Source organism: Mesocricetus auratus, unplaced genomic scaffold (assembly GCF_017639785.1).
Source record: "Mesocricetus auratus isolate SY011 unplaced genomic scaffold, BCM_Maur_2.0 Super-Scaffold_15014, whole genome shotgun sequence".
Lineage (NCBI taxonomy): Eukaryota > Metazoa > Chordata > Mammalia > Rodentia > Cricetidae > Mesocricetus > Mesocricetus auratus.
In genome coordinates this window covers 81,653,381-81,725,469 of record NW_024429186.1, presented here as the reverse complement: position 1 = coordinate 81,725,469, position 72,089 = coordinate 81,653,381, and positions in this window count along the sequence as shown.

The window sequence follows — 72,089 nt, the reverse complement described above, 5'->3', positions numbered from 1 at the left end:
ATCCCAAACACCACATAGGGCAGAGACTCCCTTGCTTCTACCAGAAACCATTCAAACCTACCCAAACCCAGGCCCTAGTTGGGGTGGAGACTCCCCAGAGACCAAACAGACTTGGAAAATCCCAGGCCACAGACCAGAAGACCACAGAGGAAACAGAAACCAAGGAACAAAACACCCATCTGACAAAGACAAACTCAGAAATAGGTACCCAGATCTTTAAATACCCCAAACCCAGATGCCTAGAGGCAAGCATAAGAACACAAGAAAAAACAACCAAGGAAACATGTCCACTACCAGAACCCAGCTATCCCTTATAGCAAACCATGAATATTCCAACACAACAAAAGCTCAAGAAAAAGACCTTGAAACTCATTTTACAAGGTGATTGAGGTCCCTAAGAAGGAAATGAATAAATCCTTTATGGAAATTCAGGAAAATACAAACAATTAAAAGAAATGAACATATAACTTAAAGAAAGTCAAGAAAAAACAAAATCAAAAACAAATGAGCATTTGAGGGAAATGAATAAAACTATTCACGACCTGAACATAAAAATAGAAACACTAGTGAAAACACAAAGTGTGGACATTCTGGAAATGAAAAACGTAGTAAGTGAACACAAGCTGTAGATGAAAGCATTATCAACAGAATGCAAGAAACTGAAGAAAGAATCTCAGGCACTGAATGTATGATAGAAGAAATAGATTAATCAGTCAAAGGAAATGATAAAGCCAAAATGTTTCAGACATAAAACATCCAGGAAGTCTGGAACACTATGAAAGACTCAACCTAAGAATAATAAGAATAAAAGAAGGAGAAGATTCCCAGATCAAAGGCCAAGTAACATATGAAGGCAGTCTTATTAGAATGACACCCAATTTTTCAATGGAGACTTTAAAGCCAACAAGGTTTAGACAGAAATATTGCAGACTGTAATAACAGATGCCAGCCCAGACTACTATACCCAGAAAAACTTACAATGACCATAGAGGGAAAAAACAAGATATGCCATGACAAAGTCAAATTTAAACAGTATTTCTCTACAAATCCAACCCTAGAGACTATGCTAGAGGGAAAATTCCAAATAAGAAGGTAAACTAAACCCATGAAAACACAGGAAATAATCTCACATCAGCAAAATAAAAAGAAGGTGACACCCCTCTCTCTCTCTCCACACACACACATAAATACACACCACCACCAACAACAACAACAATAAAATAATAACAAGGATTAACAATCATTGTTCATTAATATTCCTCATTATCAATGTCCTCAATTCCCTAATAAAAAGACAAAAGCTAATAGAATGGATGAAAAAAACAGAATACATCTTTCTGTTGCATCCAAAGAACACAGCTCAACATCAAAAATAGACATTACCTCAGAATAAATGGTTGAAGAAAAGATTTTCTAAGCAAATTCACACAAAAGGAAAGCTAACAGAATAGACTTCCAACAAAATTAATCAAAAGAGATGAGGAAGGATACCTCATACTCAAAGGAAAAATCCATCAAGATGATATTTTAATTCTAAACAAGTATGCACCAAATGCAAGGGCACCCACATTTGTGCAAGTAACATTACTAAAGCTTAAAACACATATTAATAGTGGGATACTTCCACAGCCCACTCTCACTAAAAGACAAGTCATCCAGACAGAAACTAAGTGGAAAAATAAGGGAGCTCACAGATTTAATGACTCAAATTGATTTAAGAGAGATCTACAGTACAATTTCACCCAAACCAGAAGAATATACTTTTTTCTCAGCACCTCATGGAATGTTCTCCATTCTGACCACATGACTGATCATAAAGCAAGTCTTAACAAATACAAGAAAACTGAAACATCCCCTGTATTTTATGACTACCATGGTTTAAAGCTGGATTTCAACAACAGAAACAAAAAAAGCCTATAAACTAATGGAAATTGAATAACACTTCAATGAATTACCACTGATTCAAGGAAGAAATAAGGAAAGAAATTAAAGACTTCCTAGAATTCAATGAAAGTGAAGACACAGCATACCCAAATTTATGGAATACAGTTAAAGCAGTCCTAAGAAGAAAATTCATAGCATTCAGTACCTGCATAATGAAATTAGAGAGATCTCACCGTAGCAATTTAATAGCATACCTGAAAGCTCTAGAACAAAAAGAAGCAAACACAGTCAAGAGAAGTAGGTGGTAGGAAATAATCAGATGCTCTAAGACAGTAAAATAGAAAGAAAGATAAATATAAGAATCAATGAAAGAAACAGTTCTTTGAAAAAAATCAACAGGATAGACAAACACTTGTCCAAACAAACTAATAGACACAGAGGGAATATCCAAATTAACGCAACCAGAAAAGAAAAGGGGGAAACAACAACAGACACTGAGGAAATCCAGAGAATCATTAGTACATACTTCAAAAATGTGTACTCCACAAAACTGGAAAATCTAAAAGAAATGGACAATTTTCTTTGTACATACGACATGCCAAAATTAAGTCACATCAGATAAACAATTTAAATAGGCCTGTATCCCCTAAGGAAATAAAAGCAGTTGTAAAAGTCTTCCAACAAAAATAGCCCAGGGCTAGACAATTTTAGTGCAAAATCCTACCAGATTTCAAAGAAGAGCTAATACCAATACTGCTGAAATTATTCCACAAAATAGGATAACAAAGAACTGTCAAATTCATTTTATGAGGCCACACTCACCCTGACACCCAAACCTCACAAAGATTCAACAAATAAAGAGAATTATGGACTAATCTCCCTCGTGAACATTGATATAAATGTACTCCATAAAATACTGGCAACGGAACCTAAGAACATTTCAAAATGATCATCTACCATGACCAAGTAGGCTTCATTCCAAAGATACAGGGATGGTTCCACACATGAAAATATGTCAATGTAATCTACCATATAAACAAACTGAAGGAAAAAAAGAACACAGAATCATCTCAGTGGATGCTGAAAAAGTGTTTGACAAAAATCCAACATGATAAAGGTCTTGGAGAGAGAAGGTATGAAAAGGACATACCTAAATATAATAAAGGCATTTTACAGCAAGTCAACAGCCAACATCAAATTAAATGGAGAGAAACTCAAAACAATTTCACTAAAACCAGGAATAAGCCAAAGTTATCATCCACTCTCTTCATATCTATTCAATAAAGTACTTGAATTTTTAATTAGAGTGATAAGACAACTAAAGGATATGAAAAATGTACAAATTGGAAAGGAAGATTCAAAGCATCACTATTAGAAGATTATTAGAAGATGATATAATAGTATACATAAGTGACCCCAAATTGTCTAACAGAGAATTCTTACAATTGGTGAAAATCTTTAGTAAGTGTCCAGATGTCTAGATACAAGATTCACTAAAAAAAAAATCAGTAACCCTCTTATAAACACATGATAAATGGGCTGAGAGAGAAATCAGGGAGACAACACCCTTCTTAATGGCCACAAATAATATGAAATATTTTGGAATTACTCTGGCCAAGCAAGTGAAAGACCTGTATGACAAAAACTTCAAGTCTTTGAATGAAGAAACTGAAGAAAATATCAGAAAATGGGAAGATCTCTTATGCTCACTAATAGGTAGGATCAACATAGGAAAAATAGCAATCTTACCAAAAGCAATCTACAGATTCAATGCAATCCCCCATCAAAATCCCAGCACAATTCTTTTCAGACCTTGGAAGAACAGTACTCAATTTCATATGGCAAAAAAAACAACAGAATAGCTAAAACAATCTTGTATAATAAAAGAATTTCTGGAGGTATCACCATCCCTAATTTCAAGCACTCCTATAGAGCTATAGTAATAAAAACAGCATGGTTTTTGCTTAAAAACAGACAGATATATCAATTGAAGACCTGGAAGAAAATCAACACATCTATGGACACTGGATTTTTAACAAAGAAGTCAAAATTATACCATGGACAAAAGGAAGCATCCTCAACAAATAGTGTTAGTCTAACTGGATGCTAGCATCTGATAGATCCATACCTATCACCCTGTACAAAATTCAAGTCCGCAAGACCTCAAAATAAATCCAGTTACACTGAACCTGATAGAAGAGAAAGCAGGGAGTAGCTTTAAATGCACTGGCATAGAAGATTACTTCCTGAACAGAAGACCGATAGCACAGGCACTAAGATCAACAATTAATATAGGGAACCTCACAAAACTGAAAAGCTTTTGTGGTGCAAAGGACATCATCAATGGGACAAACACAGTCCAAAGAATAGGGAAAGATCTTCACGAACCTCACATCAGACAGAGGGCTATACCACACTTTTACTTTTGGGCCAACAACCAGCTCCCAGATCAAAACATATGTACTTCATATGAATTTTGAATGTTCAGTCTTAGCTCTATTCTGGTTAGATTTTTAACTTAAATCAACCTGTTTCTCATTATGTACCTGTTGCCTTGGTGCTTTTCACTTTTCTTCCCTTATGTATATATTACTTTTGCTGCTTCTCATATCTGTCTGTCTGGCAACTGCTGGGCTTCTTGCCCAAGGCATGTCTCTTTCTTCCTCATTCTCTCCTCCTTTATCTCCTTGTTCTTTTCTCTCTGCCTGTCATTCCTACCTATCCATTCTCTGCTTAGCTATTGCCTCTGCTTAGCTATTGCCCATTCAGCTCTTTATTAGACCAATCAGGTGCCTTAGGTAGACAAGGTGAAACAAACGAAACACAACTTTACATAATTAAACACACATCCTTGTATTGTTGAACAAATGCAGAATAAACAAATGTAACACACCTTTACACAGAGTAGTATTCCACAGCATAAACAAATGTAATATATTTTTCCCAGTTAAAATAATATTCCACAACAGAGAGCCAATTTCCAAAATGTATGAAGAACTCAAGGAGCTAGATATCAACAAGCTAAATAATTCAATTAAAATTTTGGTAGAGATTTAAACAGAATTCTCAACAGAGGACTCTCAAATGGCAGAGAAGAACTTAAAGAAATGGTCACCATATTTATGCATCAAGGAAATGCAAATCAAAATGACTCTGAGATTCCATCTTAGACCTGTCAGAACGACTAAGACAAAAACACATGTGAATGCTCATGCTGGCAATAATATGGAGCAAGGAGAATATTCCTCCTTTTGCTGTGGCAGTGCAAACTCATACAGCCACTTTGGAAACCAATATGGTCATTTCTCAAAACACTGGGAATGAATCTACTTCAAGACCCAGCCATAAAACTCCTGGGCATATACCCAAAAGATGTTCCACCATACCACAAGGACACTTGTTCAACTACATTCATAGCCACTTCATTAGTAATAACCAGAAACTGAAAACAACATAGATGTTTCTCAACCAAAGAATGGATAAAGAATATGTGGTACATTGATACAATGGAGTATTACTCAGATACTAAAAAAAATCATGAAATTTACTGGCAAATGGATATACCTAGAAAAACAAATCATCTTGAGCAAGGTAACCTAGACCCAGAAAGACAAACATGGTTTGTACTCACTTATAAGTGGATATTGGCTGTAAAGGATAACTATGCTACAGTCCACAGACCTAGAGAGGCTAGGCAACAACAAGGGCTCAAGGGGGGGATGTATGAGTCTCCCCAGATAGCAGAAATAAAAATGCAGGAGATAAGGACTTGGGGATATTGGGACAGTAGAGATCGGGTAGGCAAAGGATGTAGGGAGCAGAACTGGGGGGCGGGGCATCTCAGGGATAATCTAGAAACATAGTGCAAGGCAAATTTTCAGGCAGCTATGAAGGTGACCCTATGAAGACTGCTGGCAATGGTGGATATGGAGCCTGTGATAAGGCAGGCCTTCCAGTGGAGGAACTAAATTCCAACTTACTATCATGTGGTGTAAGGGTGGCACAGAATTATGAGAGTGGCCAACCGATGACTAGTCCACCTTGAAACCCATGCCATGAGAGGCAACTCCACCCTGAAACTGCCTGGAGGGCCAGGACTAGTGATTCCTAATGATATTCTGCTATACTGATAGATGGATGCCTGGCCCAGTTGTCATTACAGAGACTTCATCCAGCAATTGATGGATACAGACGCAGAGATCCACGGCCAAAAATCAGGAGGGCCTCGGGGAACACTACTGAAGAGAGGGAGGACATATTGTAGGAACCAGAGGTGTCCAGGACACCACAAGAAAACCCACAGAAGCAACTAAGCTGGGTTCTCTGGAGCTCACAGAGACAGAGTCAGGGACCACATGGGACTGACCGAGGCACTCTGCATATGTGACGGTTGTATGGCATGGTCCTCTTGTGGGACTCCTAACAGTGGGAACAGGGGCTGTCTCTGACTCTTGTGCCAGCTTTTGGAACCCTTATCCTCATTGGGTCGCTTCATTCAGCCTCCAATTCGTTATGCCATGCTTGATTGGTATCCATGGGAGGCCTGTCCTCCCCGGAATAGAAATGGAGGAGGAGTGGATGAGGTGGGCAGAGAGCGGATGGAGGTAGGGACTGTGAGGAGAGGAAGGATGGGAAACAGTGGTTAGGTTATAAAGAAACACACACACACTCTCTAGAAACCCAGATATGAAGGGTGAAAAACAAACAAAAGAAAACTTTTTATCTGTGATAATATTGTCATCATATCGTCCAGGACGACTATCCAGACATTCCTTGGTAAAGTAATCCAAGCAGTATTTAGATAGTGTCTATTGTTATGAAGAGACATCAGGACCATGACAATTCTTAAAAAGGAAAATATTTAACTGGAGTGTCTCATTACAGTGCAGAGGTCCAGTCCATTATCATCATGATAATGAGCATAGCAGTGCACAGTCAGATGTGATGCTGGGGGAGTAGCTGAGAGTCCTGCATCTTGCAGGAAACAGGAAGTGCACAGAGGCAGTGGGTGGTATCCTGAGGATAAGAAAACTCCAAGCCCACACTGACAGTGACACACTTCCTCCAACAAGGCCATCCCCATTAAAACAAAGGGTCACCTCCTACTGGTGCCACTCCTTATGAGCTTATGGGGTCAATTACATTCAAACCACCTCAGATGAGATCAACATTTTTGTTAGTAGAATCCATAAAGAAGAATGCCTCTCCTAACTAACTGGGCATCTTCTTGGGTCAGTTGAGTAGAACCAAAGGGTGATCTCCTGGGTGGTGGAGAAATGCCCCTGTCTGCTGGCCCTCTTGCCGGAGTATCAGCATTTCCTGCCTTTGGGATTGAGTAGAAAGAAGCATGCATCTTCCCCAGGCTTCAGACATTCAGTTGAGAACCAAGCCATCCACTTTCATGAAAACCCCTGCCCTACATCCTCTTACTAATTGCTTAACCTCTGTGATATTCCAAATGAAACAAACATATCTGTAGATTCAAAGTTTATATTCCAAAAAGAGAAAACATATGAAATTTGTCCTTTTGGATTTGGGTTACTTCACTCGGAATTTTTTTTCCAGCTCTATCCATTTACCAGTGAATTGACTAATTTTTATCTTCTTAACAATTGAGTAATATTCCATTGTATAAATAAGTACTGTTTTAATGATCCACTCAGCAGTTGGTGGACATTTTGTTTGTTTACATTTGTGGCTATTATGAATAAAGTAACATTGAATGTGGATAGGTAAGTATCTATAAAGCAGGATTTGAATCTTAGTATATATCCCAATAGTGGTATGTCTGGGTCATGCTTTGATATTATACAGCCTTGAAAAAAATGAAATAAAATTTTCCTAACACAAAAATATTAAAGTTATCAATTTGTTTGCTCTTATTCCTATGAGACCTTAATAAGATATTTTTGTTTCTAACTAGACAAGCTGATTTTTAAATTCTTGTGGAAAAGTAAAGACAGAAGTAAAAAAAAATAGTGTGTTAGTATACCATGTTCAAATACAATAGTAATTGTAAGAATCAGGTAACAGTGCATGCAAAAATAAACAATTTTAAACAACAAAATACCAGAAGACTAATACAAATTCCTCTAAGATTCTATTTTTAAAAGTTGTAATTTTAATCACTAAAAGACAAATTGCTTACTTGAGCTGTGTTAGCTAAAATGGATAGCCACTTAGAATAAAGTATCACATAGGTTATATACCTCACATCTTTAAAAAATTACAAATGAGTTGAAGATTTGAATGAGATTACTGGCACAGTGTAAACACTAGATTACAGTGGCATTTTTATAACCTACATAGGTAACATACTTTTCATGTTCAACCTGAGAAACTCCAACACATGAAGTCAACACTTGCCTTATGGGGGTGTTAGTTTTATTTCTGTGTCATCTTTGCCTGAGCCAAGGAAAGGTTTTCTGTAGATGCACAGAGGCCCCCAATCAGCTGACTAAAAGTGACAGGACTTCACTCACAGTCCACTAGAAGCCAAACAAGCAGCAGTGATATTTCCTTGACAGAAGGATAAGTTTCTGCTTGTCCCCATCATGCTGTGCTTTTAGCCTTTGCTATTCCTGCATGTGAGCATCCTGTGCCTGTGTCTGTGCCTGGGCTCATGCCTGCCTGTGACCTGCCCTTCCCAACTGGCCTTGTCTAGACTTTTATTATGCTTAATGGTATTCTAGAGTTACTGAAACCTACTTGTGAATGAACATACAATGTGCATCATAATGACATTTTTGTCAATGTGCAAATTCTAAGATTACTGTTCAGCTAAAAACTTCTGAACACTTTGTGTATTGTAGTTTGTTCCTAATTCTGTATTACACACCAGCTGTGGAGCTTACTTCTCCTGGTTTGACTTTATCCTTGCCACCTTGAATCAGATTTCATGTAAGATCATCCCTGGGGTGGGTCTTATTAGCATTCCTTGACAGAGAGTTCAGGGAGATTCACGAAACTGAAGATGTCCTTACAAACCTCCTCTCTCTAATGTGTTATAAAACAGGCAAAAAATTGAGTGGGGGTGAGACAATTGACTGGGGAGTAACTTTTGTAGATTCTCTCCAGGTAAGTTCCCCAGGTTTCCCAGTGGCACAACTGCTTTTAGCTATGTAGGTGCCAGAAAATAACCTCAACAAATACTGTGGATCATACATTAAACTTGGTGAAATTTTCATTGGTAGGATGCTGTCCTCTATGAGACAAAAGAACATTGCTTCATGTCTCCTAATGAGACATGACCACTGGAGCCCAAATAGGGATTGACAGAATCAAAGATGTGCCACAAGAATCCATAGGGGAAACCCAAGTGTCCTATTTCCTTTGTGGTGGGAAACTTCTAGCCTGTAATGGCAGTGTAGTGGCCCCATTTATACTTAATAAGGCATACAACTAATGGTGAAGTGTCTGTCTCAGGGAACTAGCCCAAGTAAAAGGAAGAAATTACAATGAGACATACACACCAGTCTTCATGTTATCCTTTGACTTAATATTTGAGGTAGAGTTGCTAACTTGCCATTGACTTTGTTGGGGTTTGGAGGATACAAGAAAAAAGAGTACAAATTATGTCTATGCTAAGGAACAAATTATAGGATACCCAAACCTGTGGAAAACCAGATAATGAAGAATGACAGAATTGGGGAGGCTAGGGTGGATTTCCCTGACTTAGACCAGTATATATATTGGGTTTATAAAGTACTAAATTGGTCAAAAGTGGATGAGAAACAGGAAAAGCAGACAAAGGGGCTTATCCAGGTCGTTGAAATCAAATGTGATGCAGCTTGTGCCAAGCTGTGTTTCCTAGAAAAAGAAAGTAGAAACAAAAACATAAAACCAAATGGGGGAAGGCTGTAAAGCCTGAGCAAATGTTGACCAGAGGCATAATGTATAGCAAGGTGCAGATGATCACCACATTGTTCTAATGGGGAGAAAGAGAGCTTGTAGGTGAAACTATTCAAGCCACTCCCCTAGCAGAATGGCCAAGTTGACCTGAAGATGAGGTAAGTCCTATGCAGGGCAGCCAGGAGGATTGCGTTTGAAACTGAATTTCATCAGCTGGTCCCCAGCTAGCATGCAGAACACTTGGGCTTTGGATGCTATGGCTGAAGTTACTTTGAATAAAATAAATCTCAAAAATTCTGGAGCAATGGGCAATAGTGTGTGTGGATACAAAGAAAGAGTAGTATGAACAAAACAATTAAGGTCATCCCATCAATGTACGATTATGTGTTCAGACAGTATACTCTGTACAATTCTCCCCTGCAAGAAATTATTCCAAATGGGTATATTACAAACTCTAGGGGTGGTCATGTGTGGTTTGTCAAAATGGGAACCTGTAAATTTGCAAGCTTAGTTGTTCTGTCCAAGGTCCTTCCAACAGCTTGATGTAGGTAGTAAATGAGGAGGATAGTTTATGAAGGGGATTGATAAAATTTTGAGAGATATACAGAGAAATAATCCCCATCCATGATACTGCACCAATATTGCTTTTTGATGGAAAAATGTTGCAGGAAATGAGATTTTATACTGTACTAACTTGCTAAGTTTTTTTTTTAGTTCCTTGATTACTAAGTCTTATTCACACTTGCTTGGAATAGATGGCAATGAAAGTTTGGAGATTCTGGTAACCATGTACAAAAGATAGCATTATAAAAATGCAACCCTTGAGTCTCTTGTGGGTTTGTAAAATCCTCAAGAAGAACAATGCAAGCATCAGTTAAGGAGCCTGAATAAAGTCACCCAGTTGGTGGAAGGAATGCTACTCTGAGTCACAAGGTTTGGGGTTATAAATCCCCAGTGGTGGGCTAACTTCCTATGAGGTATTTAGTTATTAGCTTGGATGACTTCTGAAATCTCTGCACAATACAGGTTTTCGGTACTACTGTTGATTATGTAGAAGATAAGATAGTAAATCCATTACTGAAGACACCACCACTTCTTTGGTTGCACAACACTGAGAAATCAAACTGAGACTGAGATGGAAAATTCCCTCCTGCCGACTCACAGCACTATGCAGGCTGCTAGGGAATAGTATTACCAATATTCCTACTTGGCTATGGACAATGCATGCTATACTACAAGCGTTCCAGACAAGTTGTTCTTATGGGTGCAGCAGGGAGGTGAATGTCTTGAGTGCAACCAGCTATTTTATGACTAGATTTAAGGGCAATAGGAACAATCCAATGTTTGGTACTGTATGTTTGAGCTGAAATCTGTGGCTAGGTAAAGCATAGGTCCCAGGAGGGAAGCGTCTTTTATTACTTTGTTAAATGGACTTGATACATTTGCCAAATGTCTTTTTAAGCATTTGTGTTTACGCCAATAGATTATGGCTGCCATCAGCATAAAGGAAGAAAACATTTTACAGTGTCTTTAATACAAAGATATACAACTGGTCATAATACTTAGAATAATCACTGGACAATGTGGCCTATACTGTTGCTATGGTACTAACAGACCAATGCTCACCCCTAAATGAGGTTTAAAAAACTAATATATCTATACGACTTCTTTCTTGGTTCAGAGCACATTGCAGAAGAAGTGGGAAGAAAAAAAAGAGGCCTAAGAGTTGGAGGGAAGGGTAGAGCGTCATGTAGTTGTTTTTATTTGTTGAAGATGATCATCGCTAGAATCAGACATCTGTAGAACAAGAAAGACTCTCCAGTGATATAGATGCTTATCATTTCCCCGGAGATTCCCTGGAACTGTGACTGATTTTGTGTCATCACGATCCCATCAGCAACCTCAATTCATCATCCACTGAACCGGACTTTCAGAGAATCCTTCAGCCTTTCAGCATCCTCTCTGCCTGGAGTGACAGGTGCTTCTTTATGTCTTCCAAGGCAATGTAACGGGCTGGTGCCTAAACACTTCTGTGTTATATTGAAATCTCGCAATCTGACTTGACATTTAAGACAAGCATTGACTTATTTTATTTCTCCCAGAATGAATTTTCCCTCTGCACATGTTCTTTCCCTCGAGTGACCTCAGTGTTAGACAAAGCAGAACTCCAGGCAAAGAAGGAAAGCTGAGAGCAGGGCAAACAGTCTTCCCTGAAGGAAGACACAAACGCCTGGTTATCCAAATGGTCAGCCTGCAAACGTGTAGGAACAGGTAACATTACACAGACTGAGCAGGTTCTGTTTATGCTTTTAGGAATTGAATAACAATTAAAGAATATGAAGGCTCACACACATGTAATAACAATTAAAGCAAAAGAGACCATGAGTTTCAAAGTGAGCAAGGAAACTGGGAGTCATGGGAGGGTTTTAATGGAGGAAAGGAAGTAGTGTTATAATTATGTTATAATCTTAATTTTTAAACTTAGCCCCCATACTGCTGACAGTAGTACAGAATGGTAAGAGCATTGCTCTTACGTAAGCCATCACAACTCACACCTAGCACCATTAGCTGTGATGAAACCCAGTACTACCTGAACATATTCCTGCCAACATATGTAGACCTCTCCCTGCAGCAAGAAAAAGTTTTATTCTCATACCTCCTAGTACAAGGCTAGTCTGCTTGCTAGCACCTGTCCCACAGACAGAAGGCAAAGAAACTGTTTCAAGTTGTTACTAATATACCTGTCTGTTCAAATTCTTTAAACTAATTGTCCTGGATTACTTTACAACCAAGTTGATGTTTCAGATTTTTATATTTAATGTCTGTGCCTATGAATGCCTTACTTACTACGTATGTATGTAGGTGTGCCATGTGCATGCCTGTGGTGGTTAAAAGACATTCATTGATTGTGAGCCACCATGTGACTGCTGAAAATTGAATCCCAGTCCTCTAAAAGAATATTGATTTTATTTGTTGAGCCATTTCTCACACAAAGTTGGTACTTTGAAATGGAAGGTAAGCAATTTATTTCTTTTTTTATTACTTTAATTTTAAATAGCGTGCTTCACATGTCAATCCCAGTTCCCTCTCTCTCCCCTCCTCCCGCACCTCCCCCGCCATCCCCCCAGCCTCCCACCCTATCCCCACTTCCTTCCACATAGGGGATATCTAGAGTCTGTCATTTCACTCAGGGCAGGGTCCAGGCACTCCCCTAAGAGTCCAGGCTGAGACAGCATCCCTCTTTGTGTTATGGACACACGAAGTCCATTTGTATGCCAGGGATACACACTGATCTACTGCCCAGGGCCCCATAGATTTCCCAGGCCTCTTCACTGACTCTCACACTCAGGGGGTCTGGATCAGTCCCATGCTGGCCTCCCAGCTGTTGGTCTGGGGTCCAAGAGCTCTCCCCTTGTTCAGGACAGCTGTTCCTGCTGGTTTAGCCATCCTATTCTTTGCTAATTTGTTCATCGCTCCTCTCTCTGTGTCACTGGGTTCCATGGGTTCAGTTCATTGTTTAGCTGTGGGTGTTTGCCTCTGCTTCCATCAGTCACTGGATAAAGGTTCTAGGATGGCATATAAGGTAGACGTCAGTCAAGTTCATTATCAGGAATGGGCATTTAAGGTAGTCGCTCTACTATTGCTTAGCTTGCCAGTTGGTATCACGCTGGTGCCAGATCTCTCTTCCAATCTATGACTCCCTCTATTATGGTATTTCTCATCCTGCTCTCCCCTATTCTATCCCGCATTCAACCTTCCTGCTCCCCCATGACCGACTTTCTCCTCTTCTGCCCCTCTTTTCTTCCCAGCTCCCACCCCCCCCAACTTCCCGCCGAGTTCCCAATCAGTTCAGGAGATTTTGCCTCATTCCTTGGCTCTGGGGTACTACACATGTCTCTCTTAGGTTCTTTCCTGTTTCCCAGACTCTCTGTCAGTAGAATTGCAGGCTGGTACTCTCCTGATCCATGTCTAAAATCCATATATGAGAGAGTATATACCATGTTTGTCTTTTTGTGACTGGATTACCTCACTCAGGATCATTTCTTCTAGCGCCAGCAAAATTCAAGATTCCATTGTTTTGTTCCGCTGAGTAGACTCCATTGTGTAAATGTACCACATTTTCTCTATCCACTCTTCAGTTGAGGGGCATCTAGGTTGCTTCCAGGTTCTGGCTATTACAAATAATGCTGCTATGAACATAGTGGAATAGATGTCCATGTTATATGAATTTGCATCTTTTGGATATATGCCTAAGAGTAGAATTGCTGGGTCTTGTAGTAGATTGATTTCCATTTTCCTGAGGAATCTCCATATTGGTTTCCAAAGTGGGTGTATGAGTTGGCACTCCCACCAGCAGTGGAGGAGTATTCCCCTCTCTCCACATCCTCACCAGCATAAATTGTCATAGGTGTTTTTGATTTTAGCCATTCTGACAGGAGTAAGATGATATCTCAGAGTTGTTTCGATTTGCATTTCCCTGATGGCTAAGGATGTTGAGCACTTTCTCAAGTGTCTCTCAAGCCATTTTAGACAACACTATTGAGAATTCTCTATTTAGTGCTATACCCCACTTTTTAATTGGATCCTTTGGTGTTTTGGAGACTTGCTTCTTGAGTTCTTTGTAAATTTTGGAGATCAGCCCTCTGTCAGATGTGGGGTTAGTGAATATCTTTTCCCATTGTGTGGACTTCCTTTTGTTTTGTTGACTGTGTCCTTTGCCTTACAGAAGTTTCTTAGTTTCAGGAGGTCCCATTTGTTAATTGTCAATTCCAGTGTGTGTGATTATTTCCTGCCGTCTGCTCCTCCTGGGTGAGTTTGCTTCTTTTTGTTTTAGAGCATTCAGTTGTGCTATTAATTCTCTAGTGTGACTGTTCTCCAGTTTCTTCATGTGGGCATTTAGTGCTATGAACTTTCCTCTCAGCACTGCTTTCAGAGTGGCCCATAAGTTTGGGTATGCTGTGTCTTCATTCTCATTGAATTCCAGGAAGTCTTTAATTTCTTTTTTTATTTCTTCCTTTACCCAGGAATGGTACAATTGTGCATTGTTCAATTTCCATGCATTTTTAGGGTTTCTGTGATTTGTGTTATTGTTGAATTCTAGTTTTAATGCATGGTGTTCTGATAAGATACAGGGGGTTATCCCAATTATTTTGTATCTGTGGAGATTTGCTATGTTTCCTATTATGTGGTCAATTCTAGAGAAGGTTTCATGTGGAGCAGAGAAGAAGGTATATCTCTTTGTGTTTGGATGGAATGTTCTATAGATGTCTGTTAAACCCAGTTTGGCCATAACTTCTACTAGTTCTTTTGTTTCTTTGTTAAGTTTCTGTCTGGAGGTCCTGTCTAGCGGTGAGAGCAGTGTGTTGAAGTCTCCTACTACTAGTGTGTGAGAGTTTATGTGTGATTTGAGATTTAGTAATGTTTCTTTCACAAATGTGGGTGCCTTTGTATTTGGGGCATAGATGTTCAGAATTGAGACTTCATCTTGATGGACCTTTCCTTTGATGAATATGGAATGTCCTTCTTCATCTCTTTTGATTGATTTTAATTTGAACTGCAATTTGTAAAGATATGAGGATTGCTACACCAGCTTGTTTCTTGGGTCTGTTTGATTGGAAAATCTTTTACCAACCCTTTACTCTGAGGTAACGTCTGTCTTTGCCGTTGAGATGTGTTTCTTGTATGCAGCAGAAGGATGGGTTCTGTCTTCGTATCCATTCGGCTAGTCTGTGTCTTTTTTATAGGCAAGTTGAGACCATTGACATTGAAGGATATTAATGGCCATTGATTGATGATTCTTTTTTGTTTTTGATTTATTGGTAATGGTGTTATTGTGTGTAGGTTCTCCTCCCTATTCCTTTTGGTGTTTGGTAAAGTGGGATTATCTATTGCCTATATCTTTGTGAGTGTAGGTATCTTTGTTGGGTCTAGGTTTTCCTTCCAGCATTTTCTGTAGGACTGAATACATGGATACATATTGTTTAAATCTGGCTTTGTCGTGGATTATTTTGTTTTCTCCATCTATGCTAATTGAAAGCTTTGCTAGATATAGTAGTCTGGGCTGGCATCCTTGTTCCCTTAGCACTTATAGGACATTTGTCCAGGATCTTCTGGCTTTCATAGTTTCCATTGAGAATTGGGTGTAACTCGGATAGGTCTGCCTTTATACATTACTTGGCCTTTTTCTTTAGCTGCCCTTAATACTTTCTCTTTATTCTGTAGGTTTGAGGTTTTAATTATTATGTGATGAGGGGACTTCTTTTTCTGGTCCAACCTATTTGGTGTTCTGTAAGAAGCTTGTATTCTCATAGGCATATCCTTTAGGTTAGGGAAGTTTTCTTCTATGATTTGTTGAATATGTTTTCTAAACCTTTGAGCTGTATTTCTTCGCCTTCTTTTATACCTATTATTCTCAGGTTTGGCTTCTTCATGGTGTCCCATATTTCCTGGATATTTTGTGTTAGGGATTTGTCGTTTTTGAGATTTTCTTTGGTTGACGATTGTATATCATCTAATGAGTCTTCAACACCTGAGATTCTTTCTTCTCTCTCTTGTATTCTATTGGTGATACTTGCATCTGTAGTTCTTGATCATTTATTTCCTATTTCCAGCATCCCCTCGTTCTGTGATATTTTTATTGTTTCTATGTCAGCTTTCAAATGTTTGAGTTGTTTCCTTCATTTTTTTGGTTGTTTTTTCTTGTACTCTTTAAATTTTTTAAGAGATTTGCTTATTTCTTGAATTTTTTGGTTCGCCTTTTCCTCCATTGCATGTATTTTTGTTTATTTTTTCTTCTATTTCTTTAAGGGATTTCCTCGTTTTCTCTTTGAGAGTTTCTATCATCTTCATAAAACAATTTTTAAGGGCTGTCTTTTCTGCTTCCTCTAGGTTGTGTTTTTCAGGTCTTCCTGGCCTGGGGTTTCTAGATTTTGAATGAGTCATGTTGGTCTTTCTATTGCTGAGTGAGTTCTTATTCTGTCTTCATCCCATATCTTCTTCCAGTGGGTGCAGGTGGTGTCTTTCTGTCTCCACTGGTCTCCTTCTTTACTGAAGCTGAAGGTGGGCACTCTGGAGGGTGATGCCTGGAAGGGCTTATATCTTTCTTGAAGCTGGCCATGCTGAAGGCTGGGGTCTGGAAGGATTGACACGTTTCCTGAAGCTGGGCATGCTGGAGGGTGGCGTCTGGAAGGACTATGCCTTTCCTGTGTGGAGGATCCTCTGGATGCCAGGTGTGGGCCTCCAGAAGATTAAGGGAGTGGGTGATGGGTGGGGGAGGGGTGTCAGGAGGACCCAAGGTCTCCTGGGGCTGAGAAATTCATTTCTTGATTACTATAATTTGGCATAGCACTCATTCTCCAAACACTTTTCAGCTTTCTGTACTAATTATAAAGGTTCCTACTTGTTTGCGACCTGTTCCTTCAGAAATCATATTATGTCTTCCCTAAACTATTCCAATAAGAAAAGGTGGCTTGCTTCTGGATGCTCACACAGTCTCTAGTGTATGCAAATGTAACTCTAACTGATCTTCTAATCTATATCAAGTGCTTATAAGTGACCATGTATATAAACAGATTTGCTAGTAGATGGCTCATTGTGTGTAAGGCATGCTTATATCGTCCTATGCAAATATGCATGAAGTGCTATAAAGAGGGGGCCTTGGTGACATTCAGTCCAAGTCCTGCTTCCTCTCTCTGGTCTTGTGCAGCTGGAGGGCAGTGCAGCCCTTTCAGTTTGCCGCCTGGCTGGTTACAGTACTTCTATTGCAGCAGGTGTTCAATAAACTGCATGGAGTGAGGAGCTGTGGCTGACTGATTAGCTTCTTGGCAAGTGAAAAATATTTGATATTCCCCTTGAGTTTACAAATGGTTTATGCACTTCACAAAGTGCTATTACTCAGTCATTCTGGCCCAGTGAGAATGTGGCCAACAGCCCCTAAATAAAACAGTAAGGTCCCTGTAAGGAAAGTTGTCTCTATCCACATAGAATGTTTTCATTTTTATTACTTTATTGTTGTGCAATAGCACACTAGACTGTGAGTTGTACACTGAAGTCCTGTACCTCCAACCCAGCAGTCTTCTAGTGGCCTTTCAATGCTGTTTCCAGTGCAAATTGCAGATTAGAACTGTAGCCTCTCTGACCTGCAATAAAACTCACACATTCTCTGAAACATATGCTACTACACAATGAATTTCATTGAAGGAATGAAAAAAAATCAATGTGAATTCTACCTGACTATTTTCAGCTTTGCAGTGCTGCACTTTAAAAGATCAAATAATGCTAATCACAGCAAGTGACTTCAGGCCTCCATAAATTCAGATCCTGGAAATCACGTGACAAAATTAGAAAGACTAGTTTTCTTTGTCAAGACAAGCTCTGTTGTCAAGTGTAGGCTCTTGTAGTCAACTCACATTCTCACACAAAGCAGAATCAGAAGTCTTATTCCAAGCAAGAAAGTGGCAGAGAAACAATGGCCGAAAGTGCTACTCTTTTTTCTTTTTATTTAGAAACAATCATTTTACATATCAGTCCCCCCTTTCCCTCTCCCTCCCATCCTTACACGCCCCCTAGCAAAACCTCCATCCCACACCCCACCCGCTCCCCAAGGATCATCAAATTCCATCACATCATTGAGGAGGCTAGGCCCTCATCAGTATATCTGGGCTAAAATAATATTCCTCAATAGGGAATGGGCTCCCGAAGTCCATTTGTGCACTAGAGATAAATAATGGTTCCACTCTTAGAGGTCCCATAGCCTGCCCAGACCCCCTAACTGACACAAACATTCAGAGGGTTTGGTTCAGTTCAATGCTGACACCCCAGCTTTATGACTGGGGTCTGGGTGCTCTCACAAGGTCAGGTTGGCTGGTTCAGTAGGTTTCTCCAGCAAGGTCTTCGCTCCTCTGCTTATTCCTTTTCTCTCTCTACAACTGGATTCCAGGATTATGGTTCAGTATTTATCTGTGGGTGCCTGGTTCTGCTTCCATCAGCTACTGGATGAAGGTTCTATGATGGCAAGCAAGTTAGTAAAATTGCTCTCATTATAGGGAAAGGTCATCAAAGGCAGCTTCTCCATTACTGCCTAGATTTTTAGTTGGGTTCATCTTTGTGGATTTCTTAACATTTCCTTAGTTCCAGATGTCTCTTTAATCCTATACTGGCTCCCTCTCTTAAGGTATCTCTTTTCTTGCTCTCCTCTGTTCCTCCCCTGTCTTGTCTTCATGATCCCTCTTGTTCTCCTCCCCCTCCTCACCCTCCCTGGAGAAATGAGGGGATAACGGGGGGGGGGGAGGGCACGGGAGGAAGGGAGGGAATGGGAGAGGGACCTGGAACTGACTTGTGAAGCAACCTTGTTTCTTACCTAAATTTAAACTGGAAAATAAAATTAAAAAAAAAAAAGAAAAATGGCAATCCTGCCAGAACCAATCTACTGATTCAATGCAATTCTCATCAAAATCCCAGCACAATTCTTCACAGACCTTGAAAGAACAATAATCAACTTTATACAGAAAAACAAAAGAACCAGGATTGCCAAAACAACCCTGTACAATAAAGGAACTTCCAGAGGCATCACGATCCCTGACTTCAAGCTCTATAATAGAGCTATAGTTCTGAAAACAGCTTGGCATTGGCACAAAAACAGACAGGTAGACCAGTGAAATTGAATTGAAGACCCTGATATTAACCAACACACCTATGAACACCTGATTTTTGACAAAGAAACTACAACTATACAATGGAAAAAGAAAGCATCTTCAACAAATGGTGCTGGCATACCTGGATGCTGACATGTAGAAGATTGCAGATAGATCCATATATGTTTTCAAGCACAAAACTTAAGTAAAAAAACTTGGATCAAAGACCTCAACATAAATCCAGCCACAATTAACCTCTTAGAAGAGAAAGTGGGGGGTATTCTTGGAACAAATTGGTGCAGGAGAATGCTTCCTGAACATAACACCAGTAGCACAGACATTGAGATTGAAAATTAATAAATGGAACCTCCTGAAACTGAGAAGCTTTTGTAAGGCAAAGGACACAGTCAGAAAACAAAACAGCAGCTGACAGAATTGGAAAATATCTTCTCCAACCTCATATCTGACAGGGCTGATTTCCAAAATATTCAATGAACTCAAGAAGCATCAAACAATCCAATTAAAAAGTAGTGTACAGAACTAAATAGAGAATTCTCAGTAGAGGAATCTAACATGGCTAAAAGCACTCAACATCCTTAGCCAGCAGGGAAATACAACTTAAAACAACTCTGAGATATCATCTTACATCATAAGAAACACCAATGACAATCTATGTTGGGCAAAGTGTTCACTCCTCCATTGCTGGTGGGAGTGCAAACTTCTACAGCCACTCTGGAAATCAGTATGGCAGTTTCTCAGGAAAATGGTAATGCGTCTACCTCAAGATCCAACAATTCCTCTCATGGACATATACCCAAAGAATATAGCAAGGACATATGTTCAACTATGTTCATAGCAGCGTTGTTTGTAATAGCCAGAACCTGTAAGCAATCTAGATGCCATTCAACTGAAGAATGGATAGAGAAAATGTGGTACAACTACACAAAGGAATACTACTCAGCAGAAAAAAATGGAATCTTGAAATTTGCAGGCAAATGGATGGAACTAGAAGAAACCATCCTGAGTGAGGTAACCCAGTTACAAAAAAGACAAACATGGTATGTGCTCACTCATGTATAGATTTTAGGCATAGAGAAGAGAATTACCAGCCTACAATCCACACTACCAGAAGAGGTAGGAATCAAGGTCCCCCGAAGAAGGGAAGGGGGGCAAAAACGCCTGAGCAAATTGGGAGCATGGGAGGAGAGAGGAGGGAGATTGAAAGAAGAGAAGTGGAGAAGGAGGGAGGATAACAGGAGAGCTGAGACAGGTGAGGAATAGAAGAAGACAAGAAAGGAGATGCCCTGATAAAAGGAGTCACTATAAGTTTAGAGTGAGGTCTGGCACAGAATAAATGGTAGGGGATTCACAGGGATAACCCCAACTAAAAATCTAGGCAGTGGTGGAGAGGCTGCCTTTAATGCCCTTCCGGTATAAAGAGACTGATGACTACCTTGGTTACCATTCCTAGAGCCTTGACCCAGTAGCTGATCGAAGCAGAAACAGGCACCCACAACTGAGCGTTGAGCCATACTCCCGGAATCCAGTTGCAGAGAGGGAGGAAAGATGACCAAGTGAACCAAGACAGAACTGGAGATATCCGCAGAAACAGTTGACCTGACCTAATGAGAGCACACAGACCCTACTTGTAAAGCCGGGGAACCAGCATTGGACCAAACCAAGCCCTCTGAATGTGGGTGCCAGCTAGGAGGCTAAGACAGTCTATGGAACCTCTAACACTGGAGCCAGAGTTTATTCCTAGGTCACAAATGGACTTTGGGAGCCCATTCCCTATGGGAGGATACTATTGCAGCCCAGATACGGAAAGGAGGCCCTGGGCCTTCACCCAAATGATGTGATAGACTTGGATGATCCCCCTTGGAGGGTCTCATTATCCCTGGGGAAGTGGCTGGTGTGTGGGTTGGGGTGGTTAGTGGGAAGCATGGGAGGATGGGAGGGCAAGAGAATGGGGGGGATGGATATGTAATTTTCTATAAAATAAAAAAATGTGGCAAAAGAATGACTTACATGGTGTGGTCCAGCTAGTCCAAAAATGACTGGTTATGAACTGAAAGTCCAAGAATCCAGAAGTTTCTTGGTGTCTCAGCTGTTCTTCAGTATGCACTGGAATCCCACAGAAGTAATGCCAGTGACGGGATGAACTTGCTAGCAGGGGGACAGAAAACAGGCAAAGGGAAAAGCTCTCATATCTCATATTTAATATTCCATATTCCATGCATAAGCTTCTAGGAGAAGTTGTGGCCCCGATTAATGTCTTCCCACCTCGAAATCTGGATTAGAAGAAGATCTTCCTAATTCAGTTAAGATAAAGATTCCTCACAGGTGTGTCCTCCATTTTTGGATTTAGTTCATTCCAGATACATTCAAGTTGACAATGAAGAGTATACATCACAATATATCTTTATTATTTCTAAAAATTTTATAATAAAAGACACCTTATACATTACTGAAAAATACTGCTCCAAACCCCCTCTACTCACTACTTTCAGAGATACATATGTATGTGCACCCCTTCTGCACATGTGGGCACATGTGTGCGCGCACACACACACACACACACACACACACACACTAAAATGGGATAAATTCTTAATGTATGTGCATTTTATGAAACATTTTGTAAGTATATATTTATTTCCTTTTATTATCAGAACACTAAAAAATCCATTGCCACCTGTAAGTAAGTTTGAATTTACATCCTTGTATAATGACCTTTAGCAACAATGTAATGAGAAAAAAATGTGGTAAGTTTCTTAGGGTTGGATGTGGGAGGGAATGAGCCTCACTGGTAGGGTGCTTGCACGGTATGTATACAAAAGGCTCTGGATCCTATTTCCCAGAACTACAAAACAAAATCTGTTTAGTACCAGTACCACAATTCTTACATGCAATTATTTATATCAGGTGGATGGCATGGCCCTTATCAACAATGGGATAAAGGAACAGAAGCCAAAGTTGTAGATTTGAAAGGCAAGAAAAATGGAAGCATATGTGTACTGACATATACCTTCATCTAATGCTGCTAACGTTAAGCTAAGTTCTCAAGTTTGTCTTTTCTTAGGTCAGATTGTATTGGTTCTTGATTAAATAAGAATAGGCATGGTTGCTGAAGTTCTGTTTTTAAAAGTAAGTAATTTAAAGTAATTTTTTAAAAAATTCTGTTTTTCAAAGAAAAGAGCTGAAAAAGCTGCATTTAATTTTAAGTCAAATGAGAAGTCCTACTGTGTACATAAACAACTTAAGAAAAACGTAAAATTTAAAAACAGATAATACAATCTGATATATTTGAAAATCTAAACTCATGTGGAAAAGTTAAAAACCATGCTTTCTTCAACTGGATCATTTCTTCAGAATTCAAGTATAACTTACCTAAACAAATGAGCTAAGCAAACAGTTTTTTTTCATTATGAGACATAATGATATATTATTTTTAAATATATACATTTCTGGGGGTGGGGTTCAAGGTAGGGTTTCTCTGTGGCTTTGGAGGCTGTCCTGTAGCTAACTCTTGTAGACCAATCTGGTCTTGAACTCACAGACATCTTCCTGCCTCTGCCTCCCAAGTGCTGGGATTAAAGGCATGTGCCACCACCGTCCAGCTAAATATATAAAATTTAATATCCCTTGCCACAAACAAATATGAGTTGTGTAATTTAGAAGTTAGAAACTCTTGGCTGGGCGTTGGTGGTGCATGCCTTTAATCCCAGCACTCGGGAGGCAGAAGCAAGCAGATCTCTGTGAGTTCGAGGCCAGCCTATTTTACAGGTCGAGTTCCAGGACAGGTTGCAAAACAATACAGATAAACCCTGTTTCAAAAAAAAAAAAGAAAGAAAGAAAGAAAGAAAGAAAGAAAGAAAGAAAGAAAGAAAGAAAGAAAGAAAGAAAGAAAAAGAAGTTGGAAACTCTTACAAATGTTACCAAGATCACAAATAATTAATACAATATTTTGAATTCATTGCTAGGGGCCAGGTATTTTTCTTTCTCAAGGACCATGTCACCTGTTAAAATAATGTAACTTGATACTTCCTGCAAACAACTGCCCCGTGGAAGCAAGTTCCTCTGAGGGATGAAGTTGTATCCAGTCTTGATTTGTTTCTTGTTATCTTGTAACTGGCTATTATTCATTTATTTTTTAAATAGAACATGTTTTTTTGCCAGTGGAAAAAGCGAAATAAGAAGGAGTAAGAATAATAAAGAGCACAGTTTATTCCCTCCTAACTTTCCCATCCAAAGAAATTTTTGAGTAATTACTGTGGACATAAAAACTCACTGCATCTATTAGATAATAAAGAAAAAGCTCACCGAATAAATGGATTAGCAAGATTCTCACTATAGCTTCAATAAATGACTTCGCAAAAAATTATTTTTTAAAGTCAGTAAAGAACCTGTAGAAGAACTGAAATTAATCTTTGGTTTTGTTTCTGCTCTATTTTTCTCCATCTATATTAATTTGTCTCTTATCTTTAGTTAGTGGTTTAATCATTGACCTGTTTTCTCGTAACTTCTCACATGATGGAGTTCATTCCCAAAATTATACATGTGTTTATAAAATAATTAATGAATCAATAAAGATATTTTTGGTTTCTGAGATGGTCCCTTCTTTCCAAATCTGTAAGGAAGAAGAGGAGATGTTAAATCTTTTTCTGAACCCTGAAAGTCTTCCAGCTGTGTCTTGAAAGGAGTCTTTGGCTTTCCACTCTTTCCTGTCTTATGGATAAGAGCCCGGCTGCTTTCGTAAACAGTGGCCAGCTGTTCAACTTCTAATACCAAGCAACGGTCAACTACTTTTCACTAGGGAAGTTTATCTTGGTCATATCTTCTTCTTTTCCCCACCTATGCTAGAAAACTCATTAAATTTTTTTGATTTATATCTGTTTAATAGAAATAGTCACACAGGTATGGAGTTTATGGTTCAAGTCCAGAAGTTGCCTTGAAGTTCCAATGTCCTCTCTTTGCTCACTAAGTGAGGTTTTTAGAGACATCTTGGAATCCAGAGCTGGTGCCCTTAAAGAAAGAGGACCACTGATGGGCAGTGCTTGCTGAGCTCTTAAGGAAACAAGCCTAGCATGAGAAGATAGCCTTGCAATTCCAGCCACACAGAACTTTCAGGGAGGAAAAGCTTGCTTAGTTCTCTGCTGTTTTCCTCACTGTGCAGGTGTCCATAAGAGCATCAGTACAGTAGTGTGGGGTGACCAAGCTCAAAACAATTCTATCTCCAAGAAGAACTGCAGCACAGAAAATACACAGGCTTATATGGATGCTTCATTTCCTTAGTAAAGACTTCATATTCCGTCTCTTTTCTGTCACTGAGTAGAAAAGATTAGAAAGAATGAAAACATAAAACTATAGATACATTTTCAAAGAGAGATAAAACAGACTTGCTTTGCCATTAAGTGTTTGTCTTTAGCTAAAGAATGATATTATCAAAATGTTTTTGTGTAAAACGCATCAGGTGAGGAACATATCATTATTAAAAACCAAGTGGTAAACACTGGGATGTAGTTATAGATGCCTGTATTTATGGGACATATAGACACTGAAATAACACTCTACCACAGGGATGTCTCATTCCTAAATGTCACTGGGAGGGATTGTTTCAGGATTGAAGGAATGAGACACTGAGAGAAACAACTGTAAAAATGTTCCCCATGAAAACTCAAGTATTTAATGATAAATTCCTGGGTAAATACTTTCTTAGCCATTGTTCTCTCAGACTACCCTTAATTGCTTTTCAATGCAATACAAAATGACCTTTCAAAACTAACGTCTGTAGTGGTATGGGGGTTGTATGAAGTCGGATGTAACTGGAAATCTACTGTGTGTTTTCTGTGCTGTGTCGGTGCCTGCAGATTTGCAGTTCCCTGGGATCTTTGAACTGGGGGCTTCAACAAAGGAAAACATAAACATTGAAGTTTTTCTGCAAAGAATGATTAAAGTGACTACAGAATGTGATGTGCAAGCATCCTAGGGTGCTCTGAAATAAGATCCTGAGCACTCTTTTTTTAATATCTGAGGGAATTGACAACAATAGTATTTGCATATTTGGCTAAAGACACAGTGTAAACATAACTTTCATACAAAAAATTCTTTTTACTAATTTGGATTCTCTTCAAATTTTGGAATTGTACTTTCTAGCAATTAAAGGTTGTGTATATATGACCTTAAGAAGGAAAGAGTCCAAATATCAAGAATAAACGAAAACTTTGACAACATAAGATGACTGGATTTATGTCAATATAAAATTTCTCTATGTTGTAAAGTGCTCTGACAGCCTGTATATCATTTGACTCAACAACCCTGGCTGGGAAAGAAGTGCTATTTTTTTTCCCATTTCCCAGATGGAAGAGTCCAAGGGTCCAAATGCTTGCATGCCTTGCCTTTGAACAATGTGCTACTTAAACTGTGAGACCTGAATTCTGTTTAGTCTAATTCCAGTGGTCTCTCTTTCCTATACCATCTGCCAAAGCAGCTAAGCACAAGAAAAGGAAGGTGACCAGTTCTTTCCAACACCAGCAATTAAATAATACACTATTTTTGCATTCTAATTAAAGCTGTTTGGAATGAAGAAAAGTCCTAGATTATTTATGTAGAGAAAAATTTTCTCCCTCAGTTCGATGGTTTTCCATTTCAAGAGATTTAGTGAAGTGCCTTCAGGGATGATGGTGAAGGAGGTGGATCTGTAAACACCTCAATGAAACCTTTGACAGCCATAGTTGTCATTTCTGTCTGGTTAATTAATACGACTTTAAATAAACACAGAAAAATTTCTTTGGGAAAAAAATGAAATGAACCTAAGATTGAATGGAATTTACAAGCTCATTTGAAAAAAGTCTCCACTGTTTTTTCCTTACAAATGTAATACCTCCCCAGATGGCAGTCTTTGTAGTTTGTGGCCCTGATTCAAAAGGCATATTAAATGGGGCTCTCCAAGCTGCATCCAGCATTTACAGCCTCCCCCTCCTCGACCCCACCCCCACCCCAGAATGGGTCCAGTAGTAATTAAAATAACACCCTTCCTCCGGGTGAAGTTACACTCGAGGAGTCCTGGGATGTTTTTCTTCCCTTCCTTTGGGTAAATCCCCCCTCGAGTCCAAATATGAGAAAGAATGGGAATGGAGTTGGAGTTAGGGGGGTTAGGTAAGAGGAGAGGCCCACAAAATAATATCACCAATGTGAATTCGTAAACTATGGTCAAATGGTAGTATTGCTTCATTATCTACCAGACATTGATGGACAAATCGGTTTTTAAAAAAATAACAACAAAAAAAAAAGAAAGAAAGAAAGAAAGGGAGAAGGAAAGAAAGAAAGGGGGGGAAATATCATTCACTCACTGTAGCAGCAGGAAGTCCAGGAAAGAAAATAAGCGCGGGGCTGTGGCCTGTAAGTGGCTGGTCAGACAGCTAGCTTCACTCTGTGTGCTGGTAGATGGAGACTTGGGGATTCTCTGGACTCCCACAGCTACCAGCCCAGCTGTGCAAACACAGCGAGCTTTGTTGAGGTATGGTGGGCAACAAGCTGGGGCCGCTGAGCTATCTGACCTATGTAGCCCTCACCAAAGCTGCACTTGAAGGGAAGCCAGGGGCTCTGTGTAAATGTTTCCTCCAGCCAGGAGCTGCTTGTCGGGCTGCAGGTCTCTGCCTCTCAATGCCTGCTCTAGCTGCCTGTGTTTGAAGTAGAACGCTATACGTGTAAATGTCAATCTCAAATCCTTTTTCCCCTCCAGGTCAAACTAGAAGGGAATAAAGACTCCAAAGCTCCTCTCCCTGACTTGTATTTTGTAGCAAATGTTTCACAATTGGAAACAATCTCCTTAGGCAGAGCCATGGCGTTTAAAACATTCCGTTTCAAATTCAGTGAGTGTGTCAGCTTAAAATGCCATGACCTTAAATACGCGCTTTTGTAAATGGCCGGGAGCCCCTGGATCGGAACCCTGTGGCCCAGGCTTCATTGCCTCCTTTGTCTTGTTCTCGCATTGCCTTTTCTGACTTACCATCATAGCATGGCACAGAACGGCTCCACTGCAAGCAGCCCACAGACCTGAATTGCTAACCCCGAGGAGAAACGTGCAAAGGTTTCCTTCTCTTTTCTAAACATTTCTGAACTCTGAGTGACCTCTTTTTATGAAGTCTCCATTGGCATCAAACACCTTAAGCATCATGTAGTCACTAAGCCATATATAGACCATTAAAATCTGGGAGAAAGTTAGATTTAAAAAAAAACGGCAAATGAAACAGATTAAATTTAAGTAGAAAATAGCTTTTGTAAACACCAAGAAAGCTAGCAATGACTCAATGTTTAAAATACTTAGAAATTACTTTGGACTTCCAAAAAACCCTGGAGGGAAAACCGAAGTACAACCCACACTACAACGGAAGGCAGGGTCCACTGAGCTGCTTGCCCGCGCCCAGTTTGCTCTGCGAACTCAGAGATACATTCTTTCAGTAGCATTCAAGCATGTGTCTCTGGATGCACAGCAATATTAATCACAAGCTGTACTTTTTCCTGAGACATTCTGGTGCAGTCTTGAAGTTTCTTGACCCTCTCCAGTGCCCTTCGCCCTAGACTTTCCCTGGACCGGAAAGGTGAATGACTGCCCTCGCCATTTTACCGGAACCTGTGCTTGAGAGGGTGCAACACAAGAGCACAGCACATAAAACACAGAGCATTTAAGAGTGAGACATAGGACTGCAGAGGCAGCAGGGAGGACTCCAGGACAGGAGAGTCAATAAAACACGCCAGAACGTCAGGGTCTCTTTACGACGTATCCCATGATAACCGTGAATAACTCCCATCCCGTTAAAATAGGATGAAATGAGCAGAGGGATGATTGGTGGCGAAAGAGCCGAAGCCACGTGAGGCATTCCGGGGTGAAGACTGTTTAGCCCAGCACAACCGACGTTAAGAAGAGTCAGAGTCCTGATTCCTGGATCCCACGCACAAGGCAGGCGGGGTCTGCTCCTTCAGAGAACTTTTAGATTACATGAAATGGCAAATGAACTTTGCAGAGTATACATCTTCACACCTCTTGCTGCAGCCTCTGTGAATGAGTAAGACAGGTTTTAGATGGCTTCTGAGAGCCAGAAGAGGCTGTTGATACCAATTGCATTAGACTGTCACCACCGTGACACAATTGCTGAGATGATCAAGCTTTGGGGGAAGGTTTCCTTGGGGTCACACTCAAAGATTTCAGGCTGTGGTCACTTGGCCACACTGCCTTTGAACTTGTGCTGAGGGAGCACCTCAAGCTTCGTGCAATGCACAGTGGCACAAGCTTCCTGACTCCCTGGCAGCCAGAAGGCAAACAGAAATGGGGAGGGCGAGAGACCGGGGTCCAACGAAGGAGTGCAGTTTGAAGGAACAGCATCGTGTCAGCCTCCTCCTCACCGGATGCCACTTTTAAATCGTTCCCCCACCTCCCGGTAGCACCACTTAGTCCCAAGCCTGTAAGGAATGGGCATTGGGGGATATTTCAGAACCAAGCCACAGCCTCAACATCATGTGTGTTTACATTTGTCAAGTTAAACTGATGAAAACAATGCAATTTTTCTCATCATTACCATCACGTAGGACAGAGTAGGTAGTTTTGCTAATGTTCTCTCAATAGCTACAGTCTTCTAAGAAGCACCAAACAAACGCTCAGTACATGCGGGGTTTATTAATAAAGCAGCAACGCATCCAGCAACTCTCACATCTATAAATGCAAATGTTGGGAGTGGTGACTTTTCATAAACTAAAGCAGCTAATGAGCACCACCAATGGCAAAATCAGAAATGTTTCAGAACAAAGTTGGGGCCATGTGGTACATGGGACAGATCCTGAACTGTCATAGTCAGAAATCCATACGTAGCCTCTTTAGCTCATTCAACTATCACATGGAATATTTCACCCTTCTTAAACCACTTGGAATATTTAAATATATAAAAAGTAAAAAACAGACTTGAAAGAAATACACTTTCAAGTAAAACTAAAATAGGTATATAAAAACTAAACACATTTTAAATTATGCCTTTCATTTATTAATTTTCTGATCTGTATATATGTGTATGGCTGTGAGCATCAGAGCATGCAAGCAACTTTACCTGCTAGGCTAGCCTCTGGCTCAATGGTTTTCTTTCTCTTCAAGGTCAAAGTTAGTTCCCAATCTTAGGTCTGTTTTCTTTCAGTTTCATAATTGAGAGAAAATATGTCATGTTTTTCTTTACATATCTGGATAATTTCATCTAACAGGATGTCTTCCACTTGCACCCATTTTTCTATAAATCACATTATTTCAAGTGATATACTCAGAATTGGCTAGCTGGATCTAAACATATCTCTGTTTTTTGTTTTTAAACTTCATATAGTTTTCTATAGTGGTTTCACTAATGTCTACCTATGTCTGCTCCTGCAGTTATTACTGTGGTGTGTATTTTGTTCTTTTTTTTTTATAAAGTCGTTTTGACTAGGATGATGTGACATTTTGTCACATTATTTGCATTTTCCTGGTGACTGGTGAAATTAAACATTTTTAACATATTCATTGTCCATTTATTTTTCTTCTTCTGGAGGTGTCCATTTGGAGGTCATTTTCACGCTATATTAATCAAAGCACTATTCACAGTACCTAAGTAATGAAATCAAGCTACATGTCTGTCAACACAGGAATATGTTATATACATGTGGGTACGTATTGTGGGTAATGTGGCATGTATGCACAGTGGAATGATTTTAAGCTATACAACAAAGTATGTGGTTTGTAGGGAGATGAAGATCAGTGGACACAGCATCATCTTGTGTAGACAGTTTGTCGATGAAAGACGAAAGTCACACATGGTCATTTGCAGTTCCTTGGTGTTACAGAGACACAAGGAATCGTGAATAGATGACAAGGACATAAGAACGAAACTGTCTGGAACAACAAAGGCGGCTGATGAGAGGATGGGAGGAAGAAAGAGGGAGTTATGGAGCTTGATATGGAGTGTGTACAAAGAACATCATCTACTTACAGGGAGCGTGCGAGCTCAGTGGAGCTTCTCCTTACCCGCAGATCCACAGACTGGCGTGCATGTGTTTGAAGGTAGAGTACATAGAAAGGAAGAGCAAACAGGGAACAATGGGAAATGAAATTTTAACTATAAAAGAGTTGATGTTTAAAATACATAAAAAGAAAAAATGGCATAATAAGAAGAACTGGGTTTCCTCCCATTAATTATATGACCAAACATACTTTTGGGTAGACATTAGGAAAAGTTGGCACTTATTTACATCTTGCTAGGTCCTTGTCCTTTTTAACTATCTCTGGCTACTGGCATTAACTTGTTCTGCATATGTCTATAGGTAAGACTTTAAACTTACAGGTTATGACATTTTTTGATTAATAGAAATGCTGGGTATTGTTTGAAAGATACTCTAGGAGATCTGGGGAGGTAACCACACAGATTACAGCATCTTCTGTGCAAGAGCCAGGGCCTGAATTAAAATCTTAAGAATCCAATATAAAGTCATACCCGATTGCACACACCTGTAACCCCAGTATTGTGAGAAGAGCTGAGAATGGGGGAATCGCTGGAGTTGGCTGCCTAGCAGTCTGGACCCAGGCTCAGTGAAAGCCCTTGTCTCGAGGGAATAGATTGCAGAGTGCTAGAGCAGGATGTATGCTCTTCTCTGACCTTCATGAATTTGCCTGCACATATATTATATACATCATATACATATCACACACAGAAAGTATACTAACTGGCTGTTGCCTGTACATATACCATACAAATCCATACACAGAGAAATTATGCTGACTGGGAGGTAGCTCAGATAGAGCTTCTAAGCATGTCCAGGGATATAAGTTTAATCCTAGCTCTGAAAATACACACACACACACACACACACACACACACACACAGAGAGAGAGAGAGAGACAGAGACAGAGACAGAGACAGAGACAGAGAGACTCACTGAAACTCACAGACTCACACAGACACAGATATACACAAAAATATGGACATACACAGACACACATACACAAGACTCACATAAACTCACACAGATAGACACATACAGACAGACTCACACAGACGCAGATACACACATAAATACAGGCATACAGAGACACATACACACAAACAAATGCAGACATACACACACACTCAAACTCACACAGATAGACACACACAGACACAGATATACACAGAAATACAGACACATGTACACACAGACACATACAAACAGGTGCAGACATATACACAGACCCACACATAGGCACAGACAGAGAAACACACACATACAGACAAACATACACACATACAGATACTTTGGAAACCCATAAAAACTATGCTGTTTCATAAAAATGATGGTGTTTTTCTTGGAGAATCTTAGCTGTTCCTTGCCATTCACACTGAAGTTCTTTTTTACCCCACCCATCCAATTCAGTTCATTACCTCTTTCCAGTTTTCTCCTTTACTTAGTCCAGGCTCCAGAAGCTACGTAAACAAAAAGAGGACACATCTAACTGATGTGTGTATGTTTTGTGGCCGACTCATAAGAAAGTGCTGGAAATAGATTAAAACCTAACATGCTTGCCTTTCTATGTCTCTCCCCTTTTACTTGTGTATAGAAATATAATTGTGCCTGCCTTTGGCAGGTCCTATTATTTGCACACTCACCGGATACTCCCACCTCCTTATTTGTGGGAGTATTGACGTTTTGTTTGTTTGTTTGTTTGGTTTTTTTTTGTTTGTTTTTATGAGACAGGGTTTCTCTGTATTGATTTGGAGGCTGTCGGTCCAGCCTGGCCTCGAACTCACAGAGATCCGCCTGCCTCTGCCTCCCGAGTGCTGGATTAAAGGCATGCGCCACCACCGCCCGGCTTGACGTTTTTTTTCCTGATATTTATTCTCCTGTCCTTGTATGAAGGCCTACCATTCCCTGCAGGGTGAATACAAGTCAGTCTTTCTAAGAAGTCTTGGTCATTCCCATCCCCCTCACAGTAAATTGCCTAGAAGTATGAAGTGATATAAGCTGGATGAATGAGACATAAAAGCATTGCAGATTTCCAGGATAGGTTCTCATGTCTGTGGTGCTCCATGTTCAGAGACATCCTGTTGGGGCATGAAACCAACCATGCAAGGAGAGCTTACAACATAAAAATTAAAAAGATATGCTGTGAGTTTGGTTGGCTTTGGTTTTTGTTTTATAAGAAAAACTGGCGATCAAACACCAGAGCATCAATGAGAGTCCTCTCTGAGGGTGATAGCTGAGAGACAGTCTTGTCACTGAGTGGAGACAGCAGTGGCACCCCGGGACAGGGAGGAGATGGGAAGTAGCAGTGTGGTTGTGATGTGAGAGCCTTAACTCCGTAACAGTTGGATCCTGAGATACCTCCCTCCAGGCATCTTACATTAGTGCACAGGTCCTCACTGATACACTTTACAGCCCCTGAAAACAGAAATAGGGTGGACTCATTTTTATCAATAAAAGAAGTTTCAAAATCATACCCATTTTTTTTACCAGAGGCAATAAGAAGGAAAATACTTACTGAAACAGTTTCCATTTTCTTTGAAGTTTCAAGTTTCAGTTGGGGTGATAGTGACAATAGTAAAATTGCACCCAGTATTTGTTTTTGAATATAAGAACAAAATCATTCACATTCTCCTTAATTACATGATTAGATGCACATTTAATGTCTGTAAACAAGATCTGGGGAAACCGAAGAGTGGTAGTTGGAGTATTAGGGTGAACGCAGCTAACCACTAAAATAACACTATAATAACCACTACCACAATTACACAGGGACTACAAAAACACAATCGAACCCGTTCAGGGAAAAACTGGCATGGTGGGATTTCCATGAAGCTGGGACTTTTCCCTGAATAAGCTATGTCCTCTTCTACATTGAACAGCAGGATGACAACAGTAGGGAGTTACTGGGCCTCATCTGAAACCGATTACCATGAGGGCTCTAAGGTGGCAGAGCAGCCACATCCAGAGTGCCGCTGGGAGCAGCTGACCAGGGCTGTCAAGAACTCAATCAATGGATTCCAGCCAGCTGCGATTGCCTTTCGCCTCTAAAGCATCCCTTTGCTGCTGCTCCAAACTGTTCCAAATGGCAACGATTTGTGTGTATAATAAAATAAGGATGGGGGGAGGAGATTGCGGGAGAGCAGAAGGGTGCCTGCAGAAAAGACCTAAAAGGAAGAAGTTGGTGTAGGGTCTTAATTATTTTAGCGGCGATTTCACGTTATCTCAAGGACCAATTTTACAATGAATATACCCCGTTCCCCCACCCCCTCAGACTAACTCTTCCTTTATGTCATCTGAATGACTTCTCTAAAGATTGTATTCGCAACTTATTTTTTATCACTTTGAATCTCTTTTTTCTTCCTTATTCTGATCACATCTTAGTTTAACTGAGGTCAGTTCATAGACACCTTGTTTATAGTAATCTCCTTCATGGCAGAAACATGAGTAAATTGCTCAGCTTTTGAAATCTCTAAATTTTTAATGAAGAAAACACCTTAGCATTAGGAACCACTATTTAAGAGACCACACAAATGACATTTTGCTCTTATATTTAAGAGAGGAAAGTACATAAGGTAACACATATTTACTTATTTGTATCTATCTATCTATTTATTTATTTTGGTGGTCCTCAAACTACTGTGTGTAGGATTGACTTCAGACCTTTAAAATATACTCAATACTCTGGTTCAAATAACTCATTATGAAAAGACAGGAATAGTCAATCAATATGGTACTCATCCATACAATAGTAATATTAAACAACACTAACTTTCAAAAAGAGGACTGTCACTTTATTAATGTTCAATGCTTTATAAATGTCATATACATTTGACTACATTTCATAAGAATAATCTTTAAAACTAAAACTTAAGCTAATTATTAAATGTTAAAGTATATTGAAGACTAATATGATCAACTCAAAGAAAATACAAATGAAGATGAACACAGAAATTAGAGGCTCAGAAAACAGATGCAAACATAAAAGAAAGTGTTGATTAGAATCTAATCTGGGGCTAGCAAGATTGCTCACTGGATGAAGGCATTACCACCTGGTAATATAAGCCCGATGATCTGAATTAAACACCAGGAACCAATGTAAAGATGGAAGGCTAGGACCAACACTGTAGGCCTGTCCTCTGATTTGCACATGTATTCCACAGTGCCCATGTGCACCCACATACACAACAATCATGAAACTTATTTTTGTTTTTCGAGACAGTCCTGGGTTTCCCAAAACTTGCTTTGTACACCATGCTGGCCTCAAAATCACTGAGATCCACCTACCTCTACCTCTCAAGTGCTGGGATTGAAGGCATATGCCACCACTGCCCAATCATGAAACAAACTGAAAATAAAAATCTTTTTCTTGAAAATACTATTTTAAAGTCCAAATACAACTTTTCGACAGTCAGATCAGCTTTCTTTACAATTGAAAGTGTTCCCAAAATCAACACTTTTAGTCAATAAGTGAGCTTGAATAATTAGGTAAAACAATGAGCTTTTTTGAAAGAACTTAAATTATAAAACATTCAAGTAGAAACCACCTCATACCCAAATCTTGGTTTCTAAGGACTGTTCTTGGTTAATAAATATTGCGGTTTCTTGGGATGATTTTTGTTCTCAAAGATGGTGTATAAAAGAATAAAGTGGCTAGGAACGTCATATAAGAATAGTAATATGGCTAGGGGCATTTTGACATGCCACAACACATGGAGGCTCAAGGAATGATGAAAACATTACAAGATTAATCATCGCAGAAACTAAAATTTGAAGAACAAAACTGGCATGTGAATTGAAGAAAAATATTCAAATTGCCTAAATCAATAGGAAAATATTGAGTCAAGAAAATATGGAACAAATTATAAAATTCTTCCATAGAAAAAGCAACAGAAAAACACCATAATTTTGGAAGAGGTTGACAAAGACTAGATTTTTTTTTAGAGAAATTAGATTTGTACTTGAAAATTATTTTAGACCAAACTTAAAATAATATGAGCTGAATAATGGTGTAACAATTCAAGAGGCTAAGACTGGAGGATTGAAACTTCAAGTTTCAGCCATAGGGCGAGTTCAAGGCAAGCCAGGACAACTTAGCTAGACCCTACCTAAAAATCAAGTCAAAGAAGGGTTTTGTTAGCACTCTGCAGTAGAGCCCATGTCTAAGAAGTCTGAGGTCTGAGCTTCAATTCCCATCTTTAAAAAAAGTGGATTTTTAAAATAGGATGCCATTCTCAGCCAATGCATGGGAGAGGGGCTTGACCCTACCCCAGCCCATTGTGCCAGACTTTGTTGACTCCCCATGGGAGCTCTTATCCTTGAGGCGGAATTGCCTGGGGGTGAACTGGAATGAGGAGGATGGGAGGAGCTGCAGTTGAAATATAAAATGAAATTTAAATGAATAAACAAATTATAAAAAGAAAACAATTAGGCATGCACACAGGTTCCCTATCTTTTCCTTCCTTCCTTCCTTCCTTCCTTCTTCCCTTCCTTCCTTCCTTCCTTCCCAAATAAATCTAGATAATCAGTGCATGAGCACAACTTAGCAATATTTAAATAATAGGACTGTGATGGTTTGAATGAGACTCTCCCCACTCCCATAGCTCACATATGTGTATGCTTAGTTCCTGGTTGATGAACTGTTTGGAAAGATTAGGAGGGGTGTGTGGTGATAGTTTTTTATGATCGAACAAATAAAGCTTGCCTGAAGATCAGAGTACAAAGCTAACCACACTAGCTAGCCATAGAGGCCAGGCAGTGGAGATACCACTTTTAATCCCAGCATTGCATTTGGGATACAGAGGCAGACAGATCAGTTAGTTTAAGGCCACCCTAAGCTACACGAAATTGATCAGTCTAAAAGAGAAAGAGCCTGAAAAGGCAGTCTGAGGACAGGGTCACCCATTTGGTCTGAGCATTGGTAGAGGTAAGAACTCTCTGGTGACTGGTTGCTTTGCTTCTCTGATCTTTCAGTTTTCACCCCCTGATAACTGACTCTGAGTTTTCATTATTAAGACCAAAGACAATTCATGCTACGGGTATGGCCTTTTTGGAGGAGGTGTGTCACTGGATGGGCTTTGAGGTTTCAAAAGTTCAGTGCATGCCGGGCTCAGTGTATTAGTTTGCTCTCTGCAGAGATCATCATGTAAGCTCTCAGTTACTGCTCCAGCACCAAACCTGTCTGATTGCTGCCACATTCTCTGCCATGATAACAGATTATCCTTCTAAATTGTGAGCAAGTAGATTAAATGTGTTTATATGGTCCTGGGGATCATCCAGTGTCCCATGATATTCAGGCATTCTACTGTCAGAGCTGTATCTACATCTCTGAGATTAAAAACTCTTTGAAGTACATAAAGTAATGAACATCAGGAATAAGCAAGAGAGAAACCAACCTTGAAAATCATAAACCTCTCTTGGTGAGCCCCACATAAACTTGAGTTTTCTCTCAGGAGCAGACACTGAACAATGCTGGAAAAGACGGCTCTAATCTCTGACTCTCAGGAACATGATGAAATAGAGGGACAAAACAAATGATACATTTTGTGAATTTGGGGAAGTTTGGAAATCTATATTTTGAAAAGGCGACTGTTTGTATGAATGCTTATATTTTTAGACTCAAAGTTAAGCACTTATGGTTGTGCATCTTCTGTGTGTGTTTCATCTTTTAAAATACAGAAAAATTAATGACACTGACTGTATAAAAGGTTAACGGTATTTTCACATAAAGCTTAAGACAGTATGATGCCAGGTGAAAATCAGAATCAATGGGAACAGCATTGTTAGGTTAGGTATATTGATAGAAAGACTGGTTTCACTACTTCTTAGATCCCACTAAATTTCCATCTTGAGGTAAATACCTAGGAAGGAACCTAGATGCCCCTCAACTGAAGAGTGGATAGAGAAAATGTGGTACATTTACACAATGGAGTACTGTTCAGTAGAAAAAAACAATGGAATCTTGAAATTTGCAGGCAAATGGATGACACTAGAAGAAACCATCCTGAGTGAGGCATCCCAGCCACGAAAAGACAACCATGGTATGTACTCACTCATATATCAATTTTAGACATGCTAGCCTACAACTCATAGCGCTGGAAAGGCTGGGAAACAGTGAGGACCCTAAGAGAGACATGCATAGTTCCCTGGAGAAGGGATTGGGAGTATGGGGGAAGGGGAGAGGGAGCTGGGAGAAAGAGAGGGGGAGAAGAGGAGGGAAGAGGAGCAAATGGAGGAGCAAGAATGTTGAGTCAGGGGAAGAATAGAGGAGAGCAGGATGGGAGATATCATAATAGAGGGAGCCATTATAGGTTTAAGGAGATATCTGGCACTAGGCAGATTTCCAGAGATCTACAAGGATGACACCAACTGGCAATCTAAGCAATAGTGGGTAGGCTAATTTAAATAACCTAACCTGATAATAAGATTGATAACTACCTTATATGACATCCTAGAGCCTTCATCTAGTGGCTGATGGAAGCAGAGGCAGACACCCACAGCTAAACACTAAACTGAACTCATGGAACCCAGTTGCAGAGAGGGAGGAGTTATAAGCAAAGGGGTCAAGACTGGGCTGGTGAAACCCACAGAGACAGTTGACCTGAACAAGGGGGAGTTCATTGACCCCAGACTTATGGCTGGAAGGTCACCATGGGATTGATCCAGACCCCCTGAACATGGATGTCAGTGAGGAGGCCTCTACAAACTATGGGGCCTCTGGTAGTAGATCAGTCTTCATCCCTGGTGGGTGAGTGGACGTTGGGAGCCCATTCCATATGGAGGAATGTTCTTTCAGCCTGGTCACATCGGGGAGGGGCTAGGCCCTGCCCGGGATAATATGACAGACCTTGGGGGTCCCCCATGGAGCACCTCATCCTCCCTCAAGAGTTGAGGGAGGATCGAGTGGGGGGTTAGTGGGAGACAAGGGAAGAGGGGAGATAGAGGGAGCTGGGAATGACATGTGAAGCAGGCTTGTTTCTAATTTAAATGAAAAAGAATAAAAAATAAAAATAAATAAAGGCACAATGAAGCAAACACTCCCTGAAAGAAAATGAGAGTGTGGCGGTCTGTTGTAAGCTTTTTAATGGAGTCTAAACTGTATCAATTGGTCAACAGAGCCTCTGGCTTGGTATTCCTGTGAAGCTGTCATCCATTACATGAAAGCAGGGGAAAGCATGCCTGGAGCACAAGCTAGGAGATTACTGATCATAGCAGGTAGAATCTTGATCAATTAAGCTGTCAACTGACTTCTTTACAGTACCTTCTCAAAGTCACATGTACTCAGAAGACCTACAAACCCAGAGTTATTAAACCAGTAGCAGGCTGGCAATGACCCTCCAAAACCGTCTTGTGAAATCCCAGCTGAAGTCACCTCCGAGTGCTGTATGAGGCAGCTTGAATTACCAGTACTAAAAGTCAGAGTCTCAATTACCAGCATCAACAACATAAGATTGACCCTCTAGGAACTGTATCCTCTGAAAAAATCTCAGAGGGAAGCTCCTGGAAATCCCTTCATCATCAGCTTCTGGTGCCAAAGAATTTGATGAAGAAAATTTTATTTTTTTATAATAATCATGGAACCTGGAGAGTCAAGCAAAAGACATTTTCTCCTTACTTAAGGTGGAGCACTCCTTCCATCCAGACTCAGTGAGGGGAAGTACTGGGAAAAAGCAGTACCACCCAGATGCAGTGGTGCATGTCTGTACCACAGACCTGTGGAGGCTGAGGCGTGCACTCAAGCTATGTAAGCAAGCTGCCGAAGAAGGAAGAATGGGAAGGAAGAAATCCAAATGACCTCTTCTGCGTCTGCAAGAAAAGAGAAAACAAACAAAGAGCTAAATGACCTATACCCAACATTCATTCTATGGAAGTCGTCGGTAATACTTACCTATTCTCCCTAATAGAAATCCTCCGATAGAATAGACATAAGCGTTTGTATAAAGAGTACCAAAAGCAGCACACTTGTCGAACATCTGGAGCATTCATTGAAAACATCTTTCTCACATGAATACATTGACTATACCTGCAACCTTACTTAAAAAAAACTTCCCAGGTGTCAAATATTTCCCAAAAATGCTGGTGTATTTTAAAGATTGTAGCTGGTTTCTATACCATATGGTTTTAAAGGCATACCTTTAAAAGTTGCATGTGATTTTGCTAAGGGGCTATTTCCACAACCAATTTGATTAAAAGTAAATTAAAGACTTCAAGAAATGTACTTGAATACACTGTGTGAACTAACTACAAAGGTAATACTCATAAAATTGACACAATTTTTACCCTTGAGTCTTAAAATTGCCCTGTCTTCTAACTCCTAAGTTGATTCCTTTTTTGTTTTGTTTTCATTTTACATCAGTGAATATTGGTAATTTAACTGTCAAAAAATCCCTAACTATAACCCGCGCTAAAAACAGAGCTATGATACACACACAAAAGGGATAGAAGATTGGGAGAGGGAAGGTGGGGAAGTTTAATTCTTAATATGCAACGAAATACTTTCCAACAGTTGTATGCCAATTAGACAAATGGAGGCGAATACAGCATGAAAGTTAGTGAATGAGTAATTTCACATAATCTCTTTTACTTAGGTGTCATAAGAATATATAACACCTAAGAATATTATTAAACATTAATTTACTATATTTTCAGTTTATAGTTTAGAAAAACAATATTTCAGATTTCTATCATGTGGTCACATTTCACAAATTAAATACTTAATATTCATATGTGTTCTGCTTTCACAATAGGCATTTGTAGAGTAAAGCCTTTTCCTTGCCAGCCGCTTTGGTTTTTCCCCACCAGCCGCCTGGGCTCTGCCGCATTGTAGTTCCCAAATAACACACAGGAGGCTATATTAATTATGAAGCTGTTGGCCTTGCTTGTTTCTTACTGGCTAGCTCTGACTTAAGTATTTAACCCATCTAAGTATTTCTCTTACCAGATGGACATCTTACTTCTCTGGTGGGCTACATCGTGACTCCCTGTGTTTCTCCTACCCAGAGTCCTCCTGAACTCCTAGTCCCACCTATCTTGCTTCCCTGTTGGCCAACAGTGTTTTATTGGCAAATGCACAGGACTTCCCCATCAGACATTTCATAACATTACAGCAAGTATAAGTGCATTTTTACAAGAAGCAGTATTTAGCGTACATAGAATACCTTCTCCCATTTCAGTTGATAATTCCTAATTTGCTACATTTAAGAATATTTCCAAATTTTAAACACAGTGTAGCTTATTGAAATGATTTCAAAGTCATGTACTGAGGTTCCACAATAATTTGAATGTAGACTTTTTCATTTATATTATAAACATAAGGTTCTTGTTCATCCTCTAGTACCAGGGTTCTGGGGTGATGTTGGTGTCTGAGGGTCATGTTGCTACCTGAGCCATCTAGATTTTGGTGGTCTGTGCTGCCACCCAGGGCCATGGTGTCACCTAGGCCTGAGCCATAGCCAGGACTGTGTCTGGGTCCACGGTCCTTCCATTGCTGGGGCCTGTGTTGATGTTCATGGTCTGTATTTCCACCAAAGGCCACAAGAATGCTCAAGTATGAGTCCACCTGTGGCCGTGTTCAAGGGATGTGTCACTGAGGGGCTATACTGATCTGGGTGGCCTAGACACCAGGGTAATGGTGTCATCTTGGCCTGTACTTCTGCTACGTCCATGGCTCTATTTCAGCCAGGGACTTCAATGTCTGTGACTTCAGTTGCCATAGAAGGCTGTGCAGTTGCCCAGGGTCTGAGCTGACAACTGAGGCCATGTTGCTGCCTGAGGGTCAGGCTATTGCCAGGGCTGTACAGATTGGGGAGGCCTGCACTGCCATTCAGGGCCATAGTGATGTTTGGATTGAAGCTGTGATTGGGGGCATGTCTGTGTCTGTGGCCCTACTGCAGCCAGGGTCTGTGTTGATGCTGTACTCTTGTTACCATTGAAAGCTTGACAGTTGCTGGGATCTAGCCTGCCACCTGGGGTCATATTAGATTCCAGGACCATACTACTTCTGGGCCCATGCCAATATGAGAGGCCTGCATTGCTACTCAGAGCTATGGTGACAACCAGACCCAAGATGCTGCTGTTGGCCATGTCTGGGTTCATGGCACAGATGGAGTTGGGGTATGTGTTGGTGTCCAGTGCCACAGGGGTCCATTCAAACTATGTGTTGAACCATATGTTGAAATATGAGAGCCATGATGAGTTGGCCCCAATCCTCACTGGTACAGCCCCCCACACACTGGAAAGCTGACTCACCCTGCCACTCCCCCATTGATTCAGTTCTTCATAGGAGAGCTGCCTCTTCTACCCCCTTTCCACTGGGGGAGGCTGGCCCCACCCCTAACCCAAGGGGAGAGGTCCCAGCAGCCTGAACTGACCAACCAAGCTAACACCCAGGCGTAAACCCACGGCACTCCCCAGCATCCATCCAGACGATGACCTGGTGGGATGCATAAAGGAACTGGCTCTGTGTAAACACTGACACAGTGCCTCTGTGAATCAGGACCACAGCAGGATATCTACAGGGATGCTGGTAAGGGTCCAGCATTGATGGTGTACCAGATGCCAGAGATCTTGAACCTGACCAGCAGCACACTGCACTACGAACATTTGCAAGGAAAGCTGCTTGATCAAAAGAGTATACTACATGATACACGGCAGTTCCCAGGGTCACTAAGACAAAGGAAGGGGCGGTGCAGAGCAAGGTGGCATTGTTTGTTTGCTTGTTATGTTTATTTGAGGATTTTTATAAACTATGTAATAAAGTGTCTGTCTTAGTTTAAAAAAAAAAAGGACAAATACCAGAAAGGTGACAGAAATTGTCAAAGATCACAGAGCCATTTGTAGCCTTAGTGGTAGACAATAGATAAAATCCATGCATTTTCACTACTGCTGCATTGTTCTTTTAATTGTACTCTATTGGTTTTTTTTAAGATTTATTTGTTTTTATATTTTATGAGTGTTTTCCTTTCACATGGGTACAGACATTCTTGGTGCCCATGGAGGCAAGAAAGGGGTATTTCATTCTCTGGAACTGGAGTTATATGATTGCAAGACACTATATGCATGCTGGGAATTGAACCTGGCTACTCTGGAAAAATAGCCAGAACTCTTAAACCTAAAGCCATCTTTACAGCCCTCTTTGCTTTTTGTTTGTTTGTTTATTTTGGTAGCATTTTGAGTTCAAGGTTGTTTGTAGTTTTCACACATCATACTTTACATGGGACAGTAGTTATACAAGTGGGAACTCATAAACTCCAGTCTTACAGCAGGGGGGGCCAGCATAAGACAGAACCCCTGGTTCTGTCAGTTGGGGTGCCTGGGCAGTCTATGGTACCTTGGCAGTGGAAGCAGCATTTATCCCCATTCCCTATGGAGGGATACTGTCTCAGCCTAGATACATGGGGGAGGCCCTAGGTCCTATCCCGAAGTATGTGACAGACTTTGATGATCCCCCATGGGAGGCCTCACCCTTCCTGAGGAGTGGATGGGGGTAGGATGGGGGGTTGATGTGGGGAAGGGGTGGGTGGGAGGGAGAGGGACCTGGGATTGGTATGTAAAATAAGATTGTCTTTAATTTAAATAAAAATTAACTTAAAAAAAAGAGAGTGGGTCTCACTATGTATCCCTGACTGGCCTGAACTCACTCTATAGATCAGGCCGCCTTCAAACTTGCAGAGACCCACCAGTCTGACTCCACAATACTGGGATTAAAGGAATGTGTCACTATGCCTGTCATTGAGACCTCCCTCTAAGGCCTTGGGAATGTACCAGCTATGCTATAGCTAAGTTCAGCAGAGATATAGTGTTCTTCTGTACTAGTATCTGGGCACTATTAGCCTGTAAATTTCACTCTTCCTGACAATGGGTATGGCCACAGCTGTCTGTAAACTCCTGTCTCTTCTGGGTTTGCTTTCTAACCAGTGGTGGTGATTTGACCTCAACTGTAAACTCTTCATTTTTACACAAAACAAAATTCTCTTCTTCCTTATTTATTAATTTTCTTTATATATCAAATCTACTTTTTCCAATTCCTAAGTTACTTTTTTATTTTGGATGCTATCTCCAACTTTGATGTACTCCAAACCTGTATCTATGTTTTAAGTCCAGACAGTCTTAGCTCATGAGAATGAGTCTACATAGGCATCCTAGATCTTTTCCTTAGAATGTCAGTAACATGAGGATCATTTGTCTATAACAGAAAAGATACAAATTCCAAAAGTCAAACTATGGAACCTTCTTGAATGGGCTCATATAAACATATCACCTAATGCTGACAAGAGAAATAATCCATGCAAGCATTTTCAGAATCAAATTGAACAACAAGAAAAACTCGTTTACCAGAATGTGATATAGTTGTAATTCAAACACAGTGAGTAAATCTCCACTACTGTGTTAGTCAGGGTTCTCTAGAGAAACAGAAGTTACAGAATAAATATGTGTGTGTTTGTGTGTGTGTGTGTGTTGACAACTAATAATAGTGATGTCACTACCATAACACAAAATGTTCAAAAACTTTCTCATATGAGAACTAAAAAAAAGCATAACAACCAAGTCATAATATACTATAACATTTTACCAGTTCATGTACAGGCTGCTTTGATGTTACCAATATTAAAGATATATTATCCATACTAGATATTTATTGTTGTTGCAATATACATGTAGTGTGTACAGTAACATCAATTCTTAAACATTATTCAAGTAAAGCGCATCTGAAAAGGAGTAAAGGGACGCTAGGAGGAGGTGGGCTGGGTTAATAATTTGACCAACATTATGGCTCCAAATACACAGATGTGTCTTCACATGCATCAGATTGTGTATGTTCAACATGTACAGTTTAATATTAATTATGTTTAAATAAAAATATTTTTTAAAGTTTCACTTCAACTTTCATAACATCACTGCTGCACTCTGGAGTTTACTGCTGTTCTTTCCCAGCCAATGAAAACCTGAATTTCTTAGAGAGTAAGTTTTAGAGCTGAACTTGACAGAAATTTAATTTGTGGCATACTAAATGTAGCTATTTTCCATTTTTCTTTGAAAAGTCAAAGGGCGATGCAGCCATATGGGCTACAAATACATCAGCGGGCCGAATCTATTTCTGAAGCACATTCATCATCGTAACACGCCCTCGACGTGGTAGGGCAACAGGGATTGCTGTTCTTATTTTAGCTGGGATTGGAAAGCCCTGGCTAAACCCTGAGCTGAGGGTGAGAAAGTGATTTGGTCTAGGACCTCACTTCTGCTTTGCTGGAAAGCAGATTTGCAAACCATAAAGCAAGGGATACTTGCTAGCAAATGTTCACTCTCTGGATGTTCTGTAAAGCCTATTCTAACCTACCCAGAGGCTTCCTGAGTCCAAGATTGAAGCAAGAGACACAAGCGATGGACAGAGGAGTCCAAAGGCCTCAAAATCAAGAACACTTGTGTTCAAAGACAGAGGAAGGTAGGTGCCAGCCAGATAGAATAAATCTGAGTTCTACTCCCTTTGTGACCCAGTCAGGCTCCCAGTAAATCAGATTTGACACATCCTTATGAAAAGGATCCCCAGAGCCAAATGCTACTCTGTTCTGGAAACAGCTTCACAGGAATACTCACAACTAATAATTGCCAGCTAACCTGGTAAGCCCAGGGCCAGCAAAGCTGATAGATAAAATAAAATATCACAGTAGTTTTATGAAATACGACAAAAGTGCTAACTTTTTTAGCATCATCTAATGCCTGCCCACTACGTATTTAAATTTCCCTAGTCCATATTGTTCCAGAATGGATTTTGCAGCTGTTTTCTACAAGCTAAAGTTTTGCTGAGGGCTGTATGTGGAAGAGGAGTGTTCCCTCTCTCTGCGGCTATACCGAGCTTCTCTGCCCCTAACTCTTTCCCTAGCCAAGACATTAACTTACTGCAAAGACTAAGACTCGGTCCTGTCAATGGCTTCATATTCTGGCATGGTATCCTTCTTTGCCAGTGAGCTTCTTTTCTGTATTACAAAAAACTGTTCTAAACAAATGGAAGATGCAATATTTTTGGCAAGTGGGCTTCTCTAGGAGCCCTGGGAAGCTCTGTTTATAATGGGAAAGTAGAGTAAGCTCGGGCGTTAATTTGTTTTTCCAGGGATAATATAATTAGTCCCGATTTCATGGTAGCTAATGCCTTCAGATGCTAAGGACTTCGGGAGCTTTTCTTATTTATTAGGTGACAATGTGGACTGACCCTAGGTATTTAATTATTATCAGGGGCTGGGATATGAAGCAAACTGCAAAAATTCTGATGCTGAGGTGTTTTCGCTTCAGTTAATAAAATTAAAAGGATCAAAAGGAATCCCAAGAAACCTATAAATCAGACTTGGAAAGTATGTTTCGACTCTGGATAGCATACATTCTCAGGGCAAGTTTCATGACTAAGAAGAATATTCCAGACAAAAAAAGAAAAAAGAAAAAAAAACCCAGAGATCTGTTCAGAGGAATGCTCCCCGGCCACATTCTACCTTGTACATAGAGTGGACAAAATGGTGGCTAGTTCAGCAGTCTCTACAATGAAATGTGTGTGATCCAGAAATTGCAGTTGATTTATCACAGTAGTTAGCTTATCTGGAGATGCACAGAAAATGCCCTTTTCCATATTTAACCATTTAATTTTGGATTGAATGCATGTACAAGGAAGAATCAAGTGCTTTTCTCTTCTTGAGTACATAAGGGAAGAAATTATGGTCAGGCAGACTTAATTAGGAAACTGCACTGGAGTACTAATGTTCTGCTATATTCTAAGTGATAGTCTTATCATGTGTTCCTTTAGGAAACTGCAGTGTGCTACTGCATTAGAAAGGAATTAATGAGGAATTTATGAAGTCCAAGGCTCACCCCTGACAAATGACTAGATTCTTCAGAGACTTTCTTTCCTCAAGACCACACAAGACTACATTTTAATCATGCTCCTCAGATGTCCTTCAAATCAAGTCTGCTAGTATATTTTCAAGACTAACATCTATGCTCAATTTATTTGTTACTGTTGCCAGTTGCTCCCTTGAGATTTAAATCCGACAATGATGTCTGTCTTAAAGCTTGTTGCAAAAGCAGAAGTAGTCTTAGGAAAGTTTGTTAAGGACTTGGGTCTATACTTCTTAAGTTTTATTTTACATTGTTAACATACACATCTGCCATGAATCTAAGAAAATATCATTCTTCAAAATTCTTTTCATTTTTTAAGACCTTCTGCTTTTCTCATTTTAACTTTAACCCTGAGAGTCACTGAGGTAACTTGCTACCTATATCAGATCCCTCCTGATGAGTACTCTGTGGTAATTCAATGACTATTGAGGCTTTAAAAACACTTTATCACTACAGAGTTATGCCAAATACTTGCAAGAGCAACAACAATAACAACAAAACTTGCCACTGTGGCAAGTCAGCTAGGAAACCGCAATTGCCTCACAGTATTCTGTGTGCGTGTGTGTGTGTACACATGTGTGTTTGTGGGTGCTTGTGCACATGTGTATACACACGTGTAGAGGTCACAGGTTAGTGTCATGTGGTTTCCTCTATCACTCTGCACTTGATGTTTTTAGATAGGGTCTTTCACTGAATCTGGAGCTCACTATTTGGTTACACTGGCTCTCCATTGAGCTTCAGAGACCTTCTTGTCACTGCCCAACACTGGGGTTAAGACAGTCACTTGTGTGACTGGTGGTTGCTGGCATATATCCATGTCCTCATGCTTTCACAGCCAGAACTTTAGTGACATCTCTTCAGTCCCTGTATTCATGACATGAAAAAAATACTAACTCAATATGGCACATTAAGCAACTGCTTTATTTGGTAATATTGGTATGAACTGTTGCTTTGTGCATTTTATACATAGACTTTCCATGTAAAATAGGAGTTTCAGCTAAGCACACACATTCCTGTTTGTCAGCAATTTTCAAGACATTAGGGAATATTTTAGCATCTGTCATAGCATGTCTATAGTGTCGGCTCTACAACTGTGGTTGTGTAAAATAAAAATAAAAATAAAGAAAAATGTTTCAAGGAAGGCAATTTCTGAGTGTGTTCTTTCATTTTTTTCTCTCTCTCAACTATATAAGTTTCTAAACTTAACTTCTTTATTGATTCTTTGGAAGTTTCACATCGTGAACCCCAATTCCTCTCACTTCTTTATCCCCCATATCCTCCTGTCACACCTGCCGTGCCCTCCACAAAACAAAACAAAACAAAGCCAGCAAATAAGCAAAAAACAAGAAGAAAACAAACCAAAAAACAAAAACAAAACAAAAATTCTCCTTGTGTCTCCATCTTCCCTGCCTCTCCAACACCTCTTTGTTTGCCCTGGTGGCTCTGGGATCAGTGTGTCACTCGGTGTACGGGATCAGGGTGTCACTCGGTGTACGGGATCGGTGTGTCACTCGGTGTATGGGATCGGTGTGTCACTTGGTGTACGGGATCATTGTGTCACTCGGTGTATGGGATCGGTGTATCACATGGCTCCCTTTTCCAGTCAGCTTTACTAACACATGCTCATTGCAGTGAGTCACCGAAGGAACACTGGGTCCTCATTGGATCCTCACGGGAACTGCTCTGGGATAGCCTGTAGAGGCCCTGAATCTTGGAGATTTCTCCACAGTCCCTTCAAGAGCTCCAGAAGGTCCTAGATAGGGAAGATGTTAGGGCACGCCAACCCACGGCTTGACCCAGCTGTGGGCCTAAGTGGTAACTGAGCTGGTCAGTCCAGGCCATGAGGGCCACCTGCCTTAGGTGAGCAGGCAGTCAGCTCCCCTAGGCCTATGCCACCAGGGTCAGTTCTCCCTAGCCTGTGGTGAGGGGTGGGGCCAGCTCTCTTGCCAGAGTGTTAAGTGAGAGGCAGGGCCAACTTTCCATGAGCCAGCAAAAGGCAGAGTCGACTCAGCATGGCCCTCTGAGATGACACAGACCACAGCTGTCAACTTAGATCCCAGCTGCAGCTGGACCATAGACCCTGACATGACTCAAGAGGCAGTTTGGGTTAGGATGTCATTCTGGCTCAGGTTGGTTTGGTGGCAGCCTGGCTCCTGGACACCACCAAGGCTTCAGTCAATCATTCCCTTAAGGCTCTGTCATTGAATAGATCCTCCAATTCACATGTTGCAGCAAGCTGATGGGACACACCATGGACAGTCTAAGTCACATGGGCATGAGGAATTTATTTGCAGCATAAGAAAAGTATAAAGAAGTTGAAGCATAGATATCAAGAGAATGTTCAATAGTAGAGACTGTGGTATGGTGCCTTGTTAAGTTTTGTAAGTGGTTTTACAAAATGTTACATTTGAATGTAACACATTTAATTATCAGTTAAAAAATTTTTCTTATCATAGTGAGTGTGACTTTTCATGTAGAGTAACATTTCACATGAAATCACATGATCCCTGAGCTAATTAAGAAACAATATAAAACAGTTTTATATCAGATTTCCTTCCACAGATACTTTCTTTACCCTTGGAATTTCATTTGGCACTATGCAGTTTGGCCCTGAGTCTCATGTTTTTTTTATACCCAGAGACTAAGGACTTTTTTATTTAAATTAGAGACAAGCTTGCTTCATATATCAATACCAGCTCCCTCTCCATCCCCTCCTTCCCCCTTCCCCACCAAAACCCCACTCTACTCCCCAGGGAGGGTGAGGCCCTCCATGGGGATCTCCAGAGTCTGTCATTTCATCCAGGGAAGGGCCTAAGCTCTCCCCACTATGTCCTGGATAAGGGAGCATCCCTCCATGTGGGAAGGCCCCCCAAAGTGCACTTGTATGCCAGGGATAAATATTGATCTGCTACCCAAGGCCCCATAGATTGCCGAGGCCTCCTCACTGACACCACATTCAGGAGATCTGGATCAGTCCCATGTTGGCCTCTCAGCCATTGAGACTAAGGAATTTAATAACTATTTTTGCCAAAATTTTTGCCAAACAATAGAATCCCAATCAATAGCTTTGCTCATCCTCTCCCTTTAATTAGGTCCATTCTTTTTATATCTATAAAGCAAACATCTCGAACTTATTGGCTCCAAAGTTATTTACTTAGGTCATCATACTGCCAGTTGCCCGGAGGTGCTTCTGCTCTTCTCTGGGAGCCTCTCAAGCTGTTGGCTGTCGCCTTGATGACCCAGGCAAGCTTCATTTAGTGGTTTAGAGATTGGTAGCTTGTCAGCCAAAACCAAGGGGACAACATGGCCTCATGCGGCCAGTGCTAAGTAGAAACAAATAAAAAGGGATATTCTGGGAAAGTGCGGTTCAGCATTACCAAGTTGACACTTTACAAAGTACTGCAATGCCGAGTACCACAATGTAGCGTTGCTGAAAGGCTGGACAATTATTATGTGCACAGCATGGCATTAGAACACAAAGTACCAACTTGAGAGGGCTACAAGTCCTACTCTCTCTGGAGGACAATCTTGTGTGTGCGGAGGATTAACAGAGGCTATGACCTGAAAGACACTAAGGTTCTTTTGTATTAAGATTAGCATCCAATATACAAGTAATTCTTAAAATCTAAATATTCAAGTGCAAAAAAACCCAAAAACCATGTGATCTGTGGCTAAAAATGAAGTCAGGCAAAACCAGAACTACAGTCAGAACATGAACAGGAAGAGAGAGAAAACAAGAGAGCAGGACAGAGAAATTTGAAAGGTATCACTTAAATCCCAGATCTATTTTTAGTTTTGTCTTTTTTACATATTAAAGGGACATGCTATTTTCCTGTATAATCAACATTTAAATTCTTGTGGCTAGGGAGATAATAAAGAAACAAACAAACAAAAAACACAACAACAACAAAAACTTGTCAAGCAAGCATGAGAACCTGAATCTGAATGCCCACACCCCTGAAAGCAGCTGAACAACACTGCATCAAACCAGAAATGAGTGGCTGAGATGGGAGAGTTAGGGAGGGGGCTCTGTGATCACCAGCCTAACAATGAGTGACTGAGACAGGAGGACTGGGGGGCCTTTGCAGTCAACAGCCTAGCTCCAGGTTCAGTGGGAGACCTTGTCCCAAGGGAATAAGGCAGAGTGACAGTGTGGTGTCCCCATCATCCTCTCTCGGTCTCTCCCTGTGAGCACAGCACACACACGCATCTGCACAGACACATCACTTAAACCAATGTAGACATCTCACGCACACTCACCCACATATACTTACAATTTGAACTCTTCATGGGATGATTTTCTCTCTCTTTTCTATTGGCTCACAGTCCATCAAGAAGACCACCATTTCTGATTATATACAAAACAACGTGACCTGTTCAGTGCCTGGCTCATAGTGTTTAAACTTTTGAACAAATATGTTTCTGCATTGAAGTTTTTTTGAGTCAATAAAAGAATTTCTGTATATGAATGAATTTGTGGAATATCATTTGCAATGGGCAAAAAATGAAGAAAGCACGGTGCTCTGCCGGTGGCCATCTACAGACTCTTCTCACTTAACTAGTCTAGAAGGTGCTGGGGTCAGGGAGGGCTGGATCCACCAGCGGCCCCATCTTGGGCATCTGGAACACTGGCTAAGACTCACAAGACAGCAGAAAGGAGCACATCCAAACACCTGCAGGATTGACCTTGGCAACACCACTAGGAGGAACCAGTAAAAACTTGAGGAATGGTGGAGACTCAGCTCCCTGGACCAGAGCTGGATCTGTAGCCCCTGCCCTAAACTCATTCTGAAGGGTTGTGGCCTAATAGAAGCAAAATTCAACGTTACACCCGAACTTCAGTTAAATTGTGTGTCCTCTTAGGATCCCAGGCCCCTCAAAGGCTTCAACACTAGCCTAAATCAGGGCACTGAGGGCTGTGCTTTTCATACAGGGTGGAATTGAACTTCTTAATCATAATGTATACGGGAAAATAATGCCATGAGATCACAGAGACGACCAGCATACACAGGCACTAGCCCAGGACTTTAAAGGAGCTTAATTTTGAAAACCAATTGTTCCCTGATGGTAAACAGTAGGCTTATATGGGCCTGGATGCCATTGTTAGTGAGTGTAGGAAAATACTGTGTCTTTAATGGATGAGAATTCAATGTATGCTGTGAATTTACTGGTTTGGGACATTGAAAATTTTTCATTAGACATTTACATACCTCACCTGAAAAACCATTGAGAGTATATATATGAAATTTAAAAATATATTAGGTTACTTTAAAACAGTATATATAGACATAAAGTTGGAGTTATTTTAACTTTGAGTATGCACCAAGTCTCTTAAATATTGAAATCTTGTAGACTTTTTGTGCTTCTGTGTTTGGTTTTCCTGTTGGACCACATAGATAACTGTGTTCTTGTTATTGATAAGGGGCCCACACTGAAACCCACACTTGAAGGACTTCCTGTGGTGGTTAAGATTTCCTGGTTTGGTTTTGGGGGGGTGGGATGTCGAGTTAGAAGACAAATGGAGGGGTTACTCTAACATTGACATCTATTCTGTGAGCTTTTTCAAGGCACATATTTTATTGCAGCATATTAAATGTCTTTGATACTTGAAAAAAACAAAAAATAGTGTATAGCAAAAGTTTCCATCAGTTGTAGTCTGTATCACCTTACTTTGCTAAATCTTTTTCCTTTTTAGTAATTTGCTTCCATTCACTGGCAGACATTCTTATAATTGGATAGGGTCTTCTTTGTTTGAAAGCATTTTGTTTCAGATGGCACAATAATAGGAAAAGGGTACTAAAAGATTTTTAAAATTCAAGGTCATTTCAGATGGCACAATAATAGGAAAAGGGTACTAAAAGATTTGTAAAATTCAAGGTCATTTTTAACTATATCAGGCCAATTACATACTATAACACAACATTCTGTAGCAAGCTTCCTACAAAAGGTGTGTCAGAGCTGGAAATCTGATATTACTGTCTATGTATTGCTTCAGGCACTATTCAAATGTCACCATTGTATGTATGTATCAAGCTGACGACCAAAGAACTTCAAAACTGATAGGGTCTGGGTACACTTACAAACTCAATTAGGCTTTGGTAGAATTGTTCCATTTAACATTCTGAAGATACGATACCATTTTTAGCACAGGATAAAGGAATGAGTTTTTAAATTAGGCTTTGAAACTCAGTCCTTTTCTGATTAAAATAAAAGTTGATATACAAAGTACAAAGCCATTGTTACCTAAGCCTATCATGCCTGGAAACGTATAAAGAAAGCAATCATTGTTTATATAATAGAAATTCAACAAGATTGCTTTGTTGAGAGCACTATGGAAAAGTCAAGGTTTAGACATTCTCATGTGGCACAGTGTGCCTGAGTGTAGGGCAGCGTCATGAAGTCAAGAAACTTCCTTAAGCATCAGCGTGCTGCAGAGACAGAGCCTGAATCCAGGTCTACCTGACTGGATTCACAGAAAGTCTGAAGACACACAGTAGATCATCTAGCAAAGAGCAGGAAAGGTGCCCCTCCATTCTACCAGCAGATAATTGCTAAAAAGCTCAACGCACTGAATAGTACCACCTTCTTAAACCCACCAAACAAGTGAGAAAAGCCACTGTCTCCACGACCAGGTCACAGGGAAGGAAGCAGAGAAGAAGAACTTACCAGGGCGGGCCTCATGACCCGTGTTCTATGGGACCCAGCACAGGGCTAATTAAACACAGCTGTGACAAACTGCTGTGGCCTTATCCTGAGAATGAAGTTTCCCTGGGGCTCTTCACCCTGCAAACCCTACGCTTTTGTGAACTTCATGGACTTCTTACAGTAAAGACAGAAGAAGAACCTTCTCCACTTCTAGGAGGGATAGGAAAGTTACAAGACGCCCAAATAATGAAAAATATCACCCCAGCTGTCTGGTTCCACCTAGGGGAGAGCTGGAGGGACAGAGATGAAACAGTTAAGTCATAAGAAGATACACTTGCTGACTGAAATGTCAAAGCTATTGATAAAAATATGGAACAATTATCACCCCCATACACACAGAGAGACATTTATTACCTACCTACACACACACACACACACACACACACGCACACACACACACGCACACACACACGTACAATATCACTAATGACCTATTACTTACTGTGAGTCTTACCCAGTGTCTCATGTCCACTATTTAACAAAACTTGCTGTTACTGAAGTGAAGACACAGTAGAACCCGGACAAACCTTAGGATGAGTCAGATATGGCGAGAACATTGAAATTATCAGAATAGAACTTAAACAACTATGCCTAACAGCCTTACTAGAGAAAGAAAACATGCAAGAACAGAGGCAGTTTCATTTCTTCATGATGTATACACCTTTTATTTCTTTTCGGGGAATTTTGCATTTGGCATTGTTTCTAGTATAATGTTGCATATCAGAGCAGGGCACATTCTTGCTTCGTTCTCGATCTTCTTGGAACTACTTGGAGTTCCTCCACTTATGCTAGATGTATACTCTGTAAAACTATATTGCTTGATTGACTTGTGTATTTGTGAATATATGTGAGTGTCTATTCCATAACATACGTTTGGATGTAAGAGAACAACCTATGAGAATCTGTTCTTTCATTTTCTGAGTGGGTACTGATGATTAAATGCCAGTCATGTTTTGTCGTAAGAGTATTTTGTCTTGTATTGAGTGTGTGTGTGTGTGTGTGTGTGTGTGTGTGTTTTAAATACACTTCTTTATCAAATTGAAGAAGTTTCTCTTTATTTCTGGTTTATTGAGAATTTTGTCAGGGATGACTCATGTTTTCTCAAATTGTATTTTGGACCAATATGTTTACTGCATTGAATGATACAATCCTGAAAAATTTCTTTTTCAGCATGTTGATACTGAGATTATATTGGTTGATTTTCTAATATTGAGCAAGTCCTGAATACCCGGCATGAATACAATTTGGTGATAGTTTTATACATAGTTTTCTGTTTGCTTCTTGTTGTGGTTGTTTGGTGGAACCATAATGTCTATGTTTATAAGAAATACCCATCTGTGGTTTTCAGTTCTTATAATAACTTTGCTTGGGCATTAGACAAAATTCTGGCCTTATGGAAGGAGCAGGGAATATTTTCTTTGATTTCATGATTTTGTCTCGTAGACATGCTTATAGAAACACAATAATTTTATCTGTAGATGTTGGATTCATCAGTGAACTTATGAGGTTGATGCTTTATGTTTAGTTATTATGTATTCACTCAAATTCTAGATAATGACATATTTAGATTAAATATTTATTTTCTAAATGTTCACACTCCCCCATACCTTCATGAGTTTTCCTTCCTTATTGAACCAAAGAAGAGTCAAAGAAAGAGGATAGGGGGAGAAAATGGAAAGCCAACTATATATAGATTTGCTAATGTTGTTTTTCAGATTAACTGCCACTTCAAATGACAAAATCTACAGTACTTGAAGCTATCACTTTACTCAGCACTTTCTGGAGACGTCTTGTCATAGCAAAGACAATGTTGAAAAACAGGGTCCCCCAGGGGACCACTAAATTTTGACAGAGGCTTGACAGTCCTTGAAATTATATCGCCAAACCTTAGAAAGCCTGCTGTTTCAGTGGGAAAGGACGTAGGCAGCAAGCTATGTATAAACTCTTTCATCAGAGGTAATGGTGTCATGGTGATTTCAAAGACCAACCCACGGGTGGTAAGGTCTCTGGTGTTCTAAAGACAGCAAGAACTTTGTTGTACTGGATGCATCACTCTTGAACCTATGCTGAAACCTAATAACACTCACGGTTTATTTCTCTCCCATTTGAACAACTTTGAGCAAATTTCTAGTAAATTAAGGTCATTGATGTGTATCATCAAAAGAAACACGGTTATGTGCATTCACAATACATTATTGTCATCTCTTCTCTCAGTCGTCAAGATTTTCCTATGTAAACTCCATCATTCACAATGATCCCTTTGCTTAAGTGAAAGTTCTTAAATGGGCACAGCATGCCCAAGACACTCAACAAACCTTTCTTAGTGTGGCCATAGTCACAAAGGACACAAATGGTAATCTTGCAGGGTCATTCCAATGCAAAAGCTTTACAGGCAAAACAGTAAAGATAAATTTAATAAAATACACATAGTCATTCCTTGGTAAACATATACAAATTGTTTAAATCTTAGAAATAGTATTTGATAATTTTCTGTTAAGAGAAGCTTTCCTTGAGTGGAGCCTTCCCACCAGCCTGGTTCCAGATCCGCATCAGTCCCAAATAAACACACAGGAGGCTATATTCATTATGAAGCTGCTGGCCTTGTTTGTCTCTTACTGGCTAGCTCTGCTTTAAGTAATTACCCCATAATTGTTAATCTAAGTATGTCTCTTACCGGAGAATAGTTCTGGGCTCCTACCCCCATGGCGGTTACATGTTGACTCTCCTGTGTTTCTCCTACCCAGAATCCTCCTTGATTCCTAGCCCCGCCTATCTAGATTCCTATTGGCCAGACAGTGCTTTATTAGCATAAGACTTCCCCAACATCTCCTCTTTTCTGTTTAAACAAAAAGAAAGGTCTTAACTTTAACACAGTCAAATTGTATATAACAGAACAGTTATCAAATAAGAACATAGTTACAATATTTTAGCAAGATTTAAAGAAAATATCATCCATACCATCCTTGTGAGTTCAAAGTTCTATATGTAACTTATCTTTTATCATAACTAAGGAAAACTATAATTATAACTATCTGTCTTCAACTCCATCAAAGACCACAGAAGGATAATATATAAACACTAGGATTGACAGAGACATCTAACTGCCTGGACAGGCACCCGAAGTTCCTCTGTAACGTTGGGGCATCCATCTTCAGCCCATAGGCCACAATGTGTCTGGAACACTTCTCAGCAAAGCAGGAAATTTCAAACTGTCTATCTGAGTTGGCAGTCTGTCAGTCATTTTTCTTTGTCCTGCAGAAAGTCTCATAGACTCTTCATCAAGCAGGAACCCTGTAAGACTGAGTTCAGTAGTCACTTTCCTGTGGGTCCTGCATGTCCAGATGATACAACAACAGTCAAACAATCTAGGCAAGAGCAGTTTCTTGCCCAAATGGCTAATCTTGCCATGTTGAAAGCAAACTTTATAACGAGTTTCTTCGATGCCCATCTTCCTCTCAGACGTAATTGGTGCTGCCAGGATCAGACATTTCTCATTGTCAAGACAAACCCTAAACCATTTTAAATGCCCTGTTCTGAAGGTCTTTGAGAGGTTTGAAGACTGTCCATCTCAAATATATTTCTGTATATCTAGAAACCTAACTTATGTAACTAGAAATTCTATTATAAGTACCTATCTATAGTCTGTATTCAATTATGCATTACGTTGTAAAAGATCAGTATAAGCACAATACTTAATCAAGAGGAGAAATATAAGCATCACAAAATTGACCTCGATTTTGTCTCAATAAATGAAAAACAATACCCATACCATAATTCCCTTTTTTACCATTAAAAAATATTGGCTGTGATCATTAGCCAATTATAAACAATCCCATTTAAATGAAAACAAAGATTTATAAACAAGATGGGAATTGGGACGTCGCTCATTCCAAACTGCTTCCTGCTGGAAGGGGGCGCTGTTCATACCATGGGGATCATGACAAAACACAGAAACCTGTATCAGTCCGTATTTTCTGGGCCTGTAAAACTGCATCATCTTAGCTGTTTCAATTGTTGGAACATCTGGTCCACTGCTTCTGGGGGTCTTGGTTCGTCAAACCACAGAAGTCTGGAAGAAATCCTCAGCTTTTTATGTTCTGTGGAAACATAAGCAAAAACTCCTTTTCCGAGTAACATATCCTTATACTTAAATTTTGAAGTCAAGGCATTTTCAAAAGATAGAAGTTGGATTAATTCAGCAGCATTTATAATCAAGTGTACTTTAGCAGCAGTTCCTTCCTGAGCAAGCAAAAAACTGAAAAACATAATAGCGTACAGTATCCAGACTCTCTGTGTATTTTCCATCTTTACGTGGCTTATTTATTTATTATTACTTTATTTATTTTACTTTTATTTATTTTTCTTTGAGACAGGATTTCTCTTTGGAAATCTGCCTGCCTCTGCCTCTGCCTCTGGAGTAAATCCTACCAGCGTGCGCCACCACAACGCCGGCTTTTGTATTTATTTACCACTTTGTCGTTTCATTTTCTCTCTCAATCTCACGTATATTTTTAAACACACTGTAAACCTTTAGAGGTTTTTCTTTATCCAAGTCTGACTTTACTGTAAATCTTTATGTTTTTCTGGCCACGTGTCTTATCTGTAAAACCGTGGCTGTTTTAAACTGTCGGTTTTTTTTTTTCAAGATGGCGGGCGTAAGCATGACTCCAGCTTACCGCCTCAGTCCATGCTGACATCCAGCAAAAGCTGCCACTTCCAGCTGTACGTACACACCTTTCAATCATTAGCAGAGTGTCTTAAAACAACCTTGCTGGGTTTTTTTTTTTTTTTCTTTTTATGCCGAGTCAGGAAGACTCCAGTAAGCAAGCCACGTGAATCTTGGCTTGTTGATAGCAAAACAGAGCACAACTGAGAAAATGCTGCTACCAAAATTCTGTGCTTCTCTCCGTTCTTCTGTTTCTAAAATTCCTTTAAAGCTTTTGTCATTCTGCGTGGAAATTCATGATCCCACTCCTGACACCATTTTGTTAAGAGAAGCTTTCCTTGAGTGGAGCCTTCCCACCAGCCTGGTTCCAGATCCGCATCAGTCCCAAATAAACACACAGGAGGCTATATTCATTATGAAGCTGCTGGCCTTGTTTGTCTCTTACTGGCTAGCTCTGCTTTAAGTAATTACCCCATAATTGTTAATCTAAGTATGTCTCTTACCGGAGAATAGTTCTGGGCTCCTACCCCCATGGCGGTTACATGTTGACTCTCCTGTGTTTCTCCTACCCAGAATCCTCCTTGATTCCTAGCCCCGCCTATCTAGATTCCTATTGGCCAGACAGTGCTTTATTAGCATAAGACTTCCCCAACAATTTTCAAATATTTTTACTTATGTGTATGTGCATATGTGTGTCTCTCTGTGGGTATGTATGTTCTTAGACACTGAGCCAAGTCTCCAGCATGAATTCAATATTTTTTGAGTCACAAACTACATATCCCAGGCTGGACTTAATCTCATGATTTTTCTTCTTCTGCCTTTGAAACATTGATAGTACAGGAGTATAACACTGCACCTAACCTCAGAGACTATTTGGGAATATATCCAAAATACAATTTAAAACTCACTAATGGAAGAATTTGAAGTACGGATACCTGAAAATGCATTCTGAGGAAATTCAACAGTTTGATAAATAGAAACTATGTCTTGCTATACTAAAAGTATTAACAAAGGAATTATTAAGATATAAGCTCTGGTTCCCCAGCTTTACAACTAGGGTCTCTGTGCTCTCCCTAGGTCAGGTCAACTGTTTCTGCAGGTTTCTCCAGCACCATCTTGGCTCGTTTGCTCATCTCTCCTCCCTCTCCACAACTGGATTCCAGGAGTATGGCTCAGTGTTAAGCTGTGGGTGCCTGCTTCTGCTTTGATCAGCTACAAATAGACCTTGGGAGCCCATTCCCTATAGAGGGATACTATTGCATCCGAGATACAGGAAAGATGTGATGGGTTTTGGTTGTCCCCATGGAGGGCCTCACTATTCTTGGGGGATTGGTGGGGGCTGTGTTGTGGGGGCCGGTGGGGGGCATAGGAGGATGGAAGGGCAAAGGAATGGGGGATTTATATGTAAAATAAGATTGTTTCTAAAATAAAAAAGAGAAGATAGAAGCTCTGTCCTTAAATACAACTGTGAAGACTTTAGGAAAGTGATACCAGAAATCTTTAAACATAAAACTTGATGACCATTGCTGTGTATTAGAGGAACAAAAAGAATCTTTATTTATGGTATGAAATGGGTATAACAGTCAGCTACAGTCAAGACCATTGTATATCTGTTATTTTTGTTTTTTCTCTTGGTGGTGGGAATCAAGGGCACAGATCCTGAACAGTTCATTGGCTATATATATATGGACATTTGTAGTTAGGCAATAACCTCAAATTCAGAAAATTGTCATTGGCAATGAAAACAAAATAAGTTAAAGCCTTTCTACAGCTGGCATTGGAGGAAGGTCTTCTCTCTGGAAGACACATACTTCTCAAATTGGGATTGGGTTCATGGAAGTTATACAAGAAGAAAAATAAGTGATGTAATGTTGTATCAGTGTCTCATACCAGGGCTACTGCATCTAATCTTGGGAATATACTTATGGACTGGACTCTGTGTGTCTCTGGGGGAAACACACTTTTTCTGCTACAACATATGACTTGGGAATCAGGGAACAAGCTGTGACTGACAGTCATCTCAAGGAGAGAAACTCCACTTAAACGCCTACTGTTTACCTATAAGACGTGCTGTGCATAAGGTCCAAGGTAGACTTCCTATAACAGGGACATCCAAATGCTTAATTTCCTTTTGGATAAAGCTGGTCACTGGCTTCATGTAGAATATCAGGATATGCCTACAATCGACCTGCTAACATTCAGTACACAATCTAAGACTCTACATATTTTGAGACTTTATCCAACACTTATTAAATTATATCTTGAGAGGAAAGAGAAAATGGGAAACTCTGATTCTAGTAAGTAGTAATACTTTCATTGAAGTATTAATTTTAATTAATATTCTAACTATAAAAATGAAGTTCTTCAAAATCTTTAAATATTTACATAAAATAGGCACAGACTTGGGCCATATAGAGAGACATCACAGTAGAGGAGGGACATGGGACGATGTGAGCCCATTTGTTGTGGATACATGTTTCCTTCCACCTTCACAAACATGAAAGAAACCCCACGAGTACAGCTGTAGAGCTCATGTCTTACATCCTACTATCTCAAGCTACACTCTCATCAGGGATCCCCAACATTAGTAAACATCTTTTAGCTCAGAGTCCATTGCAATATTGTACCAACTGGCAAAAGATGATGTTATCAAATAGATACATTTTTCTAGACGACTGTTTAGTTTTAAATTATTGTCACTGACATCAATCCTCCTGGTTGTGAACAAGGCAAACTTTTTTTGCACCTAAATGTGTCCTTTCCTATGCAGACATATATATGATAAATTCTAAACTCTGCCCTAACTAGAGGCCTCGCTGTCGCATCTGAACCCCTGTGCAGTTCTTCTTTTTTATTTTTTTGGTTATTTAGAGTCAGGGTTTCTCTGTATTGTTTTGGAGCCTGTCCTGGAACTAGCTCTTGTAGACCAGGCTGGTCTCGAACTCCCAGAGATCTGCCTGCCTCTGCCCCCCCCCCAGTGCTGGGATTAAAGGCGTGTGCCACCAACGCCCAGCTTGTGCCGTTCTTCTTTAGCTTCCCTAGCTGAAGGCCTCACAGTGTCACAAACAAACCCAGATGTGGCTTTTGTAACAATACTTCTTTTGTGTTTGTTGTCAACTCTGCTTAACATAACCAGAGAGGAAAAAAAATTTGAAAATCAAGGTCTTTGCTCAAAAGTTACTCGACCTAGCTCCAGGCAGGCTACACAGAAATGATCTAGCTTGGCCATTTTAAATTCAAATAACATTAGTTTATTAATGCCATTGTAAGAAGTGTACTTAGGAGAAAATCAAGCATCTGCAAACTCAGCTTCAAACAAGATCAAACATATGTAAATTTTCTTCTTGCCAAAAATTTAGCAGTGTCTTCTGAATTGAAGAAACTGAATGTTTTTAGTGTGTTTTACCAATGAACAACCTGACTTTCAATACAGAATCAGACTTGAAAAATAAATTAGAGAGCAAGATTTCAGATCTGAAGCCCACACCAATGAAATTCTTTCAGTTCTTTATAGAACAAGAAATTGCCCCAAATCTCTCTTATTTATAACATAATGGTTAATACATTTAGTCTAAGTCCATAATTATGCATAATACATGTTTTACATGTAAAACACCTAGAAATGAGAAAATACTTTCATGACATATTATTTTCATAATATTTTAAGAACAATTGGAACTTGAAAATCATTCTAGCAAATTCTAGCAAATCAAGCCTTCAGTATTTCATGCATATGTAAAACAAAATGGTAATGTTCTAATTTTTCAATGGAATCTACTACATTTAGGGTATTTTAAACCTTGTATATTGAAAAGAATAAAGAAGTTACTATTTTAAAATTCTCATGTGATGAATAAAAATGAGAAGGCATACATTATCTGTAAATATTTCAGAATCTATTTTTAATTACTATTATTGAGCCCATAAACGTGTTGTCTTACATGGATTTGAATATCCTATGCTGGGGTAATAGGACTCTCCCACTTTTCCAGGATTTTTAGAAATTCCAGTGTATTCTTTTCTGCGATGCATTGAGCTCAGACTAAAGCATTATTAATTGATGTTGAAACACTGAAGGATGAAATTTAATTTAATTACCAGATGGAGTGGAAGGAAAACAAATGGATTTGGTGGCTAGTTTCTACTTTTACATTTTTGCCTTTCTTAAAAGCCATTTCTCTTCTTGTTTCCTTCTTCTTATTTATTCTTTGTGTCTTTCGTGTCTTAAGTCTCCATCCCATCCATTCCCCTTTCCTCTTGTGTCCACCCTCTGCCCTTGCAACCTCCACTTCCAAAATAAAATAAAATGTAAGAGAAAAAAGAAGAGAGAAGAAAAAATCAATCTCATCATGATCAGGGAAGCCGCAGTGTGACACAGTGGGTTACACAGCCTTTTATCCATGTATGTTTCCTTGCACGTGTTCATTGCTGAGTCCTTGGTCTGGTTCCAGGCCTTCGTTTCTGCTATACTACTCTTCTAGCTTGTCCTGTTGTTGCCCTGTATTGTGGAAATTCTGCAGCTTTGGGTCTGCAGGACTGGTTCCTTCACATGTTCCAGCAGATCACAGACTGGGTGACTGTCTGGGTGGGCCAACTCATAACCCTGGTTCTCTGCCTGGGTGGTTCCAGAGTTGGTCAGTCCATTAGCTTTTCCCTGTCCTCACCACCAGGGAGACCTCTTCTGTATTGTCGTAAGCCTCCTTCCTTCCTTCCTTCCTTCCTTCCTTCCTTCCTTCCTTCCTTCCTTCCTTCCTTCCTTTATTCCTCCCTCTCTCCCTCCCTCCCTTCTTCTCTCTCTGTCTCTGTCTGTCTGTCTGTCTGTCTGTCTGTCTCTCTCTCTCTCTCTCTCTCTCTCTCTCTCTCTGTGTGTGTGTGTGTGTGTTTCCATTAGTTCAATACAAATTGAAGCACATAAAGCAGTTATTATTCGTTCTATCTTTTATTAGTGTTTGGAGACATTGAAAGTAACCAATGCGAAACCATATTATAGTTTACTTGCCATGACTTCACCTAAAAGTAATTAGAACAACTCTTACAAAGGTTTCAGATTTAAACTGCATTTTTAGAACAAAATTGCTAAGACTCCTAGCAATAGTGGAAAGAGAGACTAAACTGGTCTTCCCCTATAATCATATTGGTAACTACCCTAACTGTCATCATAGAACCATCTTCCAGTAACTGATGGAAGTAGATGAAGAGAACCAGAGCCAAGCATCAGGCTGAGCTGGGGGTGGGGGCGGGGTGGATTTCATGAGCAAGAGTGGTGAAGGCCATGATGTGGAAACCCACGGAGACAGTTGACCTGAACTTGAACCTGTTGGAGCTCAAGCATCCTAGGCCGACAGCTGGGGAGCCCGCATGGAAATGAACAGCACCCTCTGCATGTAGGCAACAATTTTGTAGCCTGGTCTGTTTGTGGGACCCCTAGCAATGGGACCAGGATCTATCCTTAGTGCAGGAACTAGCTTTTTTCTTTTCCTTTCTTTCGTTTGTTTGTTTGTTTTGGTTTTTAAGACAGGGTTTATCTGTGTAACCTTGGAGCTTTTCCTGGGACTGGCTCCATAGACCAGCCTGTCCTGGAACTCACAGCGATCTGCTAGCCTGTGCCTCCCGAGTGCTGAGATAAAAGGTGTGTGCCACCACCTCCAGGCTTTATGAACTGGCTTTTTGAAGTCCATTCCATAAGGTGGTATGCCTTGCTCAGCCTTGATGGAGGGTTGAGTGAGGGAGTTGCTTGGTCATGCCTGAACTGAGTGTACCAGGCTTTGTTGACTCCCTATGGGAGGCCTCATCTTTTCTGAGGAGTGGATGGGGTGGGTTGGGGGAACATCGAGGAGGTGGAGGAGGGAGGGAAGGGGAGCTGTGTTTGTTATGTAAAATGAATAAAAGAAAGAAATGATGTGTCTAGGTGCTCTTGCATGTACAGTGATGTACATGTCTAACAGGAGTGACTGATGCACTTTAGAACCATTAAGGTGGGCAATCCTTTGTGTATTCTCCCACTACTTAAAATAAAAGCCATCGCACATCAGCTCTCTTTACTCACCCACCTCATATGCACTATTGTGCATAAAGGGAATATGAGGCAGTTAGTAATCAATGCAGTAGTTTAAGGTTTCTGTTAATGGTGACTATTCTTTGCATGCTCTCCATGCTCATCTCTTACATACTTGATTTACTTTAGATCTGTTCCCGAAGTGGGGGCCATTATTATCCCAAGCCTGCAAGTATGGGAACTAAGTTACAAAGGATGAAGTCATGCTCACTGTCACACCTGTCAAACGAATGGTTGGGGACTGCCCTCGCCTGCTTCTCCTGACCTCCTCAACCCTTTCCCCTCAACAAATATTTACTCAAGTAATTGGGTCACTCCCCCCCCCAGGTATAGACAAATATATAATATATCTTGAAATTTCTTTAATAATTATTCCAAATCCTTCAAGTGAGATTGTGTGTATTTATTTGTTGATACACATACCAATGTCATACTCAGTGTTTTGCAGGAAGCAGGCATTGAGATTCTTGGTTCATTGGTGACACTGTAGCCTTGCGTATCTCCACTTTTAAACCTTTAATAGCCATGTGGGAAGCTTTTAGTGTTTTTACTTAGACTGTTATGCATTGGAAGTGCTCACATCAGAAATAAAAGTTTGTATTTTAATCTTAACAGATGTCTGGTGATTACTAAAAACCTCATTTCCTCAAGACATGCTTTCTCACTACAAATTCTCAATTCCTTATAAAATGTTTCTTTGCCACTCTATTTCAACAAGGCAACATAAAGATAATATTGTCTATTTGTTTTTGACGCTTAATCTGTGGATTAATGCAAATTAGTATTTCACATACTTCAAAGCTAACATCTGTGCAAAAATATATAAGTATGTTTAACCTGAAAAGAAGTGTTACTTTGTAAAATAAAGTCAATTAGACTTATAGCAAAACATTTTACCATATTAATTTTTGGACAGGGTTTTTAAATGTATTGGTATCGTTGGTAACAGCACGATAAATAGGAGGATTTTTAACAAGGCATTGCATTCTTTCTTCTTTTCTTGCCCACCACACTTACCCTCTTTACTCCATCATTCTATCACCGTCTTTTGACAGTCTCCGGCAATATTTCTTCCTTCCTTTTCATCGCCATCCTTATTTGTACATTCTTTCAAGAAAAAAGAAAACAACTCTCTCCTCTCAAACACAAATAATTTAAGAAATTCCTAAGCATACACAGAGTACAGACTGTTCAGCTTCCCCCTGGCCCCCTACCCCGGTACCTTGGACTTCTTGCTGTTTCATGTTGAATATAGAAAAATTGTTACAATCTATTTCAGGATATGAATCTGCTCAGTGTACCATTTATCATATGTCTTCAGTAAATATTGGTTAAGAAACAGTGAATGTTAAGGGTGGTCTGCTCAAGTCCTTAAAAGTCAACAAAGCATTTACTCAAAGAGAAGATGGTTTATGTGAGAATATGGTCTGATATGGTCATTAGAATTTATAAATGTCAAATTTGACTTGTGTGTTTAATGATGCTATACTATTTCAAGTTTTATTTGTATGGTGCTTGGCTTTGCTCGACGCATTTTTTAAGAATCGAGACACTGCCCATGCTTCCATTGTGTGCTCGTGCATGTGGAATATGTCTGTGCTTCGCAAATGTGGTGCTTGATACTGACCCAAGATACTGGGCATGCTAATCAAACACTCCACTACTGAGCTATGTTCTTTAGCCCCTTGATATTTTGATACAACTTCTTTCTATATAGCCACACTTGGGCTTGAACTCACTACAAGGACAGCATGGCCCCAAACCGCTTCAATTACATGAATATGTAGATCACAGGCACAAAACACCATTCCTGCTCTGCTTCTGACTTTTAAACAATACTAACCTGTACTTGAAGTCAAATACCTGAATTTGGCCTTAGAAAATACAATAAACAAAAAGCTCTCCTTGAAAATTTTAATTTATTAACATATCTACAAACCTTGTCATCAAGTGTAACATTTCATAAATTTTATATCAGAACTTTATTTAGATAAATTAGAATTTAATCCTGTATTAATATTAATTCATGTAGACCTACTGCTGATGAAGATGACACTTTTGAACTCCCTCCTGACATGAGGAAAATGAATAATGATAAAAGGAAAAACTATTACAGTCATGTTTAATTCAACCCCTGAGATGCTGTATCAAAAATGGTATTGCTAAATTTATTTTCTGTTGCCTGAGCCATAGAAATCGTTTTATTTTAAACACATTGTATTTATTTTAAACACATTGTATTTAATGACTGCAAAGGTTTTGTCAGATTTTAAAATCAAATTCTCTCCAATTTTAAACAATATAAAGAGAAAAATAGAGATGATTCATTTAATAAATTAAGACAAAATAATTCTGATGAAATTTGATAATATAGCCTAAGTTACTCTATTGTGAGACTGGACAGAACATTTGTACACATTCATAAAGTAATTCATGAATCAAATAATTATGGGAATAAGATCTGAACAAATTAAAGTCCGAACACAGCCGACAGATTCTTAGGCCACCATCCAGGTCTTGCCCCTCCACCCTCTTGCAGAGAGGTGAGTCCCAGGACCTCTCCTAGTCCACCTCCCCCTCTTCGAGTTTCCTGATCTGTGGCCTACAGACCCTTCTGCCACTGAACCCCGCAGAGGGACCTGGAGGCAGAACAAGGCAGCCAGCATCATCAGCCAACACTCTGGCCTTGCCTCTCTACCCTCTGGTTGAGAGGTAAGTCCTAAGAGATCTTCTAGCACACCTTCTCCCTCTTTGAGTCTACTGACCATACCCTTCCTGCCATTGAATCTCCCAGAAGAATCTGGAGGCAGTACAAAACAGCCAGCATCATCAGTCAACATTTTGGTCTTGTCCCTCCACCCTCTGGTAGGGAGAGAAAGAGGAGAGGATAGAGCCTTGAATCCATACACACCAGGAGAGGGACAGACCCCTTCTATGTCCACTGGAAAAAGAGATGGGAAGACTACAGTATAACAACAGAAAGACTTATATGATATCACCAGAGTCTAGGGCCTGTACACCAGCAAGACCTGACCATCCCAATGCAGATGAAACAGAAGAGAATGACCTTAAAAACAACCTCATGAAAATGATAAAGGCCCTTGAAGAGGATATGAGAAAATCCATTAAAGAAATGGAAGAAAAAAAACAAACCAAAAATGCAAGGAATCAAAAAAATCTCACAAAGAAAGCTAAGAAAGAACAATCAAACAGATGAAGGAAACAATTCAAACAGTTCAAGACTCAAAAACTAAAATAGAGACAATAAAGAAAACACAAACTGAGGGAATGCCGGAAATAGAAAAGCTGGGTAATGATCAGGAACTACAGATGCAAGCATAACCAACAGAGTACAAGAGATGGAAGAGAGAATCTGAGGTGCTAAAGATAAACTAGAGGAAAATGATTCATTGACCAAAGAAAGTCTTAAATCCAACAAATCCTTAACACAAAATATCCAGGAAATATGGGACAACTTGAAAAGACTAAACCTAAGAATAATATGTATAGAAGAAGGTGAAGAAGTCCAGCTCAAAGGTGCAAAAAACATATTCAACAAAATCATAGAAGAAAACTTGCCCAACCTGAAGAAGGACATGCCAATGAAAGTACAAGAAGCCTACAGAACACCAAATAGAGTGGACCACAAAATAAAGTTCTCTCGCCACATAATAATCAAAATAGCAAACATACAGAATAAAGAAAGAATATTAAGAGCAGCAAAGGAAAAAGGCAAAGTAACATATAAAGACAAACCTATCAGAATTACACATGACTTCTTTGTGGAAAACCTGAAAACCAGAAGGTCCTGGTAGATGTTCTACAAACACTAAGAGACCACAGATTCCAGCCCACACTAGTATACCCAGCAAAACTCCCAATCACTATAGATGGAGAAAACAAGATATTCCATGACAAAACCAAATTTAAACAATACCTATCCACAAATTCAGCCCTACAGAAAGCTCTGGAAGGAAAACTCCAACCCAAGGAAGTTAAGTACAATCACAAAAACATAGGCAACATATAATCCCACTTTACTAAAAGCCATAAATAGGATAAAAACTCACATGCAATACCACTACCAAAAAACGAATCCAAAACAAACAAGAAGCAACAATATATAAGGTCATTAATATCCCTCAATATCAATGGCCTTAATGCACCTATAAAAAGACACAGGCTAACAGAATGGATACAAAAACAGAATCCAACCTTCTACTGCATATAAGAAACAAACCTAAACTTCAAAGACAGAAATTACCTCAGAGTTAAGGGTTGGGAAAAGACATTCCAATCAAATGGACCTAAGAAGCAAGCCCTACTATATATAGGCAATAAATGTGCTGAGAAAGAAATCAGAGAAATATCACCATTTACAATAGCCACAACATAAAATGTCTTGGGGTAACTCTTACCAAACTGGTGAAAGACCTGTATGACAAGACCTTTGAGTCTTTAAAGAAAGAAATTGAAGATACCAGCAAATGGATAGGTCTTCCATGCTCTTGGCTAGGTAGGATCAACATAACAAAAATGGCAAACTTGCTAAAAGCAATCTACAGATTCAATGCAATCCCTATGAAAATCCCAGCACAATTCTTCACAAACATTGAAAGGACAATAATCAACTTTATATGGAAAAATAAAAGACCGAGGATAGCCAAAACAACCCTGTACAATAAAGGACCTTCAGGAGGCATCACCATCCCTAAGTTTAAGCTCTAGTATAGAGCTATAGTAATGAAAATGACTTGGTATAGGCACAAAAATAGACAGACCAATGGAATCGAATTGAAGACCCTGATATTAACCCACACACCTATGAACACCTGATTTTTGACAAAGAAGCTAAAACTATACAATGGAAGAAAAAGTATCTTCAACAAATGGTGCTGACAGAACTGGATGCTGGCATGTAGAAGACAGCAGATAGATCCATGTCTATCACCACGCACCAAATGGATCAATTACCTCAACATAAATCCAGCCACACTGAAACTCTTAGAAGGGAATTCTCTCTTGGAAGCCCTTGCCCTCCCTGGGAAGCAGAGTGGGGGTTGGAGTAGGATGGGGAGTTGGGAGGACTGGGGGATGGGGGAGGGAAATGGAACTGAGAGTGATATGTATAAAAAGTTAAAAAAAAAGAGAAAAAGCCCACGAACTCCACAAACTACATTAAAAAAAAAAGAAAGTGGGAAGTACCCTTGAAAGAATTGATACAGGAGAATGCTTCCTGAATATAACACCAGGAGCACAGACTCTGAGATCAAAAATTAATAAATGGGACTTCTTGAAACTGAGAACCTTCTGAAAGGCAAAGGACACAGTCAAAAGGACAAAAAGGCAGCCCACAGAATGAGAAAGGATATTTACCAACCCCACATCTGACAGAGGGCTGATCCCCCAAATTTCCAAAGAACTCAAGAAGCTAGTCTACAAAACACCAAATAATCCAGTTACAAATTGGGGTACAGAACTAAATAGATAATTCTCAGTAGAGGAGTCTAAAATGGCTGGTAGACACTTAAGAAAGTGCTCAACATCCTTTTCCATCAAGGATAAATCCAGCAACTCTGAGATTCCATCTCACTCCTGTCAGAATGGCTAAAATAAAAAAAATAAAGATGTCCATGACAGTTTATGCTTAACAGGATGTGGAGAAAGGGGAACACTCCTCTACTGCTGGTGGGAGTGCCAACATGTACATCCACTTTGGAGATCAGTATGGAGACTCCTCAGGAAAATGGGAACCAGTCTACCACAAGATCCAATAATTCCACTCATAGGCATATACCCCCAAATTGCACATTCATACAATAAGGACAGCTGTTCAACTATGTTCATAGCAGCATTGTTTGCAATAGCCAGAAACTGGAAGCAACCTAGATGCCCCTCAACTGAAGAGTGGATAGAGAAAATGTGGTACATTTACACAATGGAATACTACTCAGTGGAAAAAAATGGAATCTTGAAATTCGCAGGTAAATGGACAGCACTAGTAGAAACCAACATGAGTGAGGTAACCAAGTCACAGAAAGACAAACATGGTATGTACTCACTCATATATGGATTTTAGACATGGAGCAGGGCTTGCTAGCCTACAGTCTCACTGGCATAGAGTCTGGGAAACAGGCATGGTAGGCCAGAGAAGGGTAATGGGACATGATCTCCCATGGATTGGGAGCATGGAGGGAGGGGAGAGAGAGCTGGGAGAAAGAGAGGAGAAGAAGAGGAGGGGAGAGGACGACATGGGGGAGCAGGAAGTCTGAGTCAGGTGAAGAATAGAGGAGAGAAGCATGAGAGATACCATAATACAGGGAGCCGTTATAGGTTTGAGGAGAGATCTTGCACTTGTGAGATTTCCGGAGATCTACAAGGATCTAATCAATATTGGAGAGGTTGCCTTAAATGCACTTGCCCGATAATGAGATTGATGACTACCTTCTGCCGTCCTAGATCCTTTATCCAATGGCTGATGGAAGCAGAGGCAGACACAGACAGCTAAACACTGAACTCCTGGAACCCAGTGACAGAGAGGGAGGAGGGATGAGCAAAGGGGTGAAGATCAGGCTGGTGAAACCCACAGAAACAGCTGACCTGAATAAGTGGACCTTATGGACCCCAGACTGATGACTGAGCAGCCAGCATGGAACTGATCCAGACCCCCTGAATGTGGGTGTCAGTGAAGAGGCCTTGGCAATCTATGGGGCTTGTGGTAGTAGATCAGTATTTATCCCTGGTGTATGAATGGACTTTGGAGCCCGTTCCACATGGAGGGATGTTCTCTCAGCCTGTACACATGAGGGATGATATGACAAATTTCGGAGACCCTCACGGAGGACCTCACCATCCCTGAGGATGGGATGGGGGTTGTGGGGTTGGCGGAGGGCAGGGAAGGAGGGGAGGGAGAGGGAGTTGGGATTGACATTGAAACAAGCTTGTTTCTGATTTAAGTAAAAAAAAAGAACAAATTGTCTCTAATATTCTATTTCTGATTTAAGATTTTATTATTTTGTGTATATGATGTATATGTGTGAATGTCCACATATCACAGCATGTATATGGAGGTCAGAGTATGACTTTATGGAGTAGGTTTTCTACATCTACTTTACAAGAGTTCAAGTATGCTGTATTGCACAGGAAGTGCTTTATCTCCTTACCTTTATGAGGGCCCCACTCTGTCTTAAAAGGAGAGCTAAGCATACCATTGGAATTTTGAAAAATGAATCATGATGACCTCTGATTTTTTGCCAATATTAAAATACTGCATCATCAGTGTAGAAATTCAGAATAAGGCAGAATTTAGACACATGTAAACTCGGTCTTCAAAAATACTACAAACGATTTATTTCATTTTCTTTCAGGTTTTATTTTGTAAGATTTGGTGCTCATGTGTTTTTGAATATCCCTTATCATGCTGAGAAATATGAAAACCATAAGAAAGTAAATGAAGATATCTACTCTTTCTGTTTAAAAATGTTTTATTATTTTATGTGTATGAACATTTTGTCTGCCTGTATGTCTATACAGCATGTGTGTGGTGCCTGGTACCCTCAAAATGAAGCGTTTTATTTTGTTTCTTTTTTTGAGATTTGCTTTCTCTGTGTATCCTGGTTGTCCTGGAACTCACTCTGTAGACCAGGCAGGTCTTGAACTCAGAGATCTGCCTGCCTCTGACTTCAGAGTGTTGGGATTAAAGGAATTTGTCACCATGCCTGGCTTAATTTTTTTGTTTGTTTAAAACAATTTTTAAATGTAAATGCACTTTGATCACCTTCTTCCCCTTCCCCAAGTCTTTCCAAATCCTCTCCCCAGGCCTGCCCATTCAACTTTAAGATCTTTCTTTAAAAATCAAGCAAAAACCTAATACAACAACAACTCCTATGAAAATCCAAGCAAACAAAATGAAACACTACCACAAAAACAACAATGAAACCTGTAGAGTCCATTATATGTTGGGAAGACATCTGTCTTAAAAGAGTCTGCACAATGTCTCCAATTAGGAAAATCCTCTCCTTACATTTCTATTCTTTAAAACCTATTATACAGTCGCTTAGATAATTGTTATCAAAATAGAGCCTTGATTGATTTATCTGGAAGTGTTTCTTATCCTCTTTTGAAAACATGGTACTTCATATTTTAACTTTTCTCAGCGACTTTAATTGTCAGTAATTTGTCATTAAATCATCTGCCAAGGACACAGCACCAAAAAAAAATAGAGATAAGAATTCTAGGAGGATTAAGCATGTTCATTAATCAATTGCTTCTGCTTTCAGTGACAACACAGACAGGGCCTGTCTGCTTCCAAACCTTTATCCTCAGGTCCTTCATATTAGAACATTTAGGTCTTCATAGCGAAGAACCAAAATAGTGAGCACCATAAGATTTCCTGTGAGACAGCCTC